Source organism: Nycticebus coucang, chromosome 18 (assembly GCF_027406575.1).
Source record: "Nycticebus coucang isolate mNycCou1 chromosome 18, mNycCou1.pri, whole genome shotgun sequence".
Lineage (NCBI taxonomy): Eukaryota > Metazoa > Chordata > Mammalia > Primates > Lorisidae > Nycticebus > Nycticebus coucang.
The window spans coordinates 78,826,050-78,880,360 of NC_069797.1; the positions used below are offsets into that span (position 1 = coordinate 78,826,050).

A 54,311-nucleotide genomic window follows, 5' to 3' on the forward strand; every position below is an offset into this window, starting at 1 on the left:
AAGAATGCAAGGGGAGAGCAACCCTGATGGCATGCCCGCCACTAGGCCCTTCCCTCCTGTGCCAGCAGTGACTACAACCCCTTCAGCCCCCAGGCCCAGCTCCTGGAGTTCAGCCTCTGGAAGCTTCTGCTCCTTTACTGTTCATTTTCAAGGCTTCAGCCTGCCTGTTGACATCCTTCAAGTTAAATCACAATGAAGGCCAGGCATAGTGGCTCACTCCCTGTAATCCCAACACTCTGGGAAGCCAAGGTGGGAGGATTGCCTGAGCTTAGGAGGTTGAGACCAGCCTGCGCAAGACTGAGAGATCCCGTCTCTCCTTTTTTTTTTTTTTTTTTAAGACAGAGACACACTATGTCACCCTTGGTACAGTGGCATGGGGTTACAGCTCACAGCAACCTCAAACTCTTGGGTTTAGGTGATTCTCTTGTCTCAGGCTCCCAAGTAGCTGGGACTACAAGTGCCCACCACAACACCCAGCTACATTTTTGTTGCAGTTGTCATTGTTTAGCAGGCCTGGGCGGGGTTCTAACCCGCCATCCTCAGTGCATGAGGCCAGATCTGTAACCACTGTGCTACTGGCACCAAGCCAACCCTGTCTCTACTAAAAATAGGAAAACTAGCCAGGTGTTATTGTGAGCACCTGTAGTCCTAGGCACAGGATCCCTTGAGCCCATGAGTTTGAGTCTGCTGTGAGCTAGGCTGATGCCATGGCACTCTACCCAGGGTGATTGAGCAAGACTGTCTCAAATAAATCACAGCTCGGTGCCTGTGGCTCAAGCAGCTAAGGCACCAGCCACATACACCTGAGCTGGCGGGTTCAAATCTAGCCTGGGCCTGCCAAACAACGACAGCTACAACCAAAAAATAGCCAGGCGTTGTGGCAGAAGCCTGTATTCCCAGCTACTTGGAAGGCGGAGGCAGGAGAATCACTTGAGCCCAGGAGTTGGAGGTTGCTGTGAGCTGTGATGCCATGGCATTCTACCTAGGGCGACAACTTGAGGCTCTGTCTCAAAAAAAAAGTTAAAAAACTAAATAAATAAATCACAATAAGAAGCAAAAAGGATTTCAAAAGGTACAGGGGAACAATCACTATTGAGCCATGGCCGGGCCACTATGTGGGGGCTATTTGCAAACAGTCCATTCCTGGGCCCCAAGCACCCCTGACCAGACCCCCACCCTTTGTGGCAGGGTGTGGGGCTCACTTCACAGGCAGGGAGGTAGACCCCTAGGAAGGATCTCAGGAGGAGGCTGCCTCTGGTCTAGGTCCTGTACCTCTCAGGGGCATCTGCAGACTAGTGCCAGGGAGCAATGTCCCCAGGGCTGGGTGCTGTCAAAACACAACATGCCCTCCGGACCAAAAGGAGAGAGAGAGGAACCTCATGTCCATACTCCCCTGCCCTGAGCAGGCCCTGACCACCACACTCACCAGACAGGAAAAGGGAGGGTAGCCTGGAGCTGCCAGGCTGGGGCAGGGCAGCACCTGCAGATAGGGCACTGCATCCCCACAGCGGCCTCTCCTCCACCAGCAGGCCATGTGCGCCAGCCTAGCCTGGGTTCTGGACAGCCTCAAGCACAGGTAGGTGTCCTGCTTGCAGGGTCTCCCTGGGGCTGGGACACGTAGCGTCCACAAGCCATCCTGACATTTGGTGAGGAGTATGGGTACTTTACGTCATCCAAATCCTGTGGCTCTCCCTCAGCTTTCCCTCAGTGCCCACTTGACTGTCAGGTATCTGTGACATTCTTTAAACAGTCTAATAACGTGACTTCAACAAAATCTTCCAAGAGAAGAGCAGATGGTGAAAGCACCCCACCTGCCCAGCCTCTGCTCCTGGCGCCTCCCAGAGGTCCCTGCGAGAGGCAGGGTGAAGGCAAAGGATTTATTTGAGATTCTCTACAACATGCACAGAAAACAGATAAATAATTACAACTCCAACAAGTCACTGGAGTTCGTGGTTGAATGGTTGGGACAGCAGTCAGCCTGGTGAAGGCGTCTGTGCCCCAGGTTCACCATCGAGCTCAACCTAAATGCCCACAGGCTCCCCACAGGTGATGGGATGGGAACATGGCGCCCAGCCTCAGACTCAGCCAGGGCTCTCTTCAGAGCCCAAGTCCCAGAGCACGTCACACTGGCCAGCACAGGCACACACTACTGCTTCTTCATCATGGGCAGGAGCAAGCTTGGGTCTGGAGAGGCCTAAGGAACTCAGACGGAGAGGTGCAACAGAATGGCAAGAACATTCTGGAAACAAAATCCTTTTGACCTTTACACACCAAACTCCATAAGGGTTTCACACGTAAAACCCAAGGGGAGAAGAGCTTAACCTCCAGAGTTCACCTGGGCTGGTCTCACCACCGAGGTCTAAGTCTCTGGGGCCCCAGGCAGCTGTTTAATCTGCCGGCTGTGAACCACCTGCAGGGCAGCCCCTGCGGCCTGGCGGAGCTGAGAGTCCAGGGCTTCATGGAGGCCATTCACCTGGACATCAGGTAGGGGATTAAAGTGGATGACCCTTTCCTCAGGGGCTGGCTCCCCGTCTGTATGTGAGACAAGGTCCCGCCGTCTCCTCCGCAGGTCGGACCCAGCTTGCAGCTTTAGATCTCGGTTTGGCTTGGCATTGTCTGACTTCTGACCCCCAGGAACAGCCAGCTTGGGCTCAGGGTCTGGCCTCTGCCTGGGCCCCTGGGCAGCAGTATCCTCCCCAGCTCCCAGCCGCTCACGTGGCATGTGGTCCCCCCCAGGGGCCTCTTTTCCTGTCTCTGGGATGGCACCATGGCCCAGCCAGACACCCTGCTGCCCAAACTGAGTCCCATCAGAGACAGCCCGAGGTTCTGGCTGACGCAACACAGCCTGGGGTTGAGGGACTGCCCCTTCCAACCTGCTGGGCAGGCCCGCTGCAAGGCCCAGATCTTGGTGTGTTTGTTTGAACTTCACATGAGGGTCCCCAGTCCCTCCTGGCCCTGCCACAAGCCTGTCATCCCTCTTCCGAATGCTGGTGCCAGCATCTGCTGCCACCTCCCTGGGTTTCTTTCTTTCTTGAGAATGTCCACCAAGAACGTCCTGACTCTGCCTGACAGACTCCTTAGCGGGGTGCTGCTCTGGGCTCCCAGGCACTGGCTTCAGACCCTGGTATGGCAGCTCCTTCACGATGCTGGCCACCACTGGCAGAGTACCTTTCCGGCTTTCTCTCAGCTTGGACTGTGCCACCTGAGGCTCTGTGTTAGAGCCACCACCGGCCTCCAGGGAGCGGTGGCCGGGCCCTTGTGGCTGAGCGGGGTGATCCCCTGGAGTGCCAAGCTCAAGTTCCAAAGGCTGCAGAAGGGACTTCTCCGCTTTCTCCCCAGCCTGGCCATCACGGGCCTCCTGACCTCTAAGCATGGCTGCCCCAGGCTCTGGCTGTGCGTCCACTGCAAACGAAGCCAGTTACCAGCTTAGCCAAGAAAACAAACCCAACTACTGATAGAGGGGCTGAAAAAGACATGCTTGCAGAAATTAGGAATTATGAACCCAAACCTAAACCCACCCTCTAGGAGTCTATGCCCCCAAACCTCAGGTCCAGCCACAGGAGGACACCAGGACCTGCCCTGGCTCTGCCCCCAGCCCAGCCTACCTGGCCTGGACTTGTCCTCCTCATCCTCCTGCCTCTGCTGGTGGATCTCCTTGTGCTGCTCCTCGATCACTGCTAGCAGCTTCTCCTGCTGGTCCAGTAAGCGCTTCTGCTGCACCTGCTGCTCTTTGATCACCTGCAGCAGGACGGCGTGGTCCAGCATCTCAGCTCTGCCAGCTTCCGGTGTTGGGAAAACGCAATCAGAGGATGCTGGGGGCTGCCAAGCATGTAGCCAGGCGGCAGACAGCTTGGCGCATGCAGTGAAGACACGAGCTCACCTGTAGGAGCTTGCCCTGGACACCCCTCCTCACTACACCACACAAGCCCACCCGACTCACTCGTGAGCCAGACCAGTGACTGTGCTACCTGCGCCGGTTCTCTAACTAGCTGCCGTATGGACACACCTAGCAGAGCCCTGCTGCCCCACATGCTGCCCACTGAGGACAGTGTGCAGAGAAAGCCCAGTCAGAGGAATGGGCAGAGCATCAGCACCAGCTGTCCAGCCTGGCCGGGAATGCCCTGTTTTACATGTTCAGATGTTCTAGGTTAAGCACACAAAGAAACAAAGCAATAGACGACTTTTACAAAGACTCTGTCCTTTCAGAAAGCTTCCTCCAAGGTGAGAATTTTAGAAACAAAAACTATCTGAATTAGAGCTACGGAGCTGGAGCATCTGAGGCCCTGGTCAGCTGTGCTGCCCACTGCTCCAGGCCCTGCAGTATTCGGGGTCCCTGTGTACTTTTTACTGCTCCATCAGGGGCGGGCACCTACAGTGAGTAGCCACAGCTTATGCCATTTCTCACAGCACATATGTTTCTAAATTACAAAGCTTTGAAGGATAAGGGGGTAAGTTGTCAGGTGTAGAAGTTTAAATCAGAAGCAAGAATGTTTTGCAGGTAGCGAGAGCAAATATCCCAGTGAGGGCCCCACGTGCCCAACCAGACTGACATCCGAGCCCTTGTCTCCAGTCGTAGTGATGTCAGCATTCTCCCAGGAACACAGCCCGAGGCCCACCCAGACTCCAAGTGGCCCGTGTAAGGACATGCAGGTGGGTGGACCAGCCAGGACACTGAGACCAACTCTGAGGAGGACGGACCACCAGGTCAGCCCTGAGGCAGCAGGACAGGCCACGCCATGCAGAGCTGGAGAAGGAAGCTCAGGGCACCCTCCCCACTGGGTTGCAAACCAGCCACCTTGGCCATGGGCCATGCTGTCACCCAGGATGTTTGCAAGTCTTGGCTACATCATGGTCAGTGGTATAAGGACAAGGTTCTACATGCAGCTGATGCCTCCCTGCCCTCACTCGCCAAAGGTCAGGAAGAGCAGGGAGAATGGAGAGGAGAGAGGAGAGGGAAGGGTGCCACAACCAGCCAGAAGCCACAGGGACAGAAGTAAACAGCGCGGAGGTGACAGCTATCCAGAGCCAGAGTCTACCTGGGCAGGGACCGGGCCTAAAGTGAGAGCACCAGTGTTGGCCGCACGCTCAGCAGCAACTTAGGCGGCCAACACCTATCTCAGGAGGTGCCTTGAGCAGCCTGCGCCCATAGCCATCATTCCGCCATCCTCTGAGGACAGCAGTGCCATGGCAGGACTGAGAAGACCAAGGCATTTACGAAGGGGGGGATGGTACCAAGGTACCAGGGGCCCCATGGGGTCTGTGCCGGCCCCTGGCCATGACTGTGCATTCATGCAGGGCTGTTCTGGGGCCAGGGTGCAGCCAAAGCCCTGGCCTCACCCCTGTGACCTCCACAAACGTGCTTCTTACGTGAACACACTCCTTTGATTCCTACCTGCTACTATCTTTTTAATTTCAGCTGTCCGTCCGTTGAGAGGCATACAGAAGAAAGACAGAATAGGGAACTGTGAAAAGTCTCTTTTTTAGAAAGAAAAAAATCAAAGAATCAAACAGGTTTAGGTTTAGATCACAGGACTGGGGCCAGCAAGGACATCAGACTAAAAGGAGACAGAAAACGTGAGACCTGAAGCAGCTCCTGAGCTCCAGAAACCCAGCATGTGCCTCTGTCCTGCTCCCCAGCCTGCAGGTACCCAAGGTCAGCCTGGAGCCCAGAGGACCATCCAGGGCTGACTATGGAGGACATAGTGCCCTGGACACAGGCGGGCCAGGGAAGGAAGCACGTGTCTCCCGGATCGCAGGGAGTGTGTCCAAAGCCAAAGCTGACCCTGAGGTCCAAGGAGTCACCAGCCCTACGACCCCCACACAGGCCCCAGGACACACCCTCCCAATGCTGACACTGTGGGGCAGGCCCAGAGAGCCTGGCATTCTCGGAGAAGCAGCAGGTGATGCCTGGGGTAGCAGCTCAGGAGAGCAGCCTCAAGGGACAGCAGGGACATGGTGTAGCAAGAGGTCAGGACAATGCTCAGCAGGCCTGGCTGTGGCGATGACTGCTGGCGCCTGCCCTACAGAGGAAGCCTGGGTCCCCAGCAGAGCAAGCCTTAATGTCAGCCCACACATCTGGGTGCTGAGCGCCGCACACCTGGCTGGCTTTAAATACCACAAGTGTTAGAAATATTAACATACCTTCTTTAAGATGAAATGAAAGTGGTAATTATAAGCCATATAACAGAGTGACAGGTTTTTTTTAGAGTGGAGAAAGGGAGATAGAATGTTCCCAGGGGGGTGCCAGCAAGGAAGTTGTTAGCAGGAAGGGAGAGGAGGGCACCACCGAAGGTGTTTGCTCAGCAGACAGCCACAGAGAAGTGGGTCTGGGAAAAGGGCGTCCCCAGGGTGGCCCATCTTTGCCTTGTGGCTGAGGAGGAGACTGCCAGCCCCCTGGGCCTGAGACTAGAACCAGGCCTTACCCTCCAACTTGCTGCCTGCCTGCTCTCCGCCCAGTCGCTCCGCATCCCTCTGCTCTCGAGGCTCCAGGGGCGGCCCAGGCCCAGGTGCCAGCTTCTCTTCCCGGAGCGGGGCCTTCCCACCTGCACACAAAGGAGGGCTCATGTTTTGCAAGAAAGTCACAAGAGGCCTAGAAGGAAGAGGAGGGACAAAAGGAGGCAGCAGATGTTTCTAAAATGACTCCATCGGCCCCTCCCCCATCAGCACAGTCTACATTCAACCTGATGATTACCCGGGAAGTAATAAAAAAAATTTCTCAATCTCATAGGCTGGTGGCACAGAGCCAACATCAACCACCTTCACCAATTAAAATGCAAGCAGCATCCCAGCCAGCCCTAGACGGCACTAAACAACGTGCTACCTGTCAAGTGCTCCCTGTGCTGCCTAGGCACCCAGACACAGGAGAACAGTGTGGCACCTGACATTTAGTGGTCTGGCAGGCAGCGTGCGACAGATATGAGAGGAGCTGTCAAGCCACCAGCTGCCGAAGGACCGCCCCGTGCACGTGCTTAATTGTGTGGGGGGAAGATGGGCAGAGGCAGGAACCTCCTCAATCCCTCCCACTCCCCCAACCTCCCCGGGCCAGGCTGACACCCACCCAGCTCACTGTCCCCCGCAGAGTCTCTCGGCAGCAGCGCCCTGCCAGCCTTCTCCCCCACACCTGCTGCCTGGGCGTTCTGCTCCTCAGACAGCGCTGCCCGGGGCCCTGGAGGCAGGTCTTGATCGACAGGCCCCAGGTCATCCTTTGCCGGCTGGACAGCTGGCTGACCATCTGCTTCTGGAACCTTCTGGGGCTCTTCAGGAAGACCACCTGCTCCCTCCACGGCCTGGTCCTGTCCAGGTCTCTTGCCGACCTCCAACTCCCGCTCTTCTCTTTCTGAACGTGGCAGGGGCAGAGCCATCTGACCTTTGCTCCCCGGAGCCTTTTCATCCACATGTCTGGACGGAGGCTTGTTCTCCTCTGGGCCATCCCGATCTTGGCCTTCGTCTACGACCACTTCATCATGAGGAACGGGGGGCTCGTGGCGGTGGGCCTCACCCACAGGGACAGCAACCCCTGAAAGGACAGAAGACAGGTAGGTGGTCAGGCAGGCCCAGCTCCCCTCAGGTCTCCCTGCAGTCTGGCCAGACAATGACACTTTCTAGAAAGGTGCAGCAGGACAGCTACAAGCAGGCAGCTCCGGCCAGTCAGAGGACACAGCAGACAGACAGGACCAGAATTTAGACCGGGCAGAGGGAAAACGACACATAGCCCCAGAGTCCTTCACTGCACAGCCGGGGCTCCTTGCTCTCCTGTCTTCCCCCCACCCCCTGCAGCTAGCATCAGGCCACCTTGCCCGGGGCGGTCGAGCTGTGCCTCCTCCTGTGTCTCCTTGGCATCTTCCAGCCCGGGCACAGCCACGGGACCCTTGATCTGGGCCTGCTCCAGGTCTTCCCTCTCCTTTGGCAGCTTCGGCTTGTCACGGCTGTCCTCAGCAATGTCCACAGGCGGGTCCTGGGCTGTGGGCACAACACGGCCAGCTGAGTAGCCTCCACAGGCCGCACCATCTACCACCCTACTCAGCAGCTGGCACCCCCACCCCTGCGTGTGATTGTCTTCCCACCAAACACACTACCATGTTTCAGCAGTTATTTTGTTTCCTGTTCAATCATTAACAGTTACATAGCACAGAAAACTGTCATTTTTCATGTGTATTCATAACACAAATATGTCAAAATGCAATTCAAACCTGACCGGGATAGGAAGACCCAGACTCCATGCAGCCGTCAGCTGTTACCACCAGATGGCGGCAGGAACCTGCGACTGACCGGCCACCTACCTCCCGCCCTCACTTGCCACCTCCGCAAAGGGGAGGGGAGCGGGCCTGTAGGAAACCAGCATTGGGAATGTTAATTTCGCAATCCTGCCAATTTACTGCAGACTGGGAAAATACACATCAGAAGGAATTAAGAGGAAAAAAGGAAAGCCTGGTGATTCCCTCCTGTAATCCTAGCACTCTGGGAGGCCAAGGTGCTGGGGTCCTTGAGGCCAAGAGATTGAGACCAGCCTGGGCAACATGGTAAGACCCCCCCACCTCTACTAAAAATAGAAGAATTATCCAGGCAAGGTTGGCCTATAGACCCAGCTACTTGGGAGACCAAGGCAGGAGGACAGCTGGAGCCCAGGAATGTGAGGCTGCAGTGCGCCAATATGATGTGATGGCACTATAGCCTGGGTGACAGAGTGAGACTGTCTCAAAAAATAAAAAAGCAAAGCCTGCCAAACCTGGGGCCTTCACTTGCCGTGTGATCTGTGTCCCCAAGACCTGAGCTCACAAAGCACAGAGCACAGCAGCTGGTGGGTCTGTAGAACTGGTCCAAACAGAGCCAGTTGGGGAATTACAACCATTCTAAAAAGCCACTTTCTGTGTGGTAGGCAACACAGCAGAAATTAAAGAACAAGCTAAGTGGAAAAAAACTTTGAAAACTGGACTCGTGGCATTCCTGAGGCCCCAAAACAGCCTCTATGACAGTGGTTCTCAACCTTCCTAATGCTGTGGCCCTTTAATACAGTTCCTGTGGGTCGAGACCCACAGGTTGAGAACCACTGCTCTATGGCCATCTTGGGAACACATACTGCCCAGCAAAGGGGACCCCAGTGAAGCTGCATGTGCCCCGACACAGGCACTGCCTCCCACAGCGTGCACAGGCCCTGGGGGTTACACATGCCCTGTTCAGGGGGCCCATGGGTCTCACCACCTCCCAAAGGAGGAAACAGAACTACTCGAGAGACCTGTCTTCCGCCTTGGAAGATACCACAGCCATTGCAGCAGAGCGTCCTCAACAGCTGGGTAATGACCTGGCCAGCCGCAAGCAGATACCCCAGTGCACTGTTGAGCCAGTGACTGCTTCAGGAGGTGCATGGCCACCCACCCACCCTGCAGATGACACACTGGTCCCACCACACACTACACCAGAGGGCCACGGTGTGCAGATGCACCTCAGAGTGCTAGCCTCCACAGTAGGTGTTGTGGTCACAGAACCAAGAAAGCGAGGCAATGGGAAGAGCACACACAACAAGGGGCATCTCCACCCCTAACAGGACAGTTGCCCTGAGCAGCCATTTTCTCAACAGGAAACAGAACTCAGTTTGTCACCCAGCCATGAATCAATGGCCTGGCCAGCAAGGACAAGGAGGGGCCATGGGACACGTGGAGTTGCCTTGTAGGTTCCTTTGGGAAATCTCCCAGGAGCACATGCCTCTGAGTGTCCTGCAGCTCTGGCTCTGGGGGCTGGGAGCTCAGAGCTGGGCAGAGCAAGGTGGTGCCACCCAGTCAGGCTTGCCCCCCTGGGCCCCAGCACTTTGCAGCTGTCCACAGGCAGCAGACACAGCCTTTCCAAAACAGAACTAGCCTTTCATCAGGGACAGTGTGCCAGCAAGGCCTCCTGGCCAAAGCAAAACTAACACAAAACTTCAAAATTAGCAAGAAAAACACACTGTGTCCTGCCAGGCATGGGCATGGACATAGCCCCTGTGTGGAGTGCAGGCGCCTCTGCCGAGATGGACTCCACATCCAGACTCCTTCCCTTAGGAGGTGAGGGACAGACTGGCTGACTTGCAGCGGGAGGCCTCTGTGGGACAGGCAAGGGCCCCACTCAGTGCACACAGCCACCCCGACCACCCTCACTCAGCTCAAGAGTGTTGCCTCTAGTCACCAAAGAACGACCACCAGCATCACTGGCACCCAGGACCAGGAAATACCATGCTCATGTTGCATCCTGCAACTCCTTATTACCAGGCACTGGGCATGGCACACTCCCCCACACACACACTGCCCCCTTCGGAAACAGACACCAGGCCTCACTGACAGTGGGCAGAGCCCCTGCCTTCTCTTCCCACTGCCCAGCAGCACTGCCCAACAAGGGGGCAGTTGTTGGGTCAACTGTCTTTGGATCGGACACACTCACAAACTTGGGAGTGACCCAGGGTCACAGTCTTCCTTCTTGAGAGGGGAAGAGGCAACACCCAACACAGCCCCCTGACCAGCATGTTTGAGGCTGGGGTCCACCTTGGGGAGGTGGGTGGGGTTCCCTGGTGTGTTCCCCAACTGCAGCCAGTACACAGGCAGCTCCACTGGGCAATGGCTTCACCCTGCCACCCTCTAGGTATATGTCATCAGTAATGATAAGGACGGTCACCTCGGAGTATCAGCCTCCAAAACAAAGTGATCTTTTTTTTTTTTTTTTTTTTTTGGAGACAGAGTCTCATGTTGTCATCCTCAGTAGAGTACTGTGGCGTCAGCTCACAGCAACCTCAAACTCTTGGGCTCAAGCCTCAGCTTCCTGAGTAGCTGGGACTATAGGCACCTGCCACAACACCTGGCTAATTTTTAGAGATGGGGTCTCACTCTGGCTCAGGCTGGTCTCAAACCTGTGAACTCAGCCAATCCACCCACCTAGGCCTCCCGGAGTGCTGGGATTACAGATATGAGCCACTGTGCCCAGCCCAAAACAGTGATTTTTAAAAATTATCTCAGCAGCTCATTGATGAAAGTCCCCCATCAACTCAAGGACAGCCCCACGTTCAGGAGACTCAAGAGCCAAAGGCTGTAACTTGGGAAACAAGGCAAAGGCCACCTGGTCAGCACAGTGGTTCGTGCCTGTAACCTGTGCAGACCAGCCTGGGCAACAGAGCAAAACCCTGTCTAAAAACAAGTAAAATGGCCTGTTAAGAAGGGACTCTTTTGGGCGGCGCCTGTGGCTCAGCGGGTAGGGCGCCGGCCCCATATACCGAGGGTGGCGGGTTCAAACCCAGCCCCGGCCAAACTGCAACAACAAAAAAAATAGTCGGGCGTTGTGGCGGGCGCCTGTAGTCCCAGCTACTTGGGAGGCTGAGTCAAGAGAATTGCCTAAGCCCAGGAGTTGGAGGTTGCTGTGAGCTGTGTGATGCCACGGCACTCTACCGAGGGCAATAAGGTGAGACTCTGTCTCTACAAAAAAAAAGAAAAGAAGGGACTCTTTTAAGCTAGTCCCTGCTTACAGGTAACTTTCCTACAGAATGATAGTTCTGACTTTCCTTGACATGAACATGAAGAAAGCATGACTCACTGAAGGCTTAACTTTAAAACCCAAACTTCTGGACTTGGCTGGCAGATGACTTGTCTCATCTTTCCAAATTGAGGGGAATCCCAGTGACTCAGATCATCTGGCTCCTGACACCTGCAGTGGCCGGCTGGGTGGCTACAGTGCCAGGCAAGGGGCCACACAGCTGGTCCTGGAGTCGCACACTTCCAGCAGGTGGCACCTGCTCCCCCAAGGACCGGCTTGTGTGCCTACCGCTGCCTCTCAAGTAGGGTGGGAGAAGCTCCCGAGGCCTTGGACGGAGCACTAACGTGCTCATGGGCTGCACACGCCTATCCCATCCCCCAGCTGTACAGACAGCTGTCCCATGCCCTGCTGGGGCGGCTTTCAACAGCTCTTCGCTGTGTCCCAAACACCTCTCCTGTTGTCGTCCTTGTCCAGTTTTCCCATGGCTGGCTGGGACAAGATGACAGTGTTGGCCCCACAGGAGTTGGTGGATTCAGAAAGGACCACTTGGGGGGCAGGGAAAGGGTCACGACCTCCTGACAACCTCAGGACTGTGTCAGTCCATGTGCCCCTCCCAGCCTTAGTGCACAGACATGTGATCACTTCTGCCCTGTGTCCACACATGTGACATATCACCACCAGCAAGTGACATGCCACATCGCTGCAGTCTGGTTCCCCTATCCAGCCAGGACTCTGCCTTTTTCTCACCGAGCATAAGTACAGCTGTGCCCACCCCACAAAGGGACAGGGACAAGCTGTCAACCAGGTACAGCATGGGGCAAGAGGTGTCAGGAGAGACCCATAGCATTGCAAGGAGGGAGCAGACGCCCCAGACCCAGGCCCTGGGGATGCTGTGGCACTCACAGGAGTGGCCTGACTGGCCTGACAGAGCACTGTCTTCAGGGACCTCCACAGGGACTGTCATGCTTGTGATGACTGCACGTGCAGCCCAGGCACGCATGCCGGGCCGGGTGCCCCTGAGACAGCAGGGCTCAAGCCCAGGGCTAGCACAGAGCTCTCACCCAAGTCAGCAGGCACCATTTTTGGCCTCTGAAACATCAAAGAGACCAAGAAAACTCAGCAGACAGTCTGACAGGGCACACGGGCAAGGGCCACATTGTCCCTAGCTCTAGGGTGGCACCTATGGCTTAAGGAGTAGGGCACCAGCCCCATATACCGGAAGAGGTAGGTTCAAACTTGGCCCCAGCCAAAGAAAAAAACAAAACAAAACAAAACCCTGTCCCCAGCTCTGCCTTAAAGCAGCCCGTCAGTTAAAGGAGAGGCTGGATGGCTAGAAAATTGGAGAACATGCTAAAAACAAACAGCATGTGTTTCTGTAAGGGGCTATGTGTTCTGTTACAGCCTCGCGGAGTAAATAGAAACCAGATGTGGCCTCAGAGGGCACCAGGTGAGTTGGCAGCCGTGCAGGCCTTAGTGACAGAACACAGCTGCTCAGCCAGGTGGGGTCTGGGGCCTCACAGCACATGGGGAGCCTGAATGCTGACCCCAAGAAAGCTCTCATGGGACATGCTTGAGCCCACAGGGGCGGAAGCACCACACGCCCCCTTGCCCCAACTCCTCTCTTCCTCCTATATCAGCACCCACTCTGTGCCCTCAGCCCTGACAGGCACCAAGTTGGCCATCCCTGGGCAGGCTGAGCCTGGGGCCGCCAGCCAGGTGGGCACATACTTCCCCTCCAAGTTGACACTTACCCAGTCCCTACTGAGTCTGATGTAAGGCAGACACCAACACGTCCAATTTCTGAATGCCATCTGTTTCTCCGGTGACCCCAGTGATCCAGGAGAGTCTGCCCTACCGGCCTCTCCTGCTCCCAGCACCCCCAGCCCAGGGCACCCAGAAAACAGGCATCTTCCCACCTGCCCACCCTTCCTAGGAACACAGTGGCAGCTCGCTCAGAGCACCAAGCAAGAGGGTTTCCATGGGGGCAGTCTGAGGAACAATGGTCCGGAACAGAGACCACAACAAACCCCAGGGTCATGGCCAAGACTGTGGGATTCCTTTTGACAGGACGTTTTCTTCTACCCATATGGAAAGCTGAGCACCCTGCCAGTACCTCCACAGCAGCCTGAAATCCCCCACCCATAGGTGGATGCCTGGCGAATCTGGGCCCTAGCCCGGGCCTCTGCAGTGGGGTGAATAGGATGCAGAGAGCCCTGCCACCATCAGGGCAGAGTCCCCACAGTGATGTCACTACAGGCCCTGGCCACTCAGAGCTGCTGGGCAGATGTTGGCCAGGGGCACTGCTGCCCTGTGTGGCCCCCATCTAGGTCTGTGAAGGTTGGGGTACATCAGCTACTCCAGACACATGAAGCTGCAGCTATACCCCAGAAAGTCCCTACATGCCCTATGGGACATAGCCTCAGATCGAGGTGACAAGGTTACATAGCACCACCAGGCCCTTTCTTTTCTTTTTTCTTATTTTTTTTTCCCCCACCAGGCCCTTTCTGAGGCACCTGCAACTGCATGGGGGATATGGGTATGACCCCACCCACAGGCCTGGTGGATGAACAGTAAAACCAATGCAGTGGGTGGCGCCTGTGGCTCAGTGAGTAGGGCACCAGCCCCATATACCAAGGGTGGCGGGTTCGAGCCCGGCCTTGGCCAAACTGCAACAAAAAATAGTCGGGTATTGTGGCGGGTGCCTATAGTACCAGCAACTCAGGAGGCTGGGACAAGAGAATTGCCTAGGAGTTGGAGGTTGCTGTGAGCTGTGTGACGCCACGGCACTCTACCGAGGGCAATAAAGTGAGACCCTGTCTCTAGATAAAAAGAAAAACCAATACAGTTAGCAGGCTGTGGCGCCATGGTGACTCTGCTCCAGAGAAAACGGGCTGGAAATTCACCTCCTCAAAGCAAAACACACATGTGAGCCCCAACGGACACTGAGACCTCAGCCAGTGTCCCCTGCACACGGTAGGGAGCACCCTGGCCCCTTCACACATAGAGCATCTCTAAGAAAAGTCTGGTGCATCTCACACCCAGGGCCTCCCACCTGCTGCCTCCAAACAGGGCAGAGGCTGCTGGGCAGATAAGCAAAACCCTTAGACCAAAGCCGAGAGTCTGCACAGCGCCACCTGTACCCCATGCCCCAAGGTGACCTGGGGTCACTTACCCTGAACAGGTTCAGGGACTGGGACTGGGTCTACACACATAAGAGAGCCACCTGCCAAGAGCCACTTAGAGCCATGTGCCCAAGAGCCACGTACCTGAGAGCCGGACCACCTCTGCCTTCATCAAATCCTCGGCCTCCCCAAGCCGGCCGCCGGGGGCTTCTGGTGCCACATCCACAGGGGCTTCCTCGCTCACAGATAGGGTGGTGAGTGTGCTGACCACCAGGACGCCCAGGCCAACCCAGAGCACCACCTGGAGGGTCAGAAACCAGAGCAAAAAAGTCACACCTCCCCCAAACCCTGCCCAGAGCAGTGGGGACTGGTGGGAAGGGGTCCAGAGGCAGGAAGAGGGAAGGGTGGGCACCAGGCGGTCAGCCTCAGGACAGGCTGGGGGAAGGACTAAAGCCTGATGCAGCAGCTGTGCAGGCAGCCAGAGCCAGGCAGGTAACGGTCAGCAGGAGCTATGGGAGTCACAGGGCCACTGAGGAGGGACAGGCAAAAGGGACATGGAGGCAGAGGCCCAGCCCCTGTCCTGCTCTGGAAGAGGTTAGTCCCTAGACCACCCTGGCAAGAGGAGCCAGAACCGTCAGGAGAGGCTGGGTGGAGGAAGTGGCCTCTTCCTCTCCCTGGCCGTGTCATGGCACCCATCAGGTTATCCAGCAAGTCACTTCGAGGCACGACAGATCTTCATGGAGCCTCTCCCTCTGGAGGCAGCCCCTCCTTATAGAGGCCCCACAGTTAAATGCTGCCCTGGGTGACTCAGTAAGCAGGCGCCACACTGCAGAGCTGTCCCCTCCTGAGCCCGACCCCTCAAGTCCTCCTTATTCCAGCGCCCACCTGCTGAGCTCACTCCCGCCTGCCTGCCCTGCTCTGCTGCGTCTGTCCTGGTCTGGCCAGGCTGCTCTCTCTGGGGAGCAGGACTCCTGGCTGGGCAGGTGGCCTTCCCACAGGGTCAGCAGGACCCTTATCACCCCACTTCCATGTGGTCTCAGAGCCAGTATTCAAAATCCTTTACTGAAAGGTATGTTGACTTTTAAAATAAAAAATCAGTCAAAAGAACAAGTGAGAGTTTCCTGGGACCAACACAAACTAGAGCAGACAGCTCTTCACAGGCAAGAAGAATTGACGGCCTGAATCTGGGTGGTTACCAACTAGGAAACAAAACCACCTTGGGGAAAGAGACCCTATCTCTCACTGCCACCCCAGAATCACGGAGCAGGCATAGCTCTAGGAAGCTGAGTGCTGCCGACAGTCCAGGCTCAGCCAGCTCTGGGAGGGGAGGCCCAGCATGGTGCACCCCATGGACACGTGGGACCCTCAGGGTGCCTGCTCTGCCCCTCTGGCAGTAACCACAGCAGGTCAGAGTATCAGGTGACGGCAGGACAGCCACACGTGCATGTATACACAGAGCACCTGCAAGTTCTACAGGGCTCAGTAGAACTGCTGGGGCAGTTCCCCTCCAAGGCGGTGGCTGTGCATCTTTAGCCCTGTCACACTGTGAAGGACACATTCACAGAGCAGTGACGGTGTGTAACCACTGACTTCTGAAGAGAAAGAAACGCTACGCCTGCTGAGGACCCAGGTCCTGGTGGGGGAGGTGCGGGAAAATCCAGCACGATGGTGCGGCGTGGGACAGTGGGGCAGTGATGGCTAGGCACCGGATGGCAGGCAGGGACTGTGGAGCATGGGACAGCATGGGACAGCCCAGAGAGAAACATCAAGGAAGCCCAGGGTTCCCTGAACCCTCCTGACCCATCATCCTAAGCCAAAGCCAGAGGGAGCAGAGACCAGGCTCTGGCTGCCCATGCAAAGGTTCAGCCAGGCCCACCCAGGCACCTGCTGTCGGGTCCTGGGAAGCCCTTCCCAGTGCCGGCCCACCTTGCGGGACAGCAAAGCCACCATGTCTGGGTGGATTCCCTTAAGCAGGCGCATCTGCAGGCGCCTGAGTGCACCTTGTGCTTCTCCAGCCCATGGCAGAAATGACCTTGCTGAGAAGCAACAAAAAAAAATTATCTCCCTCCTTGGATTTCCTGAGAGGAAGAGAGTTCAGAACAAAGGGAACAGGCCAGGCGGCAGGAGGGCTCAAGAGCCCCTCCAAGCCCTACATGGACATCTCTAAAACTCTGTGGTTGGTCATTTTACGTCATGTTATTTTCAACAGAAACCTTATTTAGCATATCCAGGGAGACTAACAAAGTCATCCATGACTGTGAATGGTTTATTTCAACCCTCAGTTTTCTCCGCTTAAAAAATAAAAATCACATGCAAAATAAAAAAAACATTAAGTTTGTCAACACCAAGAGGTAGCCCCAAAAGGGCTCCAGCCTCACCTGCTCGGAAACTACACAAGTGCTCTCAGGAAAGGGCAGAAGGCTGGGCATGGTGGCCCACACCTATAATCCCAGCACTCTGGGAGGCCGAGGCAGGTGGATTGCTTGAGCTTAGGAGTTTGAGAGCAGCCTGAGCAAGAGCGAAAAATAGCCAGACGCCTATAGTCCCAGCTAATTGGGACACTGAGGAAAGAGGATTGCTTAAGCCCAGGAGTTCAAGGTTGCTGCAAGCTAGGCTGAGGCCATAGCACTCTACCCAGGGCACAGAGTAAGAGTCTGTCTTAAAAAAAAAAAAAAAAAAAAAGGCAAGGGCAGAAAGCAGTTGACGAAGAAAGGATGGTAACCCACAGAGCCCAGTAGGAATCTGAGCAATAGGGAAGGATGAAGTGCGGCAGAACGAGCCCTCCAGGGCAGCTGAACCAGAAGACGCCTGGACAACCAACTTGCCTCAGAATCCAAGAAGGTCTTGAAATGTACTAAGGCAAAACGTAAACACAAGTCACAAAGCGGGGCCTGCAGAGCAGCAGCAGATGGGACAAGCTGGGGAACACGCTCAGACCCAGACCAGGCTGGCAGAAAACAAGCCCAGCTCCGGCCACACCACGTGCGTGCCCGCTGCTGCCTCCCACCTGTGGCACCCGCGTCCTTGGACAGAGCCTTCCTTGGGTTCACACTCCACAGCAGCATAGCAGCCCGGAGAACTGACAACAGCAACCTGGACACACCCCACCTGGCTGCAAGTCTCTCCCCCCACCCATTTCCCAAGACCTCCACTCAGCCTTACCCACCTGCCCCAGGCCAAGGGGCCTCTGTGCTGACCAGAGCCCTAGCATGAACCGCTGGCTACCCAGTGGAGCCCCTGTAACTGAGCAGATATCAGGGTTTATACCCTCAGCCGTTCCTCTGGGGGAACACCACGGGCCATGAAAACCCCAGGCAAGAAAGCCAGAGCCACCCAGCTTGAGGGGACTGTGGGGCCAAGGAAGTGGCACAGGCATCTGTGACAGTGCCGGGGGCCCGCCAGCTCCACACTCACCCAGCCACCGAGTCCCGGTCTGCAAGTCCATGCTACGGGTATGAATGTGCACCAGAGCCTGGGGGGACTTGGCTTCAAAGGCAGCAGATGGCCCAGGTGGCCAAGCATTGGGAAGCAGCACAGATTACCACCTGCAGGTGCCCTAGTGGGTGAGGACAGGTGAGGGGCCGGGGTCCCCAGTTGCCACTCTGTGCAGTGGGGGGGTTTGTGGGATGCAGGATACATGTAGGGCAGTGATTGCCAGTTCTCTCATCTCCTGAATACCGAAGCACATCCAGTTCGCACTCTCACGGTCAGCCTGGATGGACCTGGGACCCTGGGGAGCCCGTCTGGGGTGCAGCTGCATGGCTGGGGTGAAGCCTGCCCATCCCTAGCGCCTGTTGGAACAGCTGCCTACAGTCAGAACTGCCTTTGAGGCAGGTGGAGAAATGGGATCCGCCATGCCAGACACCTGATCCCATAGCACCCCTGACCTCGGGGCACCCGTGACTTTGACTTTGGCTGTGAGTCACCTAACACAGCTGCAGAGCCCACAGGAGGAGGCACACCAAGCCACTGTGTGTCTCAGCCCAGGCCAGGAGAATCCTGGGGCTTCACCGATGCAGCAGCTGGAGCACTGCCCCAAGGAGTGACCGTGGCCTCCAGATCTTTAAGGGGTCCCTGAGTCAAAACAAGGAAGAGCACCCAGGTGGGAAGAAAACTCATATCTCATGTTATCTCAAGAGGACACACAAGGCAAGTTGTACACTTTAGTGATAGGACACACACTTAGGGTCAGCGTCCAAGAGCCCCACTTGCACGCACTCCAAGCCTCTGTGGACCTTGAGGCATACCTCTGACTACAGGAGACGGCCCCACCAGAGCCCTCTGCGAGCCTCGGCACGTGTTCACCTACGTATGCCTTCCCAGAGAAATAGGATCTTCATACTGCTGCCCCTGGGTGCCTGGGATCTGCCTCTGCTGACCAGCCTTGGGTGTCCCCTATGCCCGTCCTCCACTGCAAGAGGATTTCTTAAGCTCAGGAGTTTGAGACTAGCCTCAGCAAGAGTGAGATCCCATCTTCAATAAAAATAAAAAAACTAGGCGAGTGTTGTAGCAGGCACCCGAAGTCCCAGCTACTCAGAAGACTGAAGCAAACGGAGTGCTTGAGCCCAGGAGTTTGAGGCTCAAAAAAAAGAAAGAAAAGAAAAGAAAAACAGAATATCCCAGAAAATTTATTCATAAGAACAAAGAGGAGGGATTATAATCGAAATTTTAGAGAGCAACAGGCCACAATGCAGTGAGCACTATTACAAGCCATGGTGATTTAACAGCCCAGAAAGACGAACCAGCCAGCAAGTTAAAATGCAAGTGTCAGGGCAGGCCTGAAGAGGCACAAGAGTTTAATACATGACAGCAGCAACACACCACATCAGCAAGGGGTTATTTCATAAAGACATGTGGCAACTGCAGAACCATCTAGGAAAAAACTCAGGATACTACTTTGCTTCTTACCCCAAAATAAAACAAAAATGGTGCAAAGATCTAAATCAAGAAAATGAGGTCATGGAAGTACTAGAAAAATGAGAAGGAATTTCCAAAAAAAGTACTGGTAGGGGGAAGGTCTTTCCAACTGTCACCTTTTTTTCCCCTTAAAAAAAAGCCAAACAGGCTGGGATTCGGCAGTAGGAAGCATGCTGGGCTGCAGCCACGGAGCTCCTAGAATGCGTGGAGAACTGCTGCCTCAGCTATGGGGGAGAGCACTAGTACCCAACTGGTGGTCCCACTCAATCACAAAAGCTGGATAAACATCAAGATCACCCACCATAGACACTACTGAAGAACCCCCATAGCTTGGACATGAAGGGCCGAGATTCCAGAGAGCAGACGGAAGCACTCAGGCACAGAGAGCAAGTAGAGAGGGCCCTGCAGATCAGGGGCAAGGGCTCCTCAGCAGCGAGAGCTTGGAGGAGGGAAGGAAGCCTCAGAGAAGGTGCCCCGAGTTCCACGTGCACTTCTGCCCCAGGGCATGAGCCAGCTACTGAGAGAAGCTGGCAAGATGAGCACTAAGCACTAAGCAGAGAGACTGGCCATCTCGGGTGACAGTGCCCAGTTGAGAACCAGAAGGGCTGTGCCCCAAGAGCCTTTCGCCTGTCCTCATGCGAGGGGTGCAAGAAAGCACCGTCCAGCAGCCCCACTGTCTCAAACCCAGTGTCTACAGAGCACCAAACACACTGGAAGAGAGGGCCAAATGACAGACACCAGGAAGCCACCAGGGGTCATAACACATCAATACTATGTGAAACAGTAAAGAACAGCAGCCCCAAAGACCAGAGGGGGGTAAGAGGAGTTAACATATTATGGAAGTTTTGCTTTGTCTGGGAACCGGTAAAAAAAAATCCTAATTTGGGCAGCACCTGTGGCTCAGTGAGTAGGGCGCTGGCCCCATATACTGAGGGTGGCGGGTTCAAACCCAGCCCCGGCTAAACTGCAGCCAAAAAATAGCCGGGCGTTGTGGCGGGTGCCTGTAGTCCCAGCTACTCGGGAGGCTGAGGCAAGAGAATCACTGAAGCCCAAGAGCTAGAGGTTGCTGTGAGCCGTGTGGCGCCATGGCACTCTACCTGAGGTCAGTACAGTGAGACTCTGTCTCTACAAAAAAAAAAAAAAAATCCTAATTTACAGTTGATTCCAATATGTCAAGGATTCCTATCAACTGCCGACTTCGACATTATAAATACTACACATCAGGCCCGGTACGGTCCTAGCACTCTGGGAAGCCAATGCGGGTAGATTGCCTGAGCTCAGGAGTTCAAGACCAGCCTAAGCAAAAAGTGAGACCCTGTCTCTACTAAAAATAGAAAAAACTGAAGCAAGAGGATCATTTGAGCCCGACAGTTGGAGGTTGCTATAAGCTATAATGCCATGGCACTCTACCCAGGGCGACAGCTTGAGACTCTGTCTCAAAAAAAAAAAAAAAAAAAAAAAAGATTACACATTATATACCACACACCACACCATATACACAGCATATATTACCACATATGTCTACATATTATATATTCTCTAACATTAGAAGAATAGAAACATACCAACAAGCTAAGACAGGAAAAAAGAATGAATATTTTATTTTTTATTTATTTATTTATTTTAGAGACAGAGTCTCACTTTGTCGCCCTCGGTAGAGTGCCATGGCATCACAGCTCACAGCAATCAGCTCTTGGGCTTAGGCGATGCTCTTGCCTCAGCCTCCCGAGTAGCTGGGACTATAGGCACCCACCACAATGCCTGGCTTTTTTTTGTTGTTGTTGTTGCAGTTTGGCTGGGGGCCAGGTTTGAACACGCCACCCTCAATATATGGGGCCGGTGCCCTACTAACTGTGGCACAGGCGCTGCCCCAAGAATGAATATTTCAAATGATTGATTTAAAAGGAGGAGGCTCCCTAAGAAAAAAAGAAACAAAAATAACAGGTGAGATGAACAAAAGCTAAGGAGTAAGATGGAAGTATTTTCCTTAAATCAGTAATTATAATTAAGTGTGAACTGTCTTAAATACTCCTCAATAAACTGGATAATAGCAAAACAAAAGTCAACTATATGCTAGTACAAGAGAGGTACCTTTAATATAAGGGCACAGAGAGATCAGACCCAAGGCAGAGGCCTAAGTTACCTACAACACCAACTTTAAGGAGGAAAGTGTTTCCAGAGATAAAAAGGGACATTTCACAAGTTAAAAAATCAATTAGACGTGAAAATATAACTGGCTTAAATCTGTGTGCTCCTAATAACATAGCTTCAAAATAAAAAGCAAAAAATTTACAGAACTGAAAGAAGAAATAAATCTGCAATTACAATAGGAGTTTTATACCTTTCTCAAAACCAATAAGCAAGATTAAAAAAATCAGTAAAATTTTGTCAAAATCTGAAAATAGCAGTTCATAAATTTTCCAACATATACAAACCACTGTGTCCAACAACTGCAGAAGGACCATACCAGCCAATAGTCACTAAAACAGACGTTTGTATGCTAGGCTGTTTTTTAGACAAGGTCTTGCTCTTGCTCAGGCTGGTCTTGAACTCCTGAGCTCAAGCTATCCACCTGCCTTGGCCTCCCAGAGTGTTGGGATTACAGGCACGAGCCACGACACACGGCCTTAGGCCAATGTTTCTTTATTTCATTTTTTTTTTTTTAGAGACAGAGTCTCACTTTATTGCCCTCGGTAGAGTGCTACGGCATCACAGCTCACAGCAACCTCCAGCTTTTGGGCTTGGGTGATTCTCTTGATTCAGCCTCCTGAGTAGCTGGGACTACAAGCGTCTGCCACAACGCCCGGCTATTTTTGTGTTGCAGATTGGCCGGGGCAGAGTTCGAACCCATCACCCACGGTATATGGGGCCATTGCCCTACCCACTGAGCCACAGGCACCGCCAGCCAATGTTTCTTAAACAGGACACACAAACCATGAAGGAAAAGAAACTGATAAACTAGACCAAACAAAAATGAAGAGCTTCTATTCCTCCAAAGACATCCTTAAGAAAGTGAAAAAGACAGCCTGGAGCGAGATAAAATACTTGCAGTCTATATTTCTGAAAAAGGACTTATATCCAGACTCTGTTAAAAACTCCCACAAATCAACAGGAGACAACCCAATATAGAAAAACAAACAAACAGGTAAGACATGAAAGGCACTCATGAACAAAGACGGCCATCCCCACTGAGCTCTTGAGATGGACCAGCCAAGACTGCACATGAGGTGCCTCCCCACCCCCGGGTCCCCACTGGAGGGCTGGAATCTGAAAGGGGGTCGGATGCAAAGTCACCCACACTTTCACGTGCTGCTAGAGAACTGAAAAACTGTCTGGCAGAACCTGCCAATGCCGAACCCCCCCCCGCCACACACACACACACACACACACACTGGTCTCCTCCTAAGCATGCATCCCACAAAACCACGCACACCAAGTGGGAAATGAGCTGCTGCCCCCCAAGAGAGGGCAAACTGCAGCAGACTCATGAAGCGCGACACCGTGCAACAGTGAGAATCAGTGGTGGTGCTATGCAGTGACGTCAGTGAGCTCAGAGCCACGCACACCACCCGCACTGCAGACTCCGTTCAGGCCCACTCGAAGATAGGCAGAACCACTGCTGACTCGCCAGAAGACAGACCAGAAGTGAACTTTGGGGTGGGGGACCTAAGGTGCCCAAAGGGAGCTCTGGGTGCTGGAATGTTCTGTCTGCGCTGGACAGTGGCTCCATGGCTGGTTGACTTTGCACAACTGTATCACACTGTATACAAAAATGACATGCTTCGGGATACTTACATGTATATCATACTTCTGAAACATTCACCAATATACTTCGATATGAAAAAGCTAAACAACTTGGGTGGTGCCTGTGGCTCAAGGAGTAGGGCGCCAGCCCCATATACCAGAGGTAGGGGTTCAAACCTGGCCCCGGCCAAAAACTGCAAAAACTGCAAAGAAAAAGCTAAACAACTCCATAAGAGTCAGCAAAAACATAGGCAGCTCACAGAAAAGAAACATAAGCCATTCTAAACCCATGAGAACACATTCATGTTCACATCAAGGAAGCCTAAAGCCCCCCATATACCCCCCCCCACTGTGAGGATATGCTGATCCCAAGTGCTCAGGCTCCGGGCAGGGCTCCGTGTCCAAGCCCCTGCCACGCACAGACAGAGCCCGGTAACAGCAGAAGACTGGAGACAGGGCGCACTGCAACAGGGGCCATGGAACTTTCCTACAATTGAAACCACGGAGCCGCCAAAACTAACTGGGCAGCTCTGCACAGAGGCTGTGGAGTGACCTGCAGGGACTGACACAAGGTGGAGGTGGCATGAAGCTATGTCACCATTAAAGAAGCTGGAATGCCAGCAACCTCCTCTTTGGACACACCTGGAGCTCAGGGGAGGGGCTCCGGGAAATCCCCAGTACGAGGATGGATGGCAGAGACTGTGCAGCCACTAGGTTGAACCCTAGGCATCCCAGACCCGCCTGATCAAGCACCCTTCCTGTGCTTCACATCTAAAACCATAAAACTTGTCAGCAAAACACACTGACCAGGCCTTCACTCACCTGCCCACTCCTCCCACCCCGCATAGCACATACCTGGGGGGAGAGGGCACCCTTGTGAGTCCTCCTGTGAATCAGAGCAGGGCAGATGAAGCAAATAAGGCTTCCCATGGTCGCGCCCGTGAGGCCCAGGACGGTCTCCACTAGGAGCAAAAAGGAACAGGAAGGGGTGAGCAGTGAAGGGCTCTGGCCAGAAGTGGAACTTGAGTGAGCGGCCAGCACGGTGACAAAAGCCACTGCACACAAGCTGGGTGCAGAGGCTCCCTCTGTGCCCACAGCCTTTGTGTGGCTGACCACACAGCAGATGGCATATCCTGTGAGGGCTGCCCTAATGGGCTCATCTTCATTTTTAAAGAGCCCAACCTTGGAATTTCCTCCCTAAATCAGGCGGTGGCTCTGCACTGCAGGATCACATGCTGCCCCTCCTGCCTTTGGGTGGTGAGTGCCACGTGCAAAACCTGGGCCTGGGCCATGCTGGTGGCGTATAGCCTTGCTGCCAGACCTGGGCCTTGGGACATTGCCCGGGGAGGGGTGTGTGAGTTCTCCTCGGTATCTGCTGACAATAAAGCTCTGCCCACCCGCCAGGAGTCAGTGCATTTGGATAACTTAAACCTCACTCAGAACCCTCAACTTTTCCCTTGGTAACATGGCAACAAAATCAGAAACCGAAAGAGTGGATGTTAAGTCCTACATCCCCGCACTGGAGTCACCCCCTTCCTGGGTATCAGTGAGTGTGAGTTGTCCTGACACACTGCCCAATTTTATCCCCTGACTTACTCTTCAGGACAAAGAAAAAAATGACCTGGGAGTCTAGACTTTTTAGGAGGCCCAAAACTCTGGGTGTCTCAGCTGAATGCTGATGGCACCGGCCCTAAGTAGCAGCGGGAACAGCAGAAAAAGAGAAAGAGAAAAGGGATGGCTCCAGTCTCAGGAGCCACCCCCAACCTTACCATTGGGGATCAAGATGCCACCGACCATGGTTCCAAACACAACTGCGAGGGTGAGCGCTTTGAACCGGAGTGGAGGCATGTAGCCGCCAGCTGCAAAGGTGCCATCTTTTTGCTGCACCCAAAAAAAATAAAAACAAAAACAGTTCTGAAACAACTGGTTTCTTCTTCTACTCTTTCATAAGCAAGGCCTCACAGGCTCTGCCCAGCACACCAGGGGCATCCCCGCACGGCGCTGGGTGCTCACCTGCCAAGCAACCATAACTGGCACAGTCACATCTGGCCGGGCAACTTTTTAATTTTTTTTTGAGACAGAGTCTCATTTTGTCTCCCTCGGTAGAGTGCTATGGCACAATAACTCACAGCAACCTCAAACTCTTGGGCTCAAGTGACTCTCTTGCCTCAGCCTCCTGAGTAGCTGGGACTACAGGCGCCTACCACAATGCCTGGCTACTTTTAGACACAGGGTCTCACTCTGGCTCAGACTGGTCTTGAACCTGTAAGCTTAAGACAATCTGCCTGCCTCGGCCTCCCAGAGTGCTGGGATTGCAAGTGTGAGCCACTGCGCCCAGCCTTGGCTGGGCAACTTTAATGGGAACCTGCCACTCACACCTACAAAATGCTAGGGAGGCACGCGTGCTTTTCACCACAGTAGGGACTTTGGATTTCACAACCTAGTTTTGAACCAGCCTAGTCTGAAGTCCCTGTTTCCCCTTCAGAGCAACACGAGGGAGGTTTAGCACGTTCCCCAAAGCTCGGGGAGCAGCACACACCCACGGCCACGACTCTGGGTCTCTCCTGGCCTTTGGATCTCAGGGTGCAGGCATACCTCACACACAGATGGCATGCTATTACCATCTCCAGCATGTGTGTTGGGGCAGTAAGCAACTTTGAAGTCCAAGAAGAAAAAAAGGGAGAAAGACATGCTGTGGCCCAGCCAGTCCAAACCAGCAGAGCCTATCTCACCCCCAGGAAGGATCAGCGCCACTATTCTACCAGTGAGGATGTAGCAGGGACTGCCCCAGGTGACATGCAGAGGGACAGGGGCAAATGGTCTGAATCCACCTGCTCGAGGGCCCCAGTGTGGCCCAGCACACCCTACTGGGGCCAGACTGCCCACCTGCCCTGCCTGCCACTCGGCTGGCCCCACTGCATCCTGGACAGGGCACTAAGCATGTGCGCCTGTTTCCCGCCCTGTAGATAGAAGCACCCCTCTTCAAGTGATTCAATGCCAGGGAGGACTATGATGACTACCCCTGGGCTAGGTTGACGAGGGCGGAGCCTTCCAGAACTGCTTGAAGAACTTGTCTTGAAGTTCCCAGCTCTCAGAACAGACGTCCACACAGGACAGATGGAGGGGTGAGAACCTGGACACAAGCTGGTGCGGAAGGCGTCAGGCCTACCCCAAAGATAGCCAGGCGCAGCCTGAGCCACAGTCCACTGAGAGACAGCAGCCCCAGCAAAGGGAGAGGACGTGACGCATGAGACGGCCACGAGAGCCAACCCAAGAGGTCAAGCGTGAAGGACCAGAAACAGCCAGGCCCCAGCAAGGGGCGAGGGGAAGGACAGGGATGTGGGACACAGAGGTACCTGCATACACCACTAAGCCAGAGGTGCAGAACAGGTGGGCTCTGGGCACCTGTGTGGCAATGGCGCATACAGGCACAGAGGGACAGAGGATACAGCTGCAAGAGGACTTTCTCATTTGATGTAACATTTCCTTTAATATCACTATTGATCCTTTTTTTTTCTCTTGAGACAAAGTCTCACGTTCCTGCCCATGGTAGAGTACTGTAGAATCATACCTCACAGCAACCTCAAACTCTTGGGCTCAAAATGATCCTCTTGCCTCACCCTCCCAAGTAGGTGGGACTGTAGGCTCCTACCACAAGGCCAGGCCAGTTTTTCTAGTTTTAGAAATGGGGTCTCGCTGTTGCTCAGGCTGGTCTCAAACTTATGAGCTCAAGTGATCCACCCGCCTCAGCCTCCCAGAGTGCTATGATTACAGGCGTGAGCCACAGCTCCCACCCCTGTTGATTCTTTGATTTAAAAAAGATAGCCATGTGCAGTGGCTCACGCCTGTAATCATAGCACTCTGGGAGGCCAAGGCAGGTGGATTGCTTGCACTTAGGAGTTTGAGACCAACCTGAGCAAAGGTGAGACCCCATCTATAAAACTAGAAAAACTAGCCTAGCATTGTGGTAGGTGCCTATCGTCTCAGCTACTTGGGAGGCTGAGGCAGGAGGATGGTTCAAGCTCAAGAGTTTGAGGTTACTGTGAGCTATGACACCATGGCACTCATAGGTGACAAAGTGAGACTGTCTAAAAAATAAGTAAGATAGAAATGCCCTTATGTACAGAAACAGGAGCTTTATTTATTTATTTATTTTGAGACAGAGCCTCAAGCTGTTGCCCTGAGTAAAGTGCCGTGGCATCACAGCTCACAACAATCTCAAACTCTTGAGTTTAAGCAATTCTCTTGCCTCAGCTTCCTGGGTCTACAGGCGCCCACCACAACGCCCGGCTATTTTGTTGTTGTTGTTGTTGCAGTTGTCATTGTTGTTTTAGTGGCCCCGTTTGAACCCACCATCCTCAGTGTATGTGGCCAGCACCTACTGAGCTATGGGTGCCACCACGAGAACTGTTGAAATATGAGATCTGTGTCTGCCTCCCACAGTGAGCACAGCACTTCACAACCTGGGCAGAGACCAGCCGGGGAGCCTCTGGAGGACTCCATAGCCAAATGAGTGCACTGTGACTTTGCACTTGGGCACAAAGCCCTAAATCCTGCTTCACTCAACACCCCACTGCCTGAATGCTAACAGGGGGCAGACCAGAGCACAAGTTCGGGAGAGAGGGTACCAAGGCTTTGGGGCTGGGCCTCTGCTGCGAAACTGGAGGCATCATGCCGGTGGCGTCTACAGGGGCAGAAAAGAGCTGCTGTGATGTGGAGGCCACATGCCCAGCCTCGTGGACAGCAAGCCCTGGGCCAGGGTTCTCCAGGCCCCCTACAGTCTGCTGATTCTCCCCAGATTCTCTGGTACCATGAAACCCCCTTAGCCTGGACAGTTCCAGAGGGACCTGCACTCCTAGGCACCAGGCTCAAGGTTCTCAGACTGTAGAACAAAAGATGGCCATCTTTTGAGGCTCCTGAGGCAGTGAATGTACCACCTAAGAGGCAGGTAGAGGCCTAGACTGGGCAGAGCCCCCCAGCGCCCCAGGCAGGAGCTCAACCTTCTCTGGCAGGGACAGTGCCAGAGCACTGTCCCAGCATCACAGAAAGGACCAGGACAGCGTTTTGGTTTCAACCCCTGTATTTAAAAAAAATTTTTTTTTGTAGAGACAGAGTCTCACTTTATGGCCCTGGGTAGAGTGCCGTGGCATCACATAGCTCACAGCAACCTCCAACTCCTGGGCTTAAGCGATTCTCTTGCCTCAGCCTCCCGAGCAGCTGGGACTACAGGCGCCCGCCACAACGCCCGGCTATTTTTTTGTTGCAGTTCAGCCAGGGCCGGGTTTGAACCCACCACCCTCGGTATATGGGGCCGGCGCCTTACCGGCTGAACCACAGGTGCCGCCCCTTAAAAAATTTTTATAAGGACTAAGCAGCTACCTTGCCTACATACATACGTTACCATGTATAAAACTCAGCCTCTCTTTATTTTTATTTTTTTTTAAGATGGGGTCTCAGTATGTTGCCCAGGCTGCCCTGGAACTCCTGGGCTCATGAGATGAAGTAGTTGGGACTACAGGCACACACCACCTTGCCTGTCAAGAAGGAGCTTCTCTGTGGCTCAAGATCTTATGCTACATTATTAAAATCTTCAGTTACACAAAAGCAAAGAGATTCATACAAGGATCCATCCCCTGGCCTCCCCCGTGCCTATCCTCCCATGATCAGTCTGGTTCCCCCATGTTCCCACACTTCTGCCCTCCCTGAGTTGAGAGGACAGCAGTGTAGCTGGGGAGGCCCAGGAGGCAAGCTGAACCCCTGAGGACATGGGGCCTGGCAGAGTTACCTGCATGCCCTGTGTGCTCTGGGGCTTTCGCCAAAGTGGGTTGTAAAATCCACTTGAAAGTCATCATTTGTATTGAAGCTTTCTTTTCCTTTTAACTAGGAAAACCTCCACCTACCATAGCCCAGAAAAATACAGAGCAGAAGCCAATAGAAGATAATGCCATCAATAGCAGGAAAAGGCCATGAGACTCACCTGCTGCTCGAAAAGCAGCGTGTTCAGGGCCTGTCTGCAGGGCAGGATCATCATAGGGAAGCCCACGGCCACTGACATCGTGAAGCCCACACGGATCATCTCTGTTACCAGGTTGGAGGGAAAGTGCATCAGCACATTGCCCGCGGTGGCATCAGTGAAGCTGACGTAACCAAAAAACCCCACCTGTCGGAGATGAGAAACAGCCATGTAGTGGACAGAGGTCCTGATCTGGGCAGTGCCCATCTCAGGAGTATCTCTGAGTCCCAGACCCTCTGTCTGAGTCAGCCTCTGGAGACCAACAGTGCTCTGACAATCACAGAGCCCAACCCCAGAGGCAAGCAGCCTCACAGAGCCGACTGCTCAGAAGGGAAGCCCAGCCTGTCCCACAAGCCCTGCAGAGGGGCTAATCCTGATCTGCTTCCAAAACCGAGCAGGGGCCAGGCACTCTGAGAGGCTCGGGCAGGAGGATGGTGTGAGCCCAAGAGTTAGAGGCTGTAGTGAGCTGTGGATGACACCACTGCACTCCAACCTATGTGACAGAGTAGGAATGTGTTGCCAAAAAAATAAAAATAAAATACCCACTGGGGACATAGGGTGAACTGTAGTTTTCTGTGGAGTAAGACACAGGTATTAGAGAACTCCAGGGACCCGGCGTGGGGCCAGGGCTGTAATCCTAGAACATTTATAGTTTTATTCAAAGGCAACAAATAGGAACATCAAGAAGACCAGAAGAAAGTCTACCAAACACAGAGTGACTGCAGGTGAGGGTGGGCTGAGGGTGTCATCCTCTCTGCCGGTCTGACTTTCCCAGGTCTCCACAGGGTTCACAGTGAATTAACAAAAGGCCGCTCAGTTAAAGCTGGGCATAGCCCTGCTGCTGAGGTTCCTGGGCCCTCAGCTCTAACTCTAACCCTAACCCACTCAGCAGAGGTAGTAAGGCTGCGCCTAGGTCTGCAGGAAGCTGGAGGGAGGCAGCATCCCAGCACCTGGGGCTGATGTGAAACAGGAGCTCCAGGGTGCAAAGGGCCCTACCATGACGTAAAATGTGGTGACCACGTTGAGGGAGGAGGCAAATATGGAACTCATGGTTTTCACTGATGGCTCGTCCAGGCTGTCATAGGTGGGCAGGACCTGGCTGTATAAAAAGAAGTAATTTCACTGAGGATCAGGCAGGAGGATTGCTTCAGCCCAGGAGTTTGAAACCAGCCTGGTCAACATAGTGAGACCCCCCCCCTTTTATTTTTTGAGACAGAGTCTCACTTTATTGCCCTCAGTAGAGTGCCATGGCATCATACAGCTCACAGCAACCTCCAACTCCTGAGCCTAGGTGATTCTCTTGCCTCAGCCTCCTAAGTAGCTGGGACTATAGGTGCCTGCCACAATGCCCAGCTATTTTTTGGTTGTAGTTGTCATTGTTGTTTGACAGGCCCAGGCTGGATTCAAACCCACCAGCTCTGGCGTATGTGGCTGGTGCCTTAAGCCACTTGAGCTACAGGTGCCGAGCCAGTGAGACCCCATTTTTAACAATTTTTTTTTGAGACAGAGTCTCACTATGTCGCCCTCGATAGAGTGCTGTCGAGTCACAGCACACAGCAACCTCAAACTCTTTGGCTTAAGCAATTCTCTTGCCTCAGACTCCCCACAGGCTGGGACTACAGGTGCCCACCACAACACCCAGCTATTTTCTTTTCTTTTCTTTTTTTTTTTTTTTGTGGTTTTTGGCCGGGGCTAGGTTTGAACCCGCCACTTCTGGCATATGGGACTGGCACCCTACTCCTTGAGCCACAGGCGCCGCCAGACACCCAGCTATTTTCCAGAGACAGGGTCTCACTCTTGCTCAGGCTGGTCTCCAACTCATGAGCTCAGGCAATCCACCCACCTTGACCTCCCAAGTGCTGGAATTAGACGCATGAGCCACCGTGCCTGGCCCACAAAACTTTTTTAAAAAAATTACCCAGGCACCATGCCAGGCACCTGTAGTCCCAGCTACATCAAGGCTGGGGTGGAAGGAGCTTGAGCCAGAGAGTTTGAGGCTGCATGTGAGCTGTGATTGCACCGCTGCACTCCAGGTTGGTGATAGACCGAGACCCTGTCTCTAAAACAAAACAAAACAAACACACACACACAAAAAAAACAAGCAATGTCACAAAGCAGATTCCAGAGAGACATGACTGCCTGGCCTGGATCCTACAGCCCCACTGAGAAGCCTTGACACTTCCTTCACACAGCGGGAGGCTGAGATCTCGTGATGCCAAGGACTGCAGCACTGTGGCAGGCCCCACTCAGAATATCCCAGAACACACTCCACACGAAGGTCTCTGAGGACCCCAGACTAAAGCCAGCTACTCCCTGGGAGCAGGGCTGGGAATTAAAGCAGCCATGTTTAAGGGGAAGCAGGAAGCCTGCTTGGAGCACCAATGTCATTAAACAAACACACCCTGGTGGAGCGGCTGGCCCACCTCAGGGCCCCAGCACAGACGCAATCAGCAGGGCAGACGAGGAGACAGCCCAGGGCATGCTTCCCAACACATAGCCTCTTACTCCTGTGACAAGAGAATTGGCGTCTGTCCCACGGCCTGGTGCCAGGAGTGTGGTGCTGCTGGAGGTGGGAGGGACCCAAGTCACTGGCCAGGCAGGTATGTGACAGCCCCACACAGGCTTTCCTGAGAACACAGGGCAGCAGGCCCGTCCAAGGGAGGGAGGCAGGCAGGAGCCTGGGCACCGGAGGGAAAGATGAACCCAACCAGAAGGGAGAAGGGTGGGGGGCCATGGGAGGGCTCTGGGTACAGCGGGAGGAGGGAGCTGGATGGGGGAAGTTCAAGCCAGGACAGATTGAATGCCCTCTGCCCAGGGCTAGATGAGGACTCAGGGCCCAGGGGCCACTCCTTAGCTGTGGTCATTCTAGGTGGGGAATCAAAGTCACAAAGGTAACTGGACTGGTGTGGGTGGGGGTATCACTGTACACAAAATCAGTGCAGCCAAATCTTAAAACTGCCTTTATTTTTTATTATATTTATTTATTTTGGCAGCTGGACAGAGTGCCCTGGGCTCAAGTGATCCTCCTGCCTCAACCTCCCAAGTAGCTGGGACTACAGGCGCCCACCACAATGCTTGGCTAGTTTTTCTATTTTTAATAGTGATGGGGTCTCACTGTTGCTCTAAGCTCAAGGGATCCTCCCTCCCAGAGTACTGGAATGACAGGGTGAGCCACCACACCCAGCACTGAAACCGCCTTCAAAGATGCAGGATACTCAGACCTTATTAAAAGGCAAACAAACAAACAAGATAAATAAATAAATAAATACAATAAAGGCAAACAGATAGGGACAGGCAGGAAGACCCGGCCAGTGGGCGCAGGGTCCCTAATCTCCCTGGGCTGTGGCAGACTACCCGGCAGGCCGTCCTCAACATGAAGGGCTCCCAGCTGCCGGTCCAGGGACCATGCAGGACAGCTGCCTTCCTCTGGGCTGGCAGGAGCAGCCCAAGGGAGATGGCAGAGAACTGGGAGGAGATGCCCATCGCTGTGGGAGGACACGTCTTGTGACCCTTCTTGGTGCTGAGCAGTCCTCTGGCTGGAGCTGAGTCCACACCAGGGAGTCCCAGTTTGGGGGCCAAGTCCCAACACACTCCGTGAGGGGGCTGCCAAGGAAACCGCAGTCAATATAGGGCAGGGGTTGCTCTTAGCACGCAGGCTGTTCCCCAGCCCTCACCTCCAGTCCCAGAGACCTTTGGGTGGCCCCTTGGAGAGAAGCCAGGTGGGAGCCACAGCCTCCACAGCAGCTTCTTGTATTACTGAGCCCTTGGCACCCGCAGGGCGTTCCCTGAGTACCCACCTTTGAAGGCAGCTGCCAGGACTCAGGGTATATCAGGGTTGAATGGTGCTTTCCATGTGCGGCTACCTTAAGATGTACCCCCCACGCAGACAGGACAGGCCCGGGTCCAGCTGGACCCGCCCTCCCAGGTCTCCTGCACTTGGCACCCCCACAGCTACCCCTCTAGGCCCAGGATGCCAGCTTTGCCCAGCCCAAACTCATTCACCATCAGACAGACAAGCAAGGGCCAGACGGCAGAGGCTCAGGGTGGACGGCCATGCCCACAGCCAAACCAATCACTCCAGTGGGGCTCATCCTGTCACCCTGCAAGGACGGGGCTCTAGTGCAGGGACGAGGTGGGAGAGAAGAGCTGTCTGGGCAGGTCAGCATGCCAGCCAGCATGGGGGTTGTCACAGTAGCAGAAGGAAGCCTGACCTGGCAGGCCGAGCCCCCTAGCACCTGTAATCTGACCTAAGGAGCAAATCCAACAGAGGTGCCCCAGCTGTTTCTCAGCTTCTCAGGAGAGCCTGACTGTGGATTCATATTTACAAAACCAAATAGAGACAAAAAGGACAATTGGTAAGTAGGTACACAGTGAAAGAATGTAACTCTGTCTCAAGTTATAATGGGGACATTAACCAGCAAGCATGGAGCACATTAGCTGGAAACCAACAGACAATGAGCGGGAAACGATAATTTGGATCTCCCAGGTGGGTGTAAACACGGAGGCACAAATTTTATCTGTCACATTAGTTTATGACTAGCACCGCACATGCCCACTGATGCTGCAGGGGGTGTGATGAGCTTTCCCCACCCACTCGGATTTGCGCCTATCTTTTCTTTGGCTCCTGGGCATGAATCACTAGCTCCTGTGGTTCTGGTGGGGAAGGTGATCCCGCTGGGACTGTGGAACAGCCCGATTAGTGGCTGCAGAGCCGCCATGCCAGAGAGACGGGAGGGTGGGCTCACGCACATAGGTCTGAAATGATGTTTGTGCAATTTCCTTTTTTTTTTATTTTATTTTATATATATTTTTTAGAGAGAGTCTCACTTTATCGCCCTCAGTAGAGTGCTGTGGCGTCATAGCTCACAGCAACCTCCAACTCCTGGGCTTAGGCAATTCTCTTGCCTCAGCCTCCCAAGTAGCTGGGACTATAGGCGCACAATGGTGCCATAATGCCCACCTATTTTTTTTGTTGCAGTTTGGCCAGGGCCGGGTTTGAACCTGCCACCCTCAATATATGGGGCTGGCGCCCTACCCACTGAGCCACAGGCGCCACCCGCAATTTCCTTTTAAATATTCTCAGAGAACAGCTCAATTCTGGCACCAGGCTCAGGATTCCAAGCAGTCAGATGGTCGGGGCTGCTGCCGCACCCACAGCCAGCTCCACTATGGGAATTTGGCAAATTGGAAACTCACACCAGTTAGTCCCAGCAACCTGTCTCAGGAGTAGTCAGCTTGTCTCCCAAATAAAATGTAACCATCTCTCCCTCCAGGTGGAGAGGGAGGCCATAGCTGAACACAATGGCATTGTGCAGCAGTTAGGGACAAGCACCGGAGAGCAGAGCAGCAGGGGCTGTCTCCCGCCACACCCTACACCCTCTCCACCAGGCAGAAACACTCACGACTGGCAGGCAAAGGACATGCCGAAGATGGGGACACAGCGGAAGACGCCCTCCCAGCGCACATAGCTGACCCGCTGCAGCCACTGCCCACCGAAGAGGCCATGCTTGAGGGAAGACAGCAGAATCTGCAGTGAGACAGGGAGGGCACAGGGTCAGGTCGGGGCAGGGCAGGGAGGGCGGGAGGAGGGGTGTGGCTCCCCCACATCCCGGCTTGCTCACCCCTGTGAGGGTAGAAGCACCCCAGCTAAGGGACTGGGGGACCCCATACTTTCCCGGGCTCCAGGCTCCTGCCAGGGGCTACTAGGGACAGCTACTGGGTCTCCTGTACATGTGATCACATTCCAGAGGATGGTTCCCCAGTGTGGGCGGGTCCTCTATGGTGCCAGACACAGACACTGTTTAAAAAACCAAATGGGCCCAGCACAGAGCCTCAGGCCTATGGTCTCAGAAGTTTGGGAGGCTGAGATGGGTGGATCCCTTGAGCCCAGGAGTGGGAGGCTGCAGTGAGCTATGGACACACCACTGCAGCTCAGCCCAGGCAGAATGGGACCTGCCTCTGAAAAAAATGACCACCCCACTGAGGATTCAACCACCTGGATAGGTAGGAGGGAAGTATCACTGGATGGGCCCTTACTGGGAGCTGAGGAAACCTGGAGAACAGGGTGAGCCAGCAGACAGGATGCTCAGGCCCAACTCCCTCAGGAAGGTCATTTCTGCTCCACTAGGGAATAACAGGCCCTGGGGCCCAGGTCCTAGGAGGCTTCCATGGCAGAGGAAGGCTCTGCAAGGTTGCCAAGCCCCATGAGCCAATGCCATACATCACCCTGTCTATCTTGCTATCTCGCTCAGCCTGCTGCCACGTGACAGATAATTGCATCGTGACTCTTGGTCACTATCTCACAGAAAATGTCTCTCCATAAAACAGGGACACTCCACGCTGCCCACTCCCAGAGCCTCAGACCCATCTCCCACCCACACCCTCTGCCTCCACCTGACAGTGCTGGGTCCAAGAGACGAGTGGTGCTCCCAGCAGTCCCCAGGCTATGGGCCCAGCTCCCATCATGCCCCAGCACAGCGACGCTAGACTTGGCAGGACCAGCCCTCCACAGACTCACCACAAACATGAACACAGTGTAGAAAATGAGGGCCATGGCGCTGAAGGACTGGATGGAGGCCATCATGTTCCTCTGCAGGCTGAGGGGCAGCACAGCACACAGGGACACCGCAAAGAGCAGGAACACACGGAAGGTGCCAGTCACCTGCAGGGAAGCCAGCAGGATTCCCTGGGCCGCAGCACTGAGCTCCCTCCCCAGCTGGGGCTCATCCCCACGGCCAGGGGACAGGGAGCACCCTGAGGCCCAGGAGCATAGAGATGACAAGGCCCAGACCAGGCTCTCACAGCCACTGTGCTGAGTGACCCCTCAGTGCACCATCTGTGGGCCCTGAAGGGTCTAGTCCAGCCCTGAGCAAGACCAGCTGGAGGAGATGGACAATGCTTCCCTTGGACCCAGGAAGGGGCATAGGGAGCCAATGTGCTCTGTGCTACCAGGAACAACCCCAGCCCAGCACCGATGGGGGCCACAGGAACCCAAGTGCCCACTGCAGGGCACCTCTCTGTCCCGTGTAAACTCAGAGCTGACCCTGCTTCAAGAACAGGAGTCTTGAAATTGTAGTCCAGAAAATTAATGAAAAACCCCACACTAGAGTTTACTACAGCATAACACACAAAGGTCCGGAACACTCAAGTGGGTCCCTGCAGCTCATGCCTAGAGCCCCCTGCCCACCAGGCAGAAGACAACTAGAGCCCTGCCAAGACCTTCAAAACGGCCCTCACACTCTCTGCACAGTCCCAGATGCCTACTATTTCTCCCAAAGCCACACGTCTTGGCCTGACACGTCCACACCAACCGGGCCAGGCACAGTGGAAGTGGACTTGACACTGTCAGGTGGAGGCAGAGGGTGTAGATGGGAGGTGACTCAGGAAGCAGCCCAGAGGCCTGTTCTCATGGGGTTGTGTGGGACTCATGGCCGGCAGTGGTTGCCAGCACTGCCTCCTCCAGCACCCTCAGAATCCAAAGTGGAGATACTGCACAGGGGGGCATAGGCCAGTGGGTACAGGAAAGGTGTGTCCTGTGTGCAAGAGGGACCCAGAGCTCTACAGAGTTCACAGCACAAGATGGAACCATGTGCTGGAACCATGCAGAGTCAAACAGGAAGATACAGCAACATACAGACTGAGGCCATGCTCACAGGAATTTCTAAGATTCTCTGATAACATACAAATCTAGCCATTTCTCACAAAGACCACACACCCCCACCCCGAGAATCTTAGGATTGAAGGGCCTTTCTGTGCTGCATGCACCCCAGCCTGGGAGCCCGTTCGCAGAGCTACCCCAGCCACAGCGTGCCCCTCAGCCAGCCCTACCCCAGCTCTGCTTCCTGATGGGGAGGAAAGGTATGCCGGGCCAGGTCACAGGAGGGCCCTCAGTGGCAGGAGCAGCAGGCTGGCTGAGAAGACCCCTGGCCTACCTGGGTTTTAGGCTGCCCTAAGCTTTACAGGGTGTCAGACCCACACGGCTGAGTCCCCACCGCTCTCACTCCCTCTCCCAGGCACTCCCTTAGGGGCTTCTCTGTGCTCCAGCCCACAGAACCAGAGCTGACCACAGGCACAATAGAAGCCTCTCCTGACCAAACCGTGTTGGTCTTGGTTGGGGCTCATGGGGATGTCACTCCAGCTACCACAGAAGCAACTTACAAGCAACTGGTTACAACAGAACTCCTGAAAATGTCCTTACCTGAACCCCAAACAGCCGAGCAAAGAAGTTGGACCCCAAGTCACCGATGACAACATAGAAGGCAGTACAGGTCCCCAGCATCAGCCCGATCATACTATAAAGCAAGTCACAGGCATGAGGTGGTTAATCCAGAGAGCCACTGTCCTCCCAGAAATCTGACAGGGCTCAGCTACTGGGAGTGCTGAGCACCAAGCCCAGCTGCACACCACCAAGACACATGGCCACCCCAGGCTGGGCTGGGGGACAGATGGTCAGTGGCCGACCAGGCGGGGTAGGTTCTGTAGAATTTACTATTTTACTTGAGGTGAATATTGAATAACATTGGAATTTTCTTACAGGGTACTAGATTTCCACTCCACAGTAGGCTCTCAGGTATTACAAAAACACTGTAATGTTAGATGAGTTAAAAGAACAGTCAGTTGCTTTCAAAAAAGGTTGTTCTTTTGAGTCGACAATTCTCTAACTTAGAAGTCTAAATGTGCAATTTCCTGGCAATTTTTTCATGTCAAAAAAATCTTACTCCAGGCTTGGCACCCGTAGCACAGTGGTTACGGTGCCAGCTATATACACTGAACCTGGCAGGTTTGAACCTGGCCCAGGCCTACTAAACAACAATGACAACTGCAACAACTAAAAAGTAGCCGGGCATTGTGGAAGGAACCTGTAGTCCCAGCTACGTGGAAGGCTAAGGCAAGAGAATTGCTTAAGCCCAAAATTTGAGGTTGCTGTGAGCTGTGATGCCATGGCACTCGACCGAGGATGACATAATGAGACTGTCTCAAAAAAAATCTTACTCCAAAGAATGGAAACTACGAAATTTTCAATTTAATGCCACCTGCATGCAGCAGCGTTTGTGGTGGGCACACTGTGTGAGGACCAGCACCGAGACTTGAACTGAGGTAGCGTGGTTGCAAGTTGTCATAGTAAGGCTTAGGGAAGGTTTGCAATCTTGCCCGTAGCCACCATAAGGGTCCAGCAAATTAGACTGTCTGCTACTCAAGAAGTGAACCTTCAGAAGCACATCATAAGGTGCAAGACCATCCCCTGTGCAGCTGTTCACTCCAAATAGCCCCCAGGTACCCTGGCTGCAGGTGAGGGACATGGGGGGCAGAGTGGCACCTACCTGGTCTCCACCAGCATCTTCCCTGCTTTCCCGTAGGCATGGAACGCTGGTGGAGAGAGAGAGAACAGTCAGTCCGACGGTGTCGAGGCCTGGGAGTGGCTGGACCAAGCTGCAGAGGCCCGTTTCACAGACCACATTAGCCTGGTACATCCCAGGTATAGAGGTATTTTTAAATTCTGGCCCCCATGATTTAGGGGGATACACCATCCATAACCAAACTACATAAAACAAGAGCAAAGCAAGGGAAAGACACAAAGCAGGTTGTTCTTTTACTTAAAATATTTTTTTTTAAGGGAGAGCAAAATATGTCTTCACAAAGCAGCAGCTGCCCCCACCCAGCGGCCTAAGCCCCAGGTGCCCAGAGGGTTGGGTCCAGGCCAGAATCCCAATCTCCACCACCTGCACCAAGGGGCTCTGTGGGACACCTTCAAGCTCCCCATCTGTTGCAATTTACAAAAGTAAAGTTAGAGTACCCTTTCAAGTGTAGCTCTTCGAGAAGGGCAGAGAGGAGAGCTCTGGCTCCCCATTGCCCAGGATAGACAGTCGGGGAGCCTGGCTGATGGAGCAGAGACATCCCATGACATAGCGCTTCCTACGGAGGGAAGAGCACAGTCTTGATCTCGACAACAGAACTATTTTTTTTTTTAAGCCGGGACTGGGTTTGAAACCGCCACCTCCAGCATATGGGGCCGGCGCCTTACTCCTTTGAGCCACAGGCACCGCCCAACAGAACTATTTTTAATATTTCTACTGATGAGAACTTAAACTCAGCAAGACCCCTCCTAGGACCTTAATTGTGACCTGGTAACCCCAGCGCCTGCTCCACAGCCCAGCCAGGGCACAGGGACATCCTGATGTTCAAGGAGCAGCGGCGGGGTGTGGGGGGGGGACAGCTGCAGCCCGCCAGCAGGACGGCTTTCTGCACTACTTCCCTTCACACAGGGGCAAGAGGTCTCCCCCAAGTTATGGAAAGCAGGAAACACACAGGCCAGTGGGATACCACGCATCCAAAACCACTCCCTGGGCCTTTCAAGTTCCTTAGGAAGAGCCGCATCCTGCTGGTCCTGGGAGCAGCAAAGGGTCTGCCTCCAGGGGCCAGTCCAGCCTCCCAAGATCCTCTGCTGCTACTGTCAAGGATCCTGGCACCCTCAAGTTCACCTAATAAGCCAAAACCCTTGCCAGATCCAGGAATGTCTACACTGGGATTTTCAGAGTGCTCATGAGCAGCTGCCACCCAAGGCTGCTGGCCCCAGAGGCCCTGCTCTCAATGACAGCACCCACAGATAGCATGAACCCTGGGCCCCACACATAGTGGTACTCTAGCCATAACTGTCCCTTTTTTTTTTTTTTTTGTAGAGACAGAATCTCACTGTACCGCCCTCCATAGAGTGCCATGCCGTCACAGGACTCACAGCAACCTCCAGCTCTTGGGCTTTCGCGATTCTCCTGCCTCAGCCTCCCGAGCAGCTGGGACTACAGGCGCCCGCCACAACGCCCGGCTATTTTTTGGTCGAAGTTCGGCCGGGTCTGCATTTGAACCCGCCACCCTCGGTATGTGGGGCTGGCGCCCTACTCACTGAGCCACAGGCGCCGCCCCAACTGTCCCTTTTTGTTCTCCCAAAAGAGGCCAGAATCTATAGCATATCCCAAACACAAGTGCACCCCACCCAGGAAGATTCTGGAACACACCTGCATCCTAGATGCAGGAAGATGGAGGCTGGGGAGGAAGTCAAGAGGACTGGGTGGAAAGCAGCACATCCTTCTGGTCCCAGGACAGCTGCCCATGACACAATGTGGCCCCTGTCCTCTCTGCCTGGGCCAACCTCACACCCACCATCCCTTAGCAGAGCCTCCTCCAGCACCCATCCACCAGGTCCTACCTGCCCTACACAGGGAGAGGGAGGAGGGGGCTGGAGCTTCCTGAATATGAATCCTGGGGCCCAGGACACAACACTCAGCAGGGCAGGGTCAGGCTTAGAACAGTTTCACGTGGGGCCAGGCCGGCTAAGGAGGCTGAACACGTAACACAGGTGCTCATCGTCTGAAAATAGGAGCTGGACACCATGGAGACTAATTCTCGAAAAGCCAGAGCTGCCTCTCCCAGCGTTGCAGGAGCAAGGGTGGTGAAGTGGTAAGCAATCCCCTTCACAAGCCACCTGACAAGTAGCCGCAAAGGGGAAGCGCGTGTCTTGGCAGTGGCAGATGTCATTAGGAAAAAGCCACCAAGCCATTCTGTGGGGTGCCCCTGTCAACAGGCTCCCCACTGGAGAGAGGCCTGCCACTCTGAGAATGGCACAATCTCCCACAATATCCATGTGGTCTCCAGGTGCAGACAAAGGACATCTCCTCGCCCCCACAGTGGCCATTGGCCACAGACCCAGCAGAGGAGGGGCCTTCAAGCACCCTGCAGCTGCAGACCGGGGAGGGGCCTGCCCAAGCACTGGCCTCTGGGTCTCTGACACACACATTTCACTGTGTGCTGATTCAGGCCACCTCACTGTGGTTTGGCTTAGCTGGCCAGCCTCACAGCCTCAACTGCCAATAATCAAAGACTCTGATGGCCTCACCAGGAAAGGACTTGGGAGGGAAGTTACCCTTTGGTTCAGAGGCAGAAACAAACACTGGACTTTTGGTGGCAATGCAAAGTGGATGGGAAAACAGGGAGCCCACGCAGCCCATGTAGGTGTGACTGTGAAACTCTGCACAGCCTTTCCTCTTGCCCCAGGCTCCTCATTCTCCTGTTAGGTAAAGGCCAATGGGGGGGGGGTGGGGGGGGGACCCAGTGTCCCAGCCACACGCTGGCTGGAGACAGAAGCTTTCATCAGGAGGCCAGGACTTTTCACCAAAACACACAGGGCCAACTCCCGAGCACACGTGTTTTGGTATTTCAACACCCACATGAACACCCCTGGAAGGGAATGCAACACCAACGGTCACAGAGCCTGGAGTGAGGCAGGAAGGAGACTCACAGGAAAGCAAGGACAGTGTCCCTGAGGCAGTCCAGAAAACATTCTAAACTGAAGGAAGAGGAAAGCACATCCTTCTCTCCTGGCTGAACTTCTGTTAAAGGAAGAAGGAACTAAAGGAAACACAATCACAGCCAACAGTATCAGGAAAAAGACAAAAACCCAGGGGAAATGCTTACTTGGCCCCAGCTATAGCCTGGACCTCGCTCGCTTCCTCCTGGAATTCCTACTGGGAAAGCCCAGCAAGATTCTCCCCCAAAAGGGGGATGTTGGGGTGCCACAGAGAGCAACCATGAGCATGGCTGTCTCAGCCTGGAATGAGAAGGGGGACCCTGCTCCAATCTGCCTGCAACAGAGACTGGGGGCAGGTGTGGCCTCTGCGACTCACCTTTTTGTGCCACTTCAATTTTGCTGGAGTGACACATCACATTAAATCTTTTAAAAATCACATTAACGGGCGGCGCCTGTGGCTCAGCGAGTAGGGCGCCGGCCCCATATGCCGAGGGTGGCGGGTTCAAACCCAGCCCCGGTCAAAATTGCAACAACAAAAAAAGCCGGGCGTTGTGGCGGGCGCCTGTAGTCCCAGCTACTCCGGAGGCTGAGGCAAGAGAATCGCGGAAGCCCTGGAGTTAGAGGTTGCTGTGAGCCATGTAACGCCACAGCACTCTACCCGAGGGCGGTACAGTGAGACTCTGTCTCTACAAAAAAAAAAAAAAAAAAAATCACATTAACATTTTAAAATAAGAATAAAACTTGGCGGCGCCTGTGGCTCAGTGAGCAGGGCGCCGGCCCCATATGCCGAGGGTGGCAGGTTCAAACCCAGCCCCGGCCAAACTGCAACAAAAAAAATAGCTGGGCATTGTGGCAGGCACCTGTAGTCCCAGCTGCTCGGGAGGCTGAGGCAAGAGAATCGTGTAAGCCCAAGAGTTAGAGGTTGCTATGAGCCGTGTGACGCCACGGCACTCTACCTGAGGGCAGTACAGTGAGACTCTATCTCTACAAAAAAAAAAAAAAAAAAAGAATAAAACTTGCTGTCTTTAAGAATAAAGCAGAATGGGCAGCGCCTATGGCTCAAAGGAGTAAGGCGCCAGCCCCATATTCCGGAGGTGGGGGGTTCAAGCCTAGCCCCGGCCAAAAAAAAGAATAAAGCAGAAGAACGATAAAAACTGAAAGGAATAAGACCCCCCCCACCTCCCAGCTCCAAGTGCCACACTTGTCTAGAGGCACCTTGTCCCAGGCCCCAGTCTTACCCAGGCCAGCATAGGTCCTCCGCTTGGTCAGGCTGGCAGACTTCACCAAGAACATGCAGGACTGATGCGTCATCCAAGAGCAGAACACCAAGAGCAGGGCCCCCAGAATGATGCCACACTGGAGGGTGGAAAGAGAGATGGTCATAGCTGCAGCCCCTGCCCACATGCCCCCCACATGTCAAAGAGCATTCATGTGGCTTCCCTCCTCCTCCATATAAATGCCCTGGTCTAGCCTCCTACAGGGTGACACCTTCCAGCATCAGAAAGGCCTATGTCCCTGGTGGGTGGCCATAGCTTTTTCCAGTGACATAAAACCCACATGTGGCCCCGGGAAGCACCAGGAACTCAGTACCCTTCCTGCCCCCATACTGAGTCCTGATGGGTGGCTGGATGCTGCCAACAGCAGCCACCACTTTTCAGCCACATGGGCCAGCGGCTGGGAGAGGCCCACACTCTCCGGAAGAGGGAGGTTACAGGCACTTAGCACGCAGCCCAGCAACTGTACTCCTAGCACCTACCCAAGAGAAATGAAAACATGTTCATGGAAAAACCTGATTACAGCAGGTTTATCCATAACGCAAAAAAAATAAAAAAAAATCCAGTGTCCTTCCACAGGGGAGTAGATAACACACTGTGGTCCACCCACATGACAGAATATTATTTAGCAGAAAGGACCAGTAACTGCCTCCTGCAGTGGCACAGATGCATCCCAAATGCTGAGCAAAAGAAAGACTACGAATTATGTGATGCCAGGCACAGAACATTCCAAGAAGCCAATACTGCAGGGCCAGTAGACAGTGCAGTACTGCGAGAGCTGGGGACTTTCTGGGGTTGTAGAAGGTTCTATGTCTGGACTGTGGTGTTTATATGACATCAAAACCCATGGAACTGCACCCTAAAAGGGGTGACCATCCTTGTACATAAACTATTACATATCTCAATAAATATGACGGTTGTAAAGGGAATACACCATGCTGGTGCCAGACGTCATAACAGGAGAGCATAGGGAGGGGGCATGTGGGAACTCTTCGTACTCTCCTCTCAACTGTTCCGTAAACCGAAACTGGCCTGTAGCTTAGCAGCTAGGGCGCCAGCCACATACACCAGAGCTGGCAGATTCGAACCCAGCCTGGGCCTGCCAAACAACAATGACAATAACAACAAAAAAATAGCCAGTAGCAGCACCCACAGCTCAGTGGGTAGGGAGCAAGCCACATACACCGAGGCTGGCAGGTTCGAATCCAGCCTGGGCCAGCTAAAGCAACAATGACAACTGCAACAGAAAAATAGCCAGGCATTGTGGTGGGCACCTGTAGTCCCAGCTACTTGGGAGGCTAGGGCAAGAGAGTCGCTTGAGCCAAAGAGTTTGAGGTTGCTGTGAGCTGTAACGCCATGGCACTCCACCAAGGGCAACATAGTGAGACTCTGTCTCAAAATAATTAAATAAATAAGCCAAAACAAAGTCTATCAACTAAAAACACCACAAGAGATACCCCCACTAGCCAAAACAGCTCAAGAAAAGACACATAATGTGGAATATTGGCTGAGGCTATAGAGTGTTGGGACCTCTGCCACTGCCCCCGCAGGCAGGAGCGCACACTGGGGCGTGCACTTGACAACTGCCACAGTCAGTGCACTGAGGGGTGCACACCCCACAAAAATGGTCAGACACCTGTCAAAGCCTGTGCCTGGCCAGCATGTTCACAGCACCATGAATGCCTTCCATGGATAGAGAGATAAACTATGGGATACCACACAACAGAACACTAGCGAGACACTGGGGCACACATGTAACAGGGCCCCACTCCCATCTTATTAAACCTGGAAGTGCTACCACACACTGGAGGTCTGAAGTAGGCCATTGGGTGAGGAGGGGGACTGATGGGGGCTGCCAAGAGGGACTCCTTAATTTGGGAGCTGGTTCCAAGGGATTGTTCATTTTGTGCAAATTCACCAAGAATACACCTGAAGTGTGTACATGCTTCTGTATATTTAACTTCAATACAATGTTTATATATTTTTAAAAGTACTAAAACTACTAAAACCAAGAAAACCCACTAAAGCAAAGTTTTTTTTCAGCAATCTGGCTGCCTAACACACACCTACTCCCAACTGCTCGCGCTGTGCCCTGGTCCAAGGAGCTTCCTGCAGAGAATCTGACTCCAGGCAAGAGCACCTTCCTCCTGCCAGGCCCTCTGCTTGCACCTCAGCCTCACTCATAGGGTTTCAGTCTCTTCCTGGCAAGTGTGAACACTTGCCCAGCTCATCCTTACCCACTCTAGCAGGACCCCGTGCCTATCCCATGGCAGATGGTCCAAATCTGGACCCAATTTAGGACTGCCTGGGTCCTAAAACATATTTTCACCTGTGTCTAAGCCAGAGCCCTGCCCACTACAGCACTTCACGGGCAGGTGTCAAGGACAACAGCTGACCAGGCCTGGCCAACACTCCACCTCTAGGATGCAGGTCTGCTTCCTGGACTCATTCCAGAAACGCCCATTAGGAGCTGGCACAAAACTAAGGTTCTCAATGTACAGACCAGATGTTGCCCCCCAGGGGCTCTGGAGGCATTCAGCCCTGGCTTCCCGCCTACGCACTCACTAACTACATCAGACAAGCAACTAACATGGGACCACAAGAAAGCATCCTCACTCAGGACAGGCTAGAAGCCTCTATGGAGAGGATCAGAAATTGCCACATAAAAATTTTTTTGGGGGGCAGCTCCTGTGGCTCAAAGGAGTAGGGCGCTGGCCCCATATGCTGGAGGTGACAGGTTCATACCCAGCCCCGGCCAAAACTGCAAAATAAATAAATAAATATTAAAAAAAAAAAGACGATAAAAAAAAAAATTTTTTTTTGATATTTTTATCCTACAGATGCTAAACATGAAAAATACAAAGTGTTTGTTAATCCACTTGTACCTATTTTCAGTTTCCAAATATCCATCCTGTTTTCATTTTTCTACCTATTTGGTTTCATCAGCTCTGGTGGCTGCACTGGGCCTTCCCGGCCTTCCCCACTCCCTGCCCTCTGGGAGGTCCAGCTGCTCAACTCTCTAATGGGCAGCGCCCATGCAGAGGAGGCAGGGGACAGCATATGTGATGCTAGGGTGGACATGTTCATTTCTTTAGAGTCTTAAGGGAAGAAGTTATCCGATTTCATGTTTCTATCAGCCCTTATTTTCCAAAACACCCAATGCCCATTTATGTGGATTATTTAAACAAAACCCACTTAGAAATGGCCACTTTCTTTTCACTTGGCATTTAGCGCTGGAATGACACCAAATGTTTTGTATAGTAGATTTTTTCGATTGAGGTAAAATTTGCACAGATCACATCAGATCAGATCAAATCTGCACAGTTTGTGAAATCCAGACCTTAAGTGTGTCACCTTGTAACCCCAACCTAGTTTTGAGGCCTGGGTTGTGAGCTTCTGAATACAAGTGCAGTAGGGTCAGAGTTTTAAAAAATAACACTATAAATAAAATAATACTGAAGCCTTGAGTTACTTTCCATTTTTGGAAGATTATTTTGCTTGTTACACTTTGCCATTCCATATAAAGTTTTTAAGTGTGGGGAACTTTCTGGCCACGCCTGAAAGGTTCTGCCAGCGCCAACTCTGCGTTTTTCATCGAGGAATTCTTCTTAGATTCTTCCTGCAGTGACAGACGCCCGAGGACGTCGCGTGAACCGCAGATGCTCCGTGGACCGACTGCCTACAACCCTAGGTACACCCCTCCCGGTTGGGCAGAGAACTGGAAACGGGAGAAGCAGGCAAGATACTCCCTTCGCCGTGGGCAAAGGCAAGGGCGGTACCATCGGTCCCACCAGACTCACCTGCTTGAAGCAGAAAGGCATGGTGAGCACACTGACCCCAACTATGCTGTTCACGATGTTCATGATCAGCCCCCAGTTGGAGGCGGCGGCCGCGGTCATGGTGATAGGTCTGGGGGCCCGGGGCCGGATGCCTTGGGGGTCGCGAGGCCACAGACACGGGCCGCGTGGTCCGGGATGCTGCGGACCGGAGCGGGCAGGGCCCGGGGACTGCCTGAAGGAGGTGGCCTGGAGGGCGGGAGGCGGGACTGGGTCAACCTCCAGACCCTACCAGGCCCCGCGGCCGCCGCCTGGCCATCAGTCCCTGGCCCTTGCTCGGTCTTGCAGTCCGCCTCCGAATCCTTCAAGCCCAGACCCGGAAGTGCCGCGAAGTGCGGGACAAGTGACACCTCAGCTCAGCTCAGCTCAGCTCAGCCGCCGCCCCGCGAACACAGTTCCGCCTTCTGCGGACTCCCCTACCAGAAGTGACGACTAAGGGGCGTAGTTAGGTGCAACTAAGCCCAGCTAGAGGCGGACCCGGAAGAGCTGGAGGGACGGGGCGGAGCCTGCCAGGATGGGGCGGGTCTAGGAGGGGTGCGAACCAATGAGAAGCGGGGTCGGGACCGCGGCCGGGGCTCTGGGCGCCGCTTTCTCCCTCCGGCTGAGCTGGGCTCTGTCCCTGGCTTTTGTACCGCTGGAGGAAGGAGGGCAGTCGAGAGCTGGAGGGAAAGGGGAACGCTGTCCCTTCCGGAGAGGAGCGTGGTCTGAAGGATTCATTTTCAGCATTACCCCCAGGACCTGTTTGGGCGCCCCGGGCACGAGAGGAGAGGCCTTAACTGAGTTGGAAAGTTAGTCTGAGGAATTAGCATGTTGTACGGATGAAACGCTGAGACACAGAGAAGTTCAGCGAGTTACTAAGGTCACACAGCTGGTAAGAGGGACCCCGAGAATCTGCTTTCCAGGCTAGCGCTCCTCAGAACTGCACCCAGATACGCAGGGAGCAAAGGAAATGCTGTGAGAGGTCAGGAGAGGTAGAGATTTGTGTGAGCAGGGAAATCTACGAGGGCTTCAAGAAGAGGAGGCAGCTAGTCTGGGGCTTAAAGGACAAATGAGAATTCTTCCTGTATACAATGGAGGTTGGGAAGAGAACAGAAGAAGGTCCCTGATACATCTGTGAATTCCTGGCATATGGCAAGTTGCTTACATGAGGCTGCTGAATGAATGCATAGAGACAGGAGAGCCGGAAAGGGCCTTCTCAGGAAGAAGCCAGTGATTCTAAACTGGCTGGAACTGTGCCTAGGAAGAATGAAAGGCTGCTGGGAGAAGATATCAGCCGAAACAGGGTTACTTTTGCAGGCACCTTCAGGATCTTAAGTCCTAGAGCAGAGGCCTATTCCTCAGGCACCAAACAGTGCAGCCACTAAGTAAACCTCTGCCCCACCATCAAGAGAGGAGGGAAGGCCAGGGAAAAGCCAGAACGATAGATGCGTGCATTCGTTTATTTTTATGTCACTGGAATCAGACATTCTATAACCTGCTTTTTAGGTATTTCATTTTATGAAATATGCATGCAAAAGATAGTGTATGAGGGGCGGCGCCTGTGGCTCAGCGGGTAGGGCGCCGGTCCCATATGCCGGAGGTGGCGGGTTCAAACCCAGCCCCGGCCAAATTAAAAAAAAAAAAAAAAAAAAGAAAAAGATAGTGTATGAGGGCTCAGTGAGTAGGGCGCCGGCCCCATATGCCGAGAGTGGTGGGTTCAAACCCAGCCCCGGCCAAACTGCAACAAAAAGGTGGCCGGGTGTTGTGGCGGGCGCCTGTAGTCCCAGCTGCTTGGGAGGCTGAGGCAAGAGAATCGTGTAAGCCCAAGAGTTAGAGGTTGCTGTGAGCCGTGTGAGGTCATGGCACTCTACCCAAGGACAGTACAATGAGACTCTGTCTCTACAAAAAAAATAAATAAATAAAAAGATAGTGTATGAAACTTAAACATATGGTTTAACAAATAACAATAAATACCTGTGGACCCACTATCCAGCTTTAAAAACAAAATATTACCAAAAACTTAGAACTCCCTTCAAACTTAGATGTTCCCTTAGGAGATTCACCACCACACTGAATGTGATCTCAGTCCTTTATTCTCGCTACTCTACAAATCCCATTGTGTGAATAGCCCAGAATGTATAGCCATTCTCCTGCTCAGGGCACCTGAATTGTTTCCAATTATTTGCCATCATAAACAGACATGCAGTGACTGTACTTGTCTCTTTAAGGTATATTTGTTAGAGTTTCTCTAGAATAATTACCTAGAGGTGGAATTGCAGTTTCAAGCATAAGTGTACCTAAGACTCTACTAGATATTGGTAAATTGCTCTTCCAAGTAGCTATAAGAGTTCTTCCTGGTTTACATCAGAGATTGGCAAACATTTTCTATAAAGAGATTGTAAATATTTTCTGGAGGCCAAGTGCAGTGGCTCATGCCTGTTATCCCAGCACTTTGGTAGGCTAAGGCCAGGAGTTTGAGGCCACCCTAGGTAACGTAGTGAGATCCCCATCTCTACAAAAAGTTTAAAAACTAGCCAGGCGTTGTGGTGGTTCACAACTCTGCAGTTGTGGGAAGAGGCGTAAGCCCAGGAATTCGAGATTGCTCTGAGCTATAATTAGGCCACTGTACTCCAGCCTGGGCAAAAGAGGGAGACCTTATCTCTTAAAAAAATAAAATGATAAACTAAATCCCTGGCCATTTATGGCCTATCATTTGCAGGCCATATGTCTTTGTCACAACTATTCAGTTTTGCTGTTACAGATCAGAAGCAGCCATAGACAACACACAAACACATGGGTGTGTCTGTCTTCCAATAAAACTTTATTTACAAAAAGAGCAGCTGGCCCGATTTGGCCTCAAGGATGTAACCTTCAGAATTCTGCTCTCTGCTCTCAGTGTCCCCAACATTTGGCCAATCTGGTGAATAAAATGGAATCTCACTGTGGCTTTAATTTGTTCTCCCTAATTACAAATGAGGTAAATAATTTGTATTTTTATTGCCTGTTCATATTCTGTGAAGTACTGTTTGTTTGTGTTCATTTTTCTGTTCAGCTGTTTGTCTTTGTTCTTAAGAATTTCAAGGAGTTCTGTGCTTGATAACTAACCCTGTCCCTTAGCTTGGGTTTGTCTGATGTCTCCTCGTTACATTATTTTTCCATTGCTGTCTTAACAAATTACTGCAAACTAAGCAGCTTAAACAACACAAACTTATTATCTCTCAGTTCTGTGGATCAAAAGTCCAATATGGATCTCACGTGACTGAAATCAAGGTTTTGGTGGGCTGTCTTGCTTTCTGAAAGCTCCAGGGCGGAATCTGTTTCCTGTTCACTCAGCTGTCCACAGAACCCAGTTCCTTAGGATTATGGAAGCAAGATTCTGTGCACTGAGGACTGTGCCCAGCTTCCCCCAGCCACCTCTGCCCCGCCAGCAGCCATGGTGGAAAGAGCCCAGTCCCTCGTACATCATATCCTTGACCTAGCTAAGGAAAGCTTTTCAGTTTTAATGATTGATTAGATTAGATTGGGCCCATCCAGATAATCTAGGATAATCTCCCATCTCAAGGTTTGCAACCTTAATCATATCTGCAGAAGTCCCTCTGCCTGTAAGGTCACATATTCACAGGTTCCGGAGATGAAGGGTTGTGTGTGTTTAGGGGCCACGATTCTGCCAGCCGCCCTCCTAACAGGATTCCTATTGTGTGTCCTTGTCATACAAGTAATGCCTTTGTTTCATGAGTCTTATGCGGTACGTATGGTGGGTGGGTGTGTGTGTACCACATACTTCCCGGTTTATCCCTGCATCCAGCTGCACATGCTGACATCATGCTCACACCAATACCTCTGGTTGCCGTGGAGGCTCCCCCACCCACCCACTACCGATGCTCTCTCAGGCTCCCTCAGTCCACAGCTGCCCCTAGCCATGCCTGGAGGTCCTGGGCACCCCCTGGCCTACCTAAATGCTTTGAGTGCAGGGGCAGGGGCCTGCCTGGGAGCCCATCCTCAGCCAGAGCCCTGAAAGCCACCACTAGAGGCCAACTCAGGCCTATTTGTAGGCCCGGGTGCTCACACTCTGAGAGGAGGGCTGGGGCCAAGGCAGGGGTGCTGGGCAGGGGCACCCAACATGACTTGGCCAGAATACCCTCCTTTCCACCATCCTGGAATCTCCCAGGAGAGGCTCACCCAGGCATCTGGTGGGGATGGGAAAAGGCCACGGGGTATTTTACACAAGGAATTTAGAACTGACATTGGCAGAGCCTATTCATGCAGCCTTCCCTGCCCAGTGCCCCAGACCCCATGCCACCTCCCAGCTATCCCACCCACTAAGGCCCCTGTCTTCCAGGGAGCAGCCGCTGCTGAGAGAGTTGTGTACTCACAGTCCTTCCCTGCGTACAAAGCGGGTAGTACTCCATACTATTTGAACCACACCAGATCCAATTCTAGGCTATTCTGGGTGCAAAGCTTTGGGGGCCTCAGAGGTCAAACCCCTGTAGATCCCTAAGTGGGTGATAGCTGGTCCCCATCTGGGGCCTCCCTTTCCCTGGCCTCAGAGTATGGAGCCCTTCAGGTCCTAACTGGTGGTGGGAAGTGGGTGCAGTGTTCAGCTGTAGGAGTGTTTGTTCCCAGGGCAGGGCCTGAGAGCTGGGGAGGTACAGACCCGTGCCCTCCCCAGGCAGGTGGCATCAGGGCACACGACAGGGCCAGATGAACACTGGGACTTTTGCAGATAGCCCAGGCTCAGGCAAAAGCTGCAGATCATAACCTTGGCCACCAGGAGGAAACTTCCCCTGAATCTTGTACTTAGTGGGGGTGGTTGAGAATCTTATAAGATGGAAAGCCTGCTTTCATCTACATTTTTTCCCCTTCTCTAAAAATTCCAGGCACAAGAGAGAGCTGCCTGGACATATAAGTGCAGCGTTGCTGGTTCAGGCTGGAGCCACACACAGTGAACGTGAGTGGCAGCTCAGGTGGGCTCCCTGCCTTGGTCCCCAGGAAATTCACTTGTGCTCCCCCTTGCTGCACGGAGCTGGACACAGGTCCTCATTGAGCCTGGGGGTGGGAAAGGGCCTACACTGCCCCCTGCTTCTTCCCAGCCCTTCAGCTGCAACTGCCAGGCTGCACAGGGGCTGCCCAGGCCCAGAATTAAGGAGACCTCTTCCATCCAACCCTTCCAAGAGCAGCCCCCCAAAAGGTGCATCCCAAACGGGCTTGTCTAGATAATGCCAGGCTGTGTGGGACCTGCCCAGGCTCAAGGGAAGGTTATGACCCATGGGATGGCTGGAATGTCAGATGGTCATGCCTTGCAGGAGGGGTCCCAGGCTGATCGCTTTGCTGTCCTGTCCTGGAAGTTTCCCTAACTTCCCCCTGTCAGGACCATGATGACCCCAGGGGCCTGAGTGATGAATCACTGACTTCTCTTTGCTACACTGTGGGGGGTGTAAGAAGGTGAGGGAGACACAGCTGGGAGTCCTGAGGCACAGCTGGGCTGCATCCAGGTTCCCACCCAGCAGCTGCAGTCCTCAGGCTCCAGCACACCAGGACAGCAGGCCCTGGGGATGTATCCAGGAATGTGGCATGCCTGGGCCAGCAAGGGGTTCCCCAGCTGAGCAGGGGCCCAGCAGATGGGGCCTGTGCAATTACGGCTGGTGAGGCCTTTGAGGAGGTGAGGCCCTGACAGAAAGTGAAGGCTGCAGAGGTAGATGCAGGGGGTCTGGCAGAACTCAGTTCTGAGGCCACGTGGGGCCTGGGATGATCACCATGTGCAGGCCTGGCCAGCCCTTCCTGGTTCACACTCCTGCTCTTGTGTAATCCTTAGACCCTGTCACCTGGTCAGGAATAGTATCTGCTTTTGACAGGTGAGAACACTAGGTGCTGTAGGGTCTGCTGCCCCAAAAGGGGCCAGTATATGCCGCCCTGGCCAGTGTTCAAGGTGATGCGGATGGGAAGGTCACCTCCAGGCCCACAGGGAAGAACAAGCCCCCTCTGCCCCATGCTGTGATCTCTGGGGCCTGGTGCAAAATGAGAATCTGTGGCCCCTTGTTTGAAAGGCAGGGAAAAGAGGGTACTATGGGGTGAGCTCTTCCCTGTCCTGCCAGGTCCCTCGCCTCTGCATGGTGTTTTTTATTTGCTATTGAATGTCATTCCAAAGAAGGGGTCCTCAAACTTTTTAAACAGGGGGCCAGTTCACTGTCCCTCAGACCGTTGGAGGGCCGGACTATAGTTTAAAAAAAAAAGAACTGGGTGGCGCCTGTGGCTCAAGGAGTAGGGTGCTGGTCCCATATGCTGGGTTCAAACCCAGCCCTGGCCAACAAAAAAAAAAAAAACTTAAGGGGTGGTGCCTGTGGCTTAAAGGGGTAGGGTGCCAGTCCTATATGCCGGAGGTGGTGGGTTCAAACCCAGCCCCTGCCAAAAACCACAAAAAAAAACAATTAAAATTAAAAAAAAAAATTTAAGAAAAGTATGAACAAATTCCTATGCACACTGCACTTATCTTATTTTGAAGTAAAAAAACAAAACGGGAACAAATACAATCACACACCTCATGTGGCCCGCAGGCCGTAGTTTGAGGACCCCTGTTCCAAAGTAAAGGAAAAGTTTAACCTTACACGATTAGCAGGCATTTGTGCTGTTCATCTTTGTGTGGTGCAACGGCAGCTTGAAATTCAGAGACAACATCATCGACGTTTTGTGGCCGGTTTGTGCTTGTGGATTCTATTGTCACCCAACAGTGCAGACTGCATAAAGCTCACTCAGCTATTTCATTTCACTTCTTGCAAGCATGCATTCCCCTGAACCACTGCCCTCCAGTCCAGGCAACAGGGAGGACCCTGTCTCAAAAAAAAGAAGGCGGCGGCTCGGTGACTGTGGGTCAAGCAGCTAAGGCACCAGCCACATATACCAGAGCTGGTGGGTTCAAATCCAGCCCAGGCCTGCCAAACAACAATGACAACTGCAACCAAAAAATGGCGAGGCGTTGTGGTGGGCACCTGTAGTCCCAGCTACTTAGGAGGCTGAGGCAAGAGAATCACTTAAGCCCAGGAGTTGGAGGTTGCTGTGAGCTGTGATGCCACAGCACTCTACCCAGGGCGACAGCTTGAGGCTCTGTCTCAAAAAAAAAAAAAGAAGAAGAATTTCAGGCCAGCATTAGCCACAGTCCCTTCAGAGTCCAGGGCTGTGGGGAACTGTGCTGGCAGCCACCTGTGAAGCAGGCCTGTTTCTTAGTAAAGACTTTTGCTAAAAATGTCAGCCATGGGCTTGGCGCCTGTAGCTCAGCCAGGTAGGATGCCAGCCACATACACCAGAGCTGGTGGGTTCGAATCCAGCCCAGGCCTGCCAAACAACAATGACAACAACAACAAAAAATAGCCAGGCGTTGTGGCAGGTGCCTGTAGTCCCAAGTACTCGGGAGGCTGAGGCAAGAGAATTGCTTAAGCCCAAAAAGAGTTTGAAATTGCTGTGAGCTGTGATGCTACAGCACTCTACTGAGGCAAGAGAATTGCTTAAGCCCAAAAAGAGTTTGAAATTGCTGTGACCTGTGACGCTACAGCACTCTACTGAGAGTCTGTCTCCAAAAAAAACAAAAACATGTCAGCCATGGCTCAGCACTTGGGAGAGTATCTAGGGGAGGGAAGGGTAAGGAGAGGC

At 53.4% G+C, this 54,311-nt stretch overlaps 1 protein-coding gene across 5 annotated transcripts; it reads right to left on the reverse strand.

Moving 5' to 3' along the window:
- Positions 1-1,259: 1,259 nt before the first annotated feature.
- SLC38A10 (solute carrier family 38 member 10) lies at positions 1,260-47,113 on the reverse strand. 5 transcript variants are annotated; one of them, XM_053569012.1, is made up of 17 exons: positions 46,656-47,113; positions 42,820-42,937; positions 38,604-38,649; positions 37,481-37,574; positions 35,801-35,944; positions 34,686-34,810; positions 30,280-30,382; positions 29,248-29,430; positions 25,040-25,151; positions 24,126-24,232; positions 14,754-14,910; positions 7,792-7,959; positions 7,121-7,516; positions 6,423-6,542; positions 5,393-5,416; positions 3,606-3,779; positions 1,260-3,402 (listed from the first exon to the last, which is right to left on the reverse strand). In XM_053569012.1, the coding sequence occupies exons 1-17, from the start codon at positions 46,752-46,754 to the stop codon at positions 2,360-2,362; spliced, it is 3,213 nt and encodes a 1,070-aa protein (XP_053424987.1). In that variant the 5' UTR covers positions 46,755-47,113; the 3' UTR covers positions 1,260-2,359. The 5 variants fall into 5 exon arrangements, with proteins under 5 accessions (XP_053424987.1, XP_053424990.1, XP_053424985.1 ...); XM_053569010.1 differs by having other exon boundaries at positions 1,262-3,402; positions 7,058-7,516; XM_053569013.1 differs by lacking the exon at positions 5,393-5,416 and having other exon boundaries at positions 1,263-3,402.
- Positions 47,114-54,311: the final 7,198 nt, after the last annotated feature.

Excerpts from the sequence above, each read along its gene's own strand:
- SLC38A10 (XM_053569010.1), bottom strand. The coding sequence starts at position 46,754 with ATGACCGCGGCCGCCGCCTCCAACTGGGGGCTGATCATGAACATCGTG. Across the intron at positions 29,431-30,279 it reads TCACCACATTTTACGTCATG|GTGGGGTTTTTTGGTTACGT; the intron begins GTAGGGCCCTTT and ends CATCTCCGACAG. Across the intron at positions 5,417-6,422 it reads GGCAGGCAGCAAGTTGGAGG|CTGAAATTAAAAAGATAGTA; the intron begins GTAAGGCCTGGT and ends ACGGACGGACAG.